This window comes from Ricinus communis, chromosome 5 (assembly GCF_019578655.1).
Source record: "Ricinus communis isolate WT05 ecotype wild-type chromosome 5, ASM1957865v1, whole genome shotgun sequence".
NCBI classification, from domain to species: Eukaryota; Viridiplantae; Streptophyta; class Magnoliopsida; order Malpighiales; family Euphorbiaceae; genus Ricinus; species Ricinus communis.
Window position 1 is genome coordinate 29,382,237 of NC_063260.1, and position 58,654 is coordinate 29,440,890.

The 58,654-nt window shown below is 33.9% G+C and overlaps 8 protein-coding genes and 1 pseudogene across 16 annotated transcripts; 3 read left to right on the top strand and 6 right to left on the bottom strand.

Annotated features, from left to right (window-relative positions):
- Nucleotides 1-5,777: 5,777 nt before the first annotated feature.
- LOC8276045 (40S ribosomal protein S9-2) lies at nucleotides 5,778-8,156 on the bottom strand. Its single transcript, XM_002517444.4, has 3 exons — nucleotides 8,000-8,156; nucleotides 6,911-7,292; nucleotides 5,778-6,168 (listed from the first exon to the last, which is right to left on the bottom strand). Exons 1-3 carry the CDS (start codon nucleotides 8,025-8,027, stop codon nucleotides 5,988-5,990), a joined length of 591 nt encoding a protein of 196 aa, XP_002517490.1. The 5' UTR covers nucleotides 8,028-8,156; the 3' UTR covers nucleotides 5,778-5,987.
- A 1,649-nt stretch (nucleotides 8,157-9,805) lies between these two features.
- On the top strand, nucleotides 9,806-18,474 carry LOC8276044 (thyroid adenoma-associated protein homolog). 2 transcript variants are annotated; one of them, XM_015718163.3, is made up of 5 exons: nucleotides 10,712-10,849; nucleotides 11,203-13,371; nucleotides 13,607-13,872; nucleotides 14,922-15,518; nucleotides 15,837-18,474. In XM_015718163.3, the coding sequence occupies exons 2-5, from the start codon at nucleotides 11,218-11,220 to the stop codon at nucleotides 18,268-18,270; spliced, it is 5,451 nt and encodes a 1,816-aa protein (XP_015573649.2). In that variant the 5' UTR covers nucleotides 10,712-10,849; nucleotides 11,203-11,217; the 3' UTR covers nucleotides 18,271-18,474. The 2 variants fall into 2 exon arrangements, with proteins under 2 accessions (XP_015573647.2, XP_015573649.2); XM_015718161.3 differs by having other exon boundaries at nucleotides 9,806-13,371.
- Nucleotides 18,475-19,535: 1,061 nt separating this feature from the next.
- On the bottom strand, nucleotides 19,536-24,338 carry LOC8276043 (3-dehydroquinate synthase homolog). 2 transcript variants are annotated; one of them, XM_002517442.4, is made up of 10 exons: nucleotides 24,124-24,338; nucleotides 23,784-24,023; nucleotides 23,178-23,344; nucleotides 22,658-22,756; nucleotides 22,454-22,522; nucleotides 22,237-22,377; nucleotides 22,047-22,136; nucleotides 20,956-21,123; nucleotides 20,079-20,157; nucleotides 19,536-19,978 (listed from the first exon to the last, which is right to left on the bottom strand). In XM_002517442.4, the coding sequence occupies exons 1-10, from the start codon at nucleotides 24,200-24,202 to the stop codon at nucleotides 19,851-19,853; spliced, it is 1,260 nt and encodes a 419-aa protein (XP_002517488.2). In that variant the 5' UTR covers nucleotides 24,203-24,338; the 3' UTR covers nucleotides 19,536-19,850. The 2 variants fall into 2 exon arrangements, with proteins under 2 accessions (XP_002517488.2, XP_048231161.1); XM_048375204.1 differs by lacking the exon at nucleotides 24,124-24,338 and having other exon boundaries at nucleotides 23,789-23,931.
- Nucleotides 24,339-25,344: 1,006 nt separating this feature from the next.
- Nucleotides 25,345-29,019, bottom strand: LOC8276042 (galactose mutarotase). Its single transcript, XM_002517441.4, has 5 exons — nucleotides 28,542-29,019; nucleotides 28,380-28,429; nucleotides 26,401-26,524; nucleotides 26,160-26,267; nucleotides 25,345-26,077 (listed from the first exon to the last, which is right to left on the bottom strand). The coding sequence occupies exons 1-5, from the start codon at nucleotides 28,714-28,716 to the stop codon at nucleotides 25,461-25,463; spliced, it is 1,074 nt and encodes a 357-aa protein (XP_002517487.1). The 5' UTR covers nucleotides 28,717-29,019; the 3' UTR covers nucleotides 25,345-25,460.
- Nucleotides 29,020-30,346: 1,327 nt separating this feature from the next.
- Nucleotides 30,347-31,978, bottom strand: LOC8276041 (galactose mutarotase). The gene is made up of 4 exons (XM_002517440.3): nucleotides 31,772-31,978; nucleotides 31,573-31,622; nucleotides 31,202-31,433; nucleotides 30,347-31,123 (listed from the first exon to the last, which is right to left on the bottom strand). The coding sequence occupies exons 1-4, from the start codon at nucleotides 31,938-31,940 to the stop codon at nucleotides 30,495-30,497; spliced, it is 1,080 nt and encodes a 359-aa protein (XP_002517486.2). The 5' UTR covers nucleotides 31,941-31,978; the 3' UTR covers nucleotides 30,347-30,494.
- A 1,619-nt stretch (nucleotides 31,979-33,597) lies between these two features.
- Nucleotides 33,598-37,466, bottom strand: LOC8276040 (tyrosine--tRNA ligase 1, cytoplasmic). The gene is made up of 10 exons (XM_015718118.3): nucleotides 37,193-37,466; nucleotides 36,431-36,581; nucleotides 36,015-36,304; nucleotides 35,825-35,921; nucleotides 35,285-35,390; nucleotides 35,094-35,176; nucleotides 34,834-34,979; nucleotides 34,551-34,656; nucleotides 34,318-34,377; nucleotides 33,598-33,865 (listed from the first exon to the last, which is right to left on the bottom strand). The coding sequence occupies exons 1-10, from the start codon at nucleotides 37,276-37,278 to the stop codon at nucleotides 33,845-33,847; spliced, it is 1,146 nt and encodes a 381-aa protein (XP_015573604.1). The 5' UTR covers nucleotides 37,279-37,466; the 3' UTR covers nucleotides 33,598-33,844.
- Nucleotides 37,467-39,154: 1,688 nt separating this feature from the next.
- Nucleotides 39,155-46,068, top strand: LOC8276039 (annotated as a pseudogene).
- Nucleotides 46,069-48,236: 2,168 nt separating this feature from the next.
- LOC8276038 (translation factor GUF1 homolog, mitochondrial) lies at nucleotides 48,237-53,783 on the top strand. 7 transcript variants are annotated; one of them, XM_015718218.3, is made up of 12 exons: nucleotides 48,256-48,737; nucleotides 49,671-50,421; nucleotides 50,768-50,924; nucleotides 51,044-51,098; nucleotides 51,233-51,300; nucleotides 51,384-51,488; nucleotides 51,594-51,665; nucleotides 51,826-51,939; nucleotides 52,373-52,513; nucleotides 52,595-52,654; nucleotides 52,849-53,055; nucleotides 53,236-53,783. In XM_015718218.3, the coding sequence occupies exons 1-11, from the start codon at nucleotides 48,405-48,407 to the stop codon at nucleotides 53,012-53,014; spliced, it is 2,022 nt and encodes a 673-aa protein (XP_015573704.2). In that variant the 5' UTR covers nucleotides 48,256-48,404; the 3' UTR covers nucleotides 53,015-53,055; nucleotides 53,236-53,783. The 7 variants fall into 7 exon arrangements, with proteins under 7 accessions (XP_015573707.2, XP_015573704.2, XP_048230458.1 ...); XM_048374501.1 differs by having other exon boundaries at nucleotides 53,354-53,783; XM_015718219.3 differs by having other exon boundaries at nucleotides 48,257-48,737; nucleotides 53,314-53,783.
- A 731-nt stretch (nucleotides 53,784-54,514) lies between these two features.
- LOC8276036 (probable WRKY transcription factor 72) lies at nucleotides 54,515-58,410 on the bottom strand. Its single transcript, XM_002517435.4, has 5 exons — nucleotides 58,236-58,410; nucleotides 58,057-58,137; nucleotides 57,174-57,692; nucleotides 56,950-57,063; nucleotides 54,515-55,719 (listed from the first exon to the last, which is right to left on the bottom strand). The coding sequence occupies exons 1-5, from the start codon at nucleotides 58,311-58,313 to the stop codon at nucleotides 54,829-54,831; spliced, it is 1,683 nt and encodes a 560-aa protein (XP_002517481.1). The 5' UTR covers nucleotides 58,314-58,410; the 3' UTR covers nucleotides 54,515-54,828.
- Nucleotides 58,411-58,654: the final 244 nt, after the last annotated feature.

The window sequence follows — 58,654 nt, forward strand, 5'->3', positions numbered from 1 at the left end:
AAGGTTGATGGGACGGTGGAGAGATATAAAGCACGATTGGTGGCTAAGGGTTACAGTCAAATTGAGGGCATTGATTACAGGGAAACTTTCGCACCTGTGGCTAAATTAGTTACAGTTTGTGTCTTGCTTAGTGTGGCAGCATTACGTGGTTGGCATTTACATCAATTAGATGTCAATAACGCATTTCTGAATGGTGAGCTTAATGAAGAAGTATACATGTCTTTACCTCCTAGTTTCGGACGAAAGGGGGAGGCTCGTGTTCTAAAACTTCATAAATCACTATATGGATTGAAACAAGCCTCTCAATAGTGGTTTATAAAGTTATCCAATGCACTCAAAGCTGCGGGATTCCACCAGTCCTATTCTGATTATTCTTTGTTCGTCTGACAACAACAAGGTACCTTTTTGGCATTACTTGTGTATGTTGATGATGTGATATTGGCCGGAGATAATTTGCAAGATATAAAAGAAACTAAACTTTTCTTATCCAAGCAATTCAAACTTAAAGACTTGGGAAAGCTTAAATATTTCCTCGGCATAGAGGTTGTAAGATCAAGACAAGGAATAAGGTTATCACAACGAAGATATGCTTTGGAAATTTTAGAAGATGTCGGGTTCTTAGGTGCTAAACCTTCTCGTTTTCCGGTAGATCAAAATTTGTCACTCACGCAATCAGATGGAGAACTTTTAAATGATGCATCAGCTTACAGAAGATTAGTATGGAGGTTAGTTTATCTCACCATAACTAGACCAGACCTCACTTATATTGTTCATGTGTTGAGTCAGTTTATGGACAAACCTAGACAACCACACTTAGAAGTAGCACACAAGGTCCTTAGGTACAAGGTCCTTAGGTATAGCAAACATACTCCTGGACAAGGTATTTTATTACCATCTACAGGTTCTCTTCAATTAAGAGCATTTTGTGACGCTGATTGAGCTCGTTGCAAGGATATAAGAAGGTCAATTACAGGTTTTTGCATCTTGCTTAGTCAAGCACCAATTTCTTGGAAGACAAAGAAATAGACAACGGTATATCGTTCAAGTGGTGAAGCAGAATATCGTTCTATGGCTACTAAATGTTGTAAGATCACATGGTTGAAAAATATCTTAAAAGACTTGGGAGTAAGTCATTCGCAGCCAGTAAATTTATACTGCGATAATCAAGCAGCCATACACATAGCCGCAAATCCAGTTTTTCATGAGCGTACTAAACATATAGAAATAGACTGTCACTTAGTGCGTGAAAAAATTCAAAATGGAATGATTCAAACTGCTCATATTCGCACTTCAAATCAGCCAACAGATTTATTTACCAAGCCTTTGAGCACTGAGCAGTTTGAAGTTTTACTCAATAAGTTGGGTGTCACTAACATACACTCCAACTTAAGGGGGAGTGTTAAAGGAAGTTGAACTGTAAAATAGTCACAAAATACGTAATTCATATTAGAGATTGATTTTCTATTATTTCTTTCCTTATTGGTATAGATTTAGCTTAATCATAGACTTTAGAATAGGATTAATGTGTGTCAACATCAATATATATACCTGTAATGAGCATTTGTTTAATATACATCATTTATCTTACTTTCAATGTATATCATAAAGAAAAGAGAACAGCAAAAAAGAATTTATGACTTTTATTTTTCCACATGATTTTATTTATTTATAAAACTAATTGATTTTCTTCACTGTACAGAAAAGGAAGATGGATAACCATGCATGCAAAATCCTATCCTACTAATTGATCTCTCTACATCCTAATCCTAACTTCTTCTTCTTCTTCTTCTAAGAAAGAAGTAATTGAAAACCATAGAAGACTCCAATTTTCACATCACTTTGTTGCATATCTCTTTTCCTTCACTCTTACTGCTGCCTGCTCTTCCTGCCACAACAAAACAACACTAATTAATCCACAACAAAACAAATTTTATTTTATTTTTTAAAAAAACGAACGGGTCAAGATATCTTCATCTTATTCCCACCCGAATTCCCCAAGAAATCAGCTCGAGAAGCTAACAACCCGAATAAATAAATTAAAGAAAAAAAAAACGTGATAATATTTTCGCGCGGGTAAAAGGGAAGGAAACGCTATAAAAGAAACAAATACAGATTTAACTATCTAAAAGAAAATAAAAAAATTGAAGTTTTAATTTCGGATTAAACATTAATTATTCCATCGATTCAAAATCTTGATTTTTCCTCGTGTTTTCTTTAGTTTTCTCAGGATCCAAACAGATATGTAGAACCAACAAGATAGGAAATATCATTACAGAATTTCCCGAAATAAGCATATACAAGGACGATCAGATTTTCAAGAATCTATATTGAAAAGGAAAAAGAAAAAGAAGATACGAAAACGTAACCAAGAAAATGAAAATTGAGGAAAAAAAACAAAGCACAAACGACTAAATTAATCAAGAAAGTGAAAGAACTAAAAAAGAAGAAAAGAAAACCAACCTTTAACTTAACTCAGGGCAAAGGTTTGACAGTGGTTTTTCGGCTGAGAGGGGAGGAAGGCAAGATGGGTCTTGAAAAGAACACCACATCAACCGCCGAAGCCACGCGTCGAAGCTGCTGCATATTTTGATTAAAAGCAGACCCTGATCCGTTAATATTCATAACCTTTTCTTTGCTATCTTCACCAAGATGTGAATCTTCCTCTCTAATCTTTAACACCTGGCTATGCAGAAACCCTATCTTTTTTTTATTATTATGATTATGATTATTATTATTCTTCCACTTCCTGAATGATCTCCTCTCTCTATCCATCTCACCTTCTGTTAAATCCTTCACTGCCGGCGAAGACAACTCCTTAGGTTTCTGTTCAATTTCAAGATCAGCGATCACTCGATCTTGAGTTTCTTGGATGGACGTCACAGTCATGTTTTATGTTTATACAAAGTTTTTCTTTTGATAAGAAGTAGCTAAATGAATCAGGTGATTCTTGTGTTAAAATGTGACGGGTTTTTACTTTTGTTTTTGAAATGCGAGTTAGAGGAGGGTTTTCTTTATGTATTTATACAAGGGTGCAGGCTAAAAGACGGTGCGTTTTGACGCTTGTTATGAATCATGGATGGTATACGTGGTGCTCCGGACGGTAGATCATGGGTGACATGTGGAATTAAGAGGTGAGAAAAATGTGGGGACCATCATGTGTTTGACTGATATGACATGTGGTGATTTACACTCTCTCTGCGTCTCATCTGGCAAAAACCGTTGCCGTTTAGTTAGCGTCAAAGAAATTAGCTTCCATAATTCATTGCCACGTCACCCAAGCTCTCTTAGCTAGATTTTTCGTCTCATTTATCATTTTCTCTATTAATTACAGCAAGAGGAATCCTTCCACTAATTCTTTTGTCTTAATCATCAAAATCTTCTCAGACTCATAAAAGGTAACTAAAGTCAATTGATATTTTCTTACAGTTAGCATATATTTCTTTAAAATAATTTAATTTTTTATTTTAAATGATTTGATCTGATTAGTATGAGATTTATATATAAAGTTAAAAATGATTAAGTTGGAAACGAAATGAAATTAGACTAAGGATCCTTTGATTGTATGTTATGGCTAAGTAGCTTGAAATTGAAAGTTGAATAATGTGAATTGATATGAATCGAGCAAGTGGAATGCAAAGGTTGGGTGAGTGTCGATTTCAAATCTAAAATAAAGATGCATGATTAATGTAATTGAGTAGGATATAATTGGGATGGGAGTCTAATATTTTAATGGCTAAATTAGGAAACAGTGGCATCCACATGGCGAGACGTGGGGATGATATTGGTGGGTCGGGTCTAGACAGATGGATATTGGGGAACAAGTGGCGTGTTGTTTTGGGTACTAGAAAGATTTTTAGATGGTTTTGTTGGTTCGTGTCATTATTCATTTGAGAGACTTGCTTCCAAAAAAAAATGGTGAGAATTATTGGTGTCATGCATAATCACAATGACTAATAGACCATCATATTTTAATTAAAGTATCTGAGTTCACAACATATATCTCATGCTTTAATTATTTTACCAAGTGATTGTAACTCTTTTATTAAACAAGAAAAAAGGGGTTTTCATTATTGTTATTAATATTTTTTATTTAGAATTAAAAGTAGAAGATTTGAACGTAAGAATTGTTTCTGAAATATAGAGGGTATGTCACACTTGTTGATGCTTATGCTAAAATAAATATGAAAATAATATCATAAGAGAAGAAGAAGAAGTTAGAGATGGATTGTGTGAAGTGGAAACATAGACGTGGTGGAGGAGCATTTGATAGGTTAAAAAGCCGAGTAACACGTGTCTCCTTACCTCCGAATAGAGTGAAGAACAATCACACGAGTCCCACAATTAATTATTAACAATAATACCCGAATAGAGTATCAAATCCCAATTGGCTGAATATATAGTTTTCCTCCCATACTTTATACTTTTTAGGTTGGAATAAAGTTTAATTTAGTTACATTTAAATAAAATAATTTATAAATTTGAAAATAATTATTTTCCGAATTTAGATAATAATAAATTATTTAATAATATTTAAAATCTAATAGTAAACTAATTATTTTAAAATTTTAAAATTTTACTATATTCATTGATTATTTTAATATTATCTAAATTAATATTATTAATATAGTTGATATTACTATCTTTTAAAATTAAAAATTATTAATAAATAAAATTATTTTATTAATAAATAACATTTTAAAATATTTTTTTATAATTAAAATAATTAAAAATATTATTTTTTAGAATAATTATTAAATAAATAAAAACTATCTAATTAATTAGAAACTAATTTATTTATTAAATATTATTTTTAAAAAATATATATTTTTAATTAGAAATATAACTTATTAATAAATAAATTAATAAAAAAACTACAAAATTATACATAAATTTGAATTATATAAGTCACAATAAATATATAATATCAAAATAAGAAAATTTATATTCAAAAATTAAATAAACATATCAAAAAAAAAGTTACATTTTATTAATTAATATATATTACAAATATCTATAAATTTAAAAAAGAGCTAAATTAAACCCAAGGCTAAATTACACCTTATTTCTTTTCGGTTTAATCTCTATCACTCTTAAACTTTTATTTCTAAACCTTATATATCACCTTTAAACTTCTATTTATGAACTTGACATAGAAAAAAAGAACTTTCTCACTCTCTTCGATTTGAAAATTTCCCTTTTTTAACTCTAAATTATCAATTGCTTTATCTTTTTGACTCCTCAAAGCTGTCCACCGCCCAAGTTCACAGTATAAGAGACACAAACCTTTAAAGGTTCAAGAAAGTCTTAAAAAGATTTTTAAGGCAATCAGTTAAAAAAATGAGAAGCTCAAAGTTTCTTTTATTTCAAATTGTAAGATAACTTGATTTAAAAATTTAGATTTTCCTTTATCATTATTTATTTTTTATGTCATTTGCCCAACTCATTTGACTCATAGCACTTATTTAATACAAACTTCTATAAAGAACATAAATGTGCCATATAAGAATGTCTGTCGGCAAATATGAAAAGTACTGAGGTGAAATAATGCATTCAGCCGACAGGGTATGCTATGACAAAGTCCAAAGTGAGACATGCTCTAGAACCCTAGTGAACCAACAGATCAGAGCTTACATAATTGAACATGTGGTTCTTGCATGGTAGAGACAGTTCAACAATGAAACAAAAGATTGGACTCCTTCACACCATGTCAAATAGTCTTCTTTGACAGGAAAGAATTGGATCTATGGGGACTTTCATTCTTCTACAGACACATCAACTTCAAACTAAATTCACGAACCAAATATCTGACCATTTATGATATGGATAAATGTTTGTTTTTTCAAACTCGAATAAATCACCAATATTCGAAAAAATAAAACCCCAAAAATTCGAAAATGGAAAACACTAGTTCTGAAGATGGGAAAAAACGCACAAACAAAATACCTCAAGAATTCTTAGAGTTGGTCCTACACTCCCTAGTCTAATACTTAATCCTCCTCCTCCTCATCTCCGTCACCGCCACTCTTCTTGCTAGCAGCCCTTTGGTTCTTTCTCTTTACTCGTCCAGGACGGCCACCTCCGAATGGACTTGTAAGAGAGAAATCAATGTGTTTCTGGGAGTCCACCCTCACCATGAAAGATGGTATATTAACAACTTGCCTCCCAACCCTGAAGCAAAGAAGAAATTACAGGAAGCAAGAATTCAGTAGCTATTACAGAATCAATTAGTGTACAACGTAGATAATACTATTATGAGATATCACAACAAGAGATGCGATGTACCAAAAACCAAAGAGAAAAAAAAAAAAGGGATTCTTGACTGGTGCATGTTACGAAAGCATGAAATAGTACAGACATACTCAAAAGTTTTTCAATTTAACACTTCTAGAAAACACCAACACACAGTAGGTAAGTAAAGCGCAAATAGTATTCAAGCCTCTTCCTAGTTGTGACTAGAACTATTATTATAGTGTGAGCCTTGAAAATACCCGAAGTTGGGCAATAAGGAAGGAATGGGCCATCTAACTCACTCAAGAAACGGAAAGGTCCTTACAAATGAAAATGGGAAGAGATAAGCTAAGCAAGTCTCTTCAAAGGAAACAGTAAGTGCATAGAAAAAGCAGTGTTTTCTGTTAAATTAAATCATGTTGAAAGCCAATTGTCATCCCAAGCATAAATGACTTGACCATCTTATATAGTTAATGAGCGACCATAATTTAGGCTCCCAGATTAAATCAGGTCCGTGTACATGCTAAATAATTGGAGGCAAAAGCTTAAAGTCATATCAGATTTTAATTCAAAACTAGAAAGATTAAAAAGAAACAGTGGTGAACCACAGCTAGGGCAATTAGAAACACAACCCACACAAAAAATTGATTATGATTATATCCTTTCACTAAACAACTCGCACCTGATATGCCTTTGCCTGATAAGCACACGAGCATGGTGGATGGACTTTGCCATTCCAGATTTGAACACAAGGGTTTGGAGCCGACGCTCAAGGAAGTTCTCTACTGTCAGGGCAAGGACATAATCGAGCTTGTTCTGGCTCTCATCCAAAAGACCATACCGGTTCATCCTACGGAGAAGGGCTTCACCTTCAAAAATACGGCGGGGGTTTTTCTCATCAAGAGTGAGAAGCATTCTTGCTGCATTACGGATGCGGCTCAGAGCATATTGAACCCTCCACAACTCCCTCTTACATCGGAGCCCATACTCTCCAACAAGCTTCAGCTCAGCGTCCAAACGCTCCTTCTCATATGGCCGACGGGGCTTCTTAAAAGTCTTCCCATCTAAAACCATTCAATTTAATATATTTAAACATAGTGCTAAAAGAACAAGAAAGTAACAACTAAAAGCTATTGAATGTTGGTTTAGATTATAAGAAAGACAAATTTAAGGGAGTTTCTATACTCATCACCAATTACAAAATGATGTAAAAAACCACCAAAATCCACTGTGCTAATAATAACTGCTATAATGGTTGTCATTATCAACACATGTTACAGAATAATATTTTAGAGAAAACCCTAAGAACTACTTAGTTTGAATCAATCAATCAATCAATAAATGAGTTGCAAATCGCACTTTCAAATTTAAAACCAAAACAGAAAAGCTCAGATTAGGTCAAGTAATTCAACTTCAGCACATATTCAAAAACCAAATTGAGCTCAAGTTGCAATTCGACACTCTCAAACAGACAAAATACAAAATTTTAAGAACTACAATGCACAATTTCGATCATAATGAAGTATATACGGAGTCATGTTAGCTTATCTGTACAGCAAATTGACTACCCATATAGTCATACAGCAAGTAGCAAGATCTACAAACAACGGGTCAAAAATACCTTCCAGATCATAAATGCAGAAATTTGTTGCTTCACTTATATACAAAACAGAACAAAAAACTAAAACTCCAACGAATCACATCATAAAATGCATTACTATAGTAAACAGATTGTACGCAAACACCGAAATACTAATCGTATATGGCATACAGTTTCGGTAGAAATTGACGTGAACCATGGCTCACTCCTTTGCGAAACACCAGAGGAAGACGAAACGGAGAGGCGAATTCAACAATCTGTCATTTATACAAACAAACCCTAAACCCTAATCGGCCAATGCCTGTATTAGTCCATGGGCTTTTAACATTAGATTAAAGCCCAAGTCCATTTGGTCAGGCTTTTAGCACTTTCGCATTTACCGTTAAAACAATTTTTTTTTTTCTTAAATAGAAACATAACAATCATTAAAAGAATTCATTAAGATATTCTTACGGAAATTTTATAAATAAAAATATCCCATTTTCATTATTTTATTTTTCTAATTATTTTACATTTTATATAGTGTTGGAAGCTAAGCTGTAGAACCAAAAACCAGTAATTCTAATTCCTGGTATTCTTTTATTTAATTCTAAGAATATGCATATCAGAGGATTAACCTATAACAATATCCGCACTCACAATGATCAATTTATTTGAATTTAACTGTTATTAAAATCATTTTTAAAATGATTAAATATGAATTTACAATAGAAATACACTAATCATAGCAATTTACTTTTTAAATAAGCTCTTAATTTTGTTAATGAAGCCGCCATCATTCGGCAGAAGATGGGAGTTAATAACCTGCATGGTAGTTACTGTTTTCTGCAATAGTTAATGTCATTTTGTAAATCGATTTTCTTAAAAAAATTGTTTATCATATTATCAAGCTTATTATAATTCAGATCATTTATAATTAATGAAATTTGCATATTATATTTTAATGTGTGATTTTTTTAGTTAAAAAATTATTGATAAATTTTTCTGTTAGCATATAAATATAAATATTTCACTAATGAAAATTAATTTTATTTTGATATAAAAAAAATCAAATATAAAAATATATAACAATTATAAATCATATTTGATAGAATAGTAGATTGTAGTTATGCGAAAAGAACGATTCATTTGGTAGTACTAAATCGCATAATCAATTTTACAAGTATAATTTTACGAGTCTAATTATTTGAATGTCTAATTGAATATATTTTCTTTTTACTATCTTCACTTTTTTCTTTACCATACTCGTAAAATAAATAATTCACCATCTTCATAATAAAACATCATAAAATTCTTATAAAAGGAAAACTTTCATAACGGAAGATATCATCACTGATTTAAAAGTAAATTATAATGATTAAAAAATAAAATATCAATAAATAATAATAAAAAAAGAAAAAAATAGATTTCTTTTTTGTCTTTGATTCATCAAATTTTCATTATATATACACATTTAAATTTAATGTAAAATATATCAGGTAAAATCTTTATGAGTGACAAAATATTATTTTAAAAATTTTAATACAACTATATATTTTTAAAATTTAAACTGAAAATTTTAGTTAATTTAAAATTACACTGTTGGATAGGTAATATAATTTATTACTTTATCAACAATAGGATTTACATTTTATTTAGTAAATATATGAGTAAAATAAAATAAAATAATATACTATAGAATATTAAGTGATAATATAAAGTTTTTAATTTACTTTGATCGACAATAATTGAAAGTAAACAAAAAAATTCTTAAAGAAACATAGAGTTTTTTAAATTATAATTCTTTTCAGTTATTAATAAATTAAAAAAATTTAAAAGGTTTTAAAATTTTAAAAATCTCTAGAATTTGACCTCTTAATTAATTAGTATTGGTATCTCATAGTCGTAGATTCTATGAGTTTATAAAATAGAACTTTAATTTTTTTAATTTCATCAAATTATTCCAAAAAATTATAAAAAAGGAAAAAGAGAAAAATACACGCTGAAGTTAGGGCCAATTGGAAGCTAAGGCCCTCGTTTTTTTTCCTTATTCCCCTTCCCGCTCTGCCCCAAACTAGTCCCACTCCCACCTTACCGCCGTCGCTACCACCTCTCTCTCTCACTCTCTCTCAACAGAGAGCGAGTCTGTACAAAAACAATCAACCAATCGAAAAAAGATGTCAGCAAAATGGAGGGCAATACAGCATCGTCACCGCTACACATACAGTGCAGTGATATTCCCATCATCGTTCACAGACTCATTATCTCAATCTCTCTTACCCTTAAACCCAAAGTCTTTACCTTTCTTTAACCAACTCAATAACCTCGTTTCTCTGACTTCAATTTACTCTCAAGTAACCAGTGCCAAAAACCTCTCTTCGTCTTTCACTAACTTATTATCGTCTATAAATTATGATGACGATGATGCATCACTTCTAAAAACGGCTTCTTTTTTTTATTTACAGCTTCTGTTTCTTGAAAATTCTTTGCCTTTGCATAGAACTTTAGTTTCTGCTTTATCTAAAGTTAGTAATAAAGATTACCAGTCTTTGGTTTGTGGGTGTTTTAGGGAGATTTGTGAGGAGTATGGTAGTGGAGATGGTAAAGAGTATAAAAGTAAGCGGTTTTGTTTATCAAGAGTGGCTTTATCTATACTGGGTATGCCAAAGTTGGTATATTTAGTTGATGTTATTGAAGATTGTGCTGTTTTGGTTGCTTGGGATGTTGTTTTGGGGTTAGATAGTGTCCTTTTGGAGATTCAGGACTGGGCTAGGCCTTCTCCTATTGTTATGGAGCAATGTCAAGAGGCGCTGTCTTGTTCTTATTACTTGCTTCAGCGGTTTCCGGATAAATTTAAGGAGGATTTGGAAGGTTTTGATGGTGTAGAATTCAATATTATGGAAAGAATTTTATTGGTTTTGATAAGTTTGTTGAAATCTATGGCCTTTTCAAGAGATTGTTTTGTGGCAGCTGGTGTGAGCCTGTGTGCTGCTTTGCAAGTTTGTCTTAGTGCTCAGGAGCTTGGCTTGTTTATTATTCAAGGTATTTTCAGTCAAACTACTTGTAATGTTTATGGTAATAATTGTGATGGTGGTGAGTTTAGGGATGCACTTTTAAAGGTTCCATTTAAAGGGGACTTGATTTCAGAAGTAGGTAGTTTTTCTGTTTTAAGTAGACTCTGCTTGATAAGAGGGATTCTTACTGCTGTTTCGAGGACAGTATTAAATTTGCAGTTTGTTGAATCTAGTAGTAAATTAAATGGTCATGAGGGAAATGGAACTTGTGCAAGTTCTGTTAAGACCATTTTGTATGATGGGATTTTGCCTGAGCTATGTAACTATTGTGAGAACCCTATTGACAGCCATTTTAATTTTCATACCTTGACGGTGATGCAGATTTGTTTGCAACAGATGAAGACCTCATTGTTGGCTAATCTAATTGATTTATCAGATAATTATGATCCCATGCCAGAGGAGATGGGGTCTCGGATACTTAGAATCATATGGAATAATTTGGAAGATCCTTTAAGTCAAACAGTGAAACAAGTTCATCAGGTTTTTGATCTGTTCTTAGACATTCAATCAACTCTTCGCTTGGGAGTGGGTAGTCAGAAAATAAAATCATTTCTAGAAAAGATTGCTTCAGATCTTCTCCCACTAGGCTCACGTTGTAAGGGAAGATATATCCCTTTAGCTTTGTTGACTAAGAGGCTGGGGCCAAAAAGTATGCTTGAAATGTGTCCTGACCTGCTCTTTGAAACTGTACAAGCCTACATTGATGATGATGTGTGCTGTGCTGCCACAACATTCTTGAAATGTTTTCTTGAGTGCTTGCGTGATGAGTGTTGGAACAACAATGGTGTTGAGGAAGGGTATGCAGTTTATAGGGGGCTTTGCTTGCCCCCTTTTCTATATGGGCTCACATCTGGGGTTTCAAAGCTTCGCTCGAATCTTAATACTTATGCTCTGCCAATTTTACTAGAAGTTGATGTGGATAGCATATTTCCTATGCTTTCTTTCATCTCAGTTGGGCCTATTGGAGAAGAGAATGGGTTGTCATTTCCTAAGCTAAGTGCTACAGATGTAGAACTGGGAGTTGGACAACAAGTGGCTGTTTTAGTCTCTTTATTTAAGGTCTGTCGTTCACTTGCTTTGATTGAAGGGGATATTGATTTATATGAAAATGCAGCAGCACTTGAGGCAGAAGGTGTGCTGGAAGCAGAAGTTAAGAATTTATACGCTCTCGTCTGCATCAAGGGGATAAAGGTTAAGGTCCCCGTTGAATGGCTAGCATTGGCGCTGATGCATTCTGACGAATTGCTCCGTGTTGATGCTGCAGAGTCGCTCTTCTTAAACCCCAAAACAGCTAGTCTTCCTTCCCATCTAGAATTGACCCTTCTGAAAAAAGCTGTGCCATTGAACATGAGAAGTTGCTCTACAGGTTTCCAGATGAAGTGGACCAGTTTGTTCAGAAAGTTCTTTTCTCGAGTTCGAACAGCCTTGGAGAGACAGTTTAAGCATGGGAGCTGGCAACCCCTTGCGAACTATCAAAAGGAGTCACAATCAGCTAAGGGAACTGAAGAAGCTCTAGTTAATAGGGCAGGGGATCTATTCAATTTTATGAGATGGTTGTCTAGTTTCTTATTTTTCTCATGCTATCCCTCTGCTCCTTACAAAAGAAAAATAATGGCCATGGAGCTCATACTGATAATGCTTAATGTTTGGCCTATTGTACCACCTTCTGAAGATAGGTGTCCTTCAATTGCTCCTGAATGCAGTCTCTGTCCTTACAGTATAGGAATAACTTCACCTGAATCAGCCTTGTTACTAGTTGGATCTATTATTGATAGTTGGGACAGGCTAAGAGAGAGTTCTTTTCGCATATTGCTATACTTTCCTACCCCCCTTCCTGGCATTTCAAGTGAAGAAATGGTCCAGAGAGTGATTGCATGGGCTAAGAACTTAGTCAGCAGTCCACGTGTGAGAGAAAGTGATGCTGGGGCACTGACTTTAAAGCTTATATTCAGGAAGTATGTCTTGGAACTAGGATGGATTGTCAGACCTAGTATTGATGGTGTTTGCTTTCAGTATCAATGTGAACTAGTCAATGAAGATAGTCATATCATTGAGCCTAGGCATCCTGTAGTAGAGTATATAAAATCATTAATTGGTTGGTTGAATGTGGCCGTGGTGGAGGGTGAGAGGGATCTTTCTGAAGCCTGCAAAAACAGCTTTGTCCATGGTGTATTGCTTACTCTACGATATACGTTTGATGAATTGGATTGGAATTCTGATGCTGTCATGTCTAGTATTTTGGAAATGAGAGAAGCATTGGCGAAGCTTTTGGGATTGGTTATGCGAATTACTTCATTAGCACTTTGGGTCGTTTCTGCAGATGCTTGGTATCTTCCTGACATGGATGATATGGGTGATGATGATAATTACTTGATGGATGAATTGGATATGGTAGGACCATCAGAACATGTGAATGGTGACTCCAAACATGGGCAGGATAATAGACCAGAACAAATTGTCATGGTTGGTTGCTGGCTGGCTATGAAAGAGGTACTTTGCAATATGGTTAAGAATGCCAATTCTAAAATCAATTCTTGACTGCATAATAGTGCTTTGACCATTGGAGCAAATGAAGTATTGGTACCAGAAACTATTCTTAAGCTGATTTTTGATGGCTGATACTATTTGTTTTAAGTATGAAATGATGTAGGAAATTTTTGAAGTTATAACTTGCATGTCCAAGCTTATTGGATTAATTAAAGCATTTTTTTTGTCTCGGTTTCAGGTGAGCCTTCTCCTGGGAACTATCATAAGAAAAGTTCCTTTACCAAGTAATAGTTGCTCACGTTCTCTAGAGGTTTCTATGTCTAATGCCGGTGATTCTTCTGAAATGTCAACATCCATTGCGGTACTCGATTTGAAACAACTTGAAGAAATTGGGAACCACTTCTTGGAAGTTCTTTTGAAGATGAAGCATAATGGAGCAATTGATAAGACAAGAGCTGGATTCACAGCCCTTTGCAACCGTTTGCTTTGCTCCAATGATCCCCGGTATGTTCCTCTTACATCATTCCTAAGCCCACTCCTCTTGTTTCAGTCCCTCTTGATCTCTGTTACATAGGAAAATAGTTGCTGTGAAAGAGAGAAGAAAAGAGTTCAAAATTGAAGAGAAGTTTTGAGAAAAGAATAGAGGAAAATACAGGAAGAAGTAGGAGATTAGATATGTCTTCGAGAAAGAAAGAGAATGTGCAATTGTTCCTTAAAACTAACTACATGGAATTTCAGTTTCAGAAGTCATAAAACATACTAGGTTATAGGCCTTCATAAAGATTTAAATTCTGCTACTTGTCTTGTTAGGATCAGAGATCCCAAAGTGTAAGAATAATGAACCTATATTCTTAAAGAATAATGAACTCATATTCCTTGGGGAAGATCTGAACTGGGAAGGACGTTATATTTCTAGTCAGAAATAGTCACTAAAGTTTGAAAGCTAAATCAACAAAATAACAATTCCTAAATCTTTTCTTCCTTGACAACATCTCTTTCTAACCCACTCTATACCTTTGTCTGCGCGCGCGCGCTCACGTGTGTGTGTGTGTGTGCTCATCTTAAGTGAAATGTTTTTTGTCAATCATTTAATATAGGTTGACTAAATCTATGTTTAATGATTGACATAAATATAAGCATAATATGCATTTCTTCATTTCTCCATTGTTTCAGGGTTGAATCTCTATCAAGATTCTGAGTCTTTTTTTGGGAACGATTTTCATAGTTTAATCTGATACTTGAAAGGGAAATTTTCTTTTCCTATACATGTGCGCCAATTAGATGACATAGTTTGGTCAGAATATGTCTGTTCCTTAATTCTTCAAGGAGGGGAAAGAATGTATGAGCTAATCATTTACAATGTGAGTGCTTAACAGAATCATATTTGTATTTGTACCTTGCCAATATCTGGAATCTGCATACAATTCCTGGGAGAAGGATTAAAATGTTTAGTTGAGAAAATAAAAAACGAAAGCAGATAGCATGCTGCTATTCTTTTTTTTTTCTTCTTCTTTTGGGCATGTCCATATTCTCATGTTATCTTTCCTCTTTAGGCTTTGTAAATTGACAGAGTCGTGGATGGATCAACTTATGCAAAGAACCGTGTCCAAAGGACAAACTGTGGATGATTTGTTAAGGAGAAGTGCTGGTATTCCTGCAGCATTTACTGCTCTTTTTCTTTCAGAACCAGAAGGGGCACCGAAGAAGCTTCTCCCGCGGGCTCTAAAGTGGCTAATAAATGTAGCTAACAGCTCTTTGCTGGGTCCAGTTGATACAAAGGGCATAATTGCTGACTCATGCAAGTTTTCATTAGCAGTGTCGGACAAAAAACTTGATTCTGCAAAGTCATCCGAGATGCATGTGATGGAAAAGACCTCAAAGATCCGAGATGAGGGTGTAATTCCTACAGTACATGCATTTAATGTTCTTAGAGCTGCTTTCAATGACACAAACCTGGCAACTGATACTTCTGGTTTTTCTGCGGATGCCTTGATTGTTGCAATTCGCTCTTTCTCTTCTCCGTACTGGGAGGTACGAAATAGTGCCTGCCTCGCGTACACCGCCTTGCTGCGGCGTATGATTGGATTCCTAAATGTTCAAAAGCGAGAATCTGCACGGCGTGCATTAACTGGGCTTGAGTTTTTCCACAGGTATGGATTCTCTGATTAGGAGGGTTTATAACTGATGTTTCTATTTTCCATATGGCATAGTTCGGGTGGTTTTGATGATGTCATAAACTTTTAGGAATTCATGCATAAGCATCAAAGTTCAGAAACATTTTTTAGTGTGCGAAGGTTAGAGTCTACAGTGGAAAATAGTCTTCCAAAACTCTGTAAGAGAATTACCCATCATCTGGGGGTTCATTGTTTTTATATCTTATCTTATTATCATGAGTTCCTTCCAGTTAAATATTTAGAGCAATATTTTCTGTTCATCAAATGGCAACTAACAGTTTTTCTTGCCTGAAGGTATCCCACATTACATGCATTTTTTTACAACGAACTGAAAGTTGCAACTGATATGCTTATGGATGCAACCTCTGGCCATTCAGAATCCAACCTAGCCAAGGTTGTCCACCCAAGCTTGTGCCCAATGTTGATTCTTTTATCCAGGCTCAAGCCTTCAACAATTGCAAGTGAGAGTGGGGATGATCTGGATCCTTTCCTGTTTATGCCATTCATCAGGAGGTGCTCAACTCAGAGCAACCTGAGAATTCGTGTTCTTGCATCCAAGGCTTTAATGGGCTTGGTGTCTAATGAGAAACTTCCAGTTGTTCTCCTGAATATTGCTTCTGAATTGCCTTGCATGAAAAACCCAGTCACTTCTTCTATTTCCTCAATGATAGTGAACCCAAATGTTGGAATCTACAATGCTTCCTTCAATTCAATTCATGGAATGCTATTGCAACTAGGATCTCTTCTAGATGCAAATTGTAGAAACCTGGCTGATGTTGCAAAGAAAGAAAAGATTCTTGGGGATTTGATAGAAGTTCTGACTACATGTTCATGGATTGCAAGCCCAAAATGGTGTCCTTGCCCCATCCTCAATACCTCGTTTGTGAGAGCACTTGATCGCATGCTCAGTATTGCAAGAACAGGGTATACAAGTAAACATTTCTATGCTATTCGCAATCTGCTGTTGGAGCTTTCTACTGTATCCTTAGATGTAGAGGATTCTTATGGACTATCATATTATGATCCAACTATATCAGAACTTCGTGAACAAGCAGCCATATCCTACTTCAGTTGTGTGTTTCAGGCATCTAAAGTAGAAGAAATTCTGCAGATGCCACAAATGCATCTGTCACCTGATGTAAAGTTGTTGAACCTATCTGAAACAAATTCTTTTACTGGACTCCCTGAAAGGTTGATTCGGTCCTTGTCAGATTCATCATATGAAGTTCGACTTGCAACGTTGAAGTGGCTGCTGAAGTTTCTAAAGTCAACAGAATCTAAAATTGAGGTTCATGGTATATTTAGCAGTGGGGTTAGAAGTATTCAGCAGTGGAATAATGCAAATCTCCAGGCAACTATGTTGAAACTCTTGAATTCTGAGGAGAATCATAGATGCATGAATTACATTCTGAGGATTCTTTCCTTTTGGAACTTGGTGCAGTTTAAGAAACTTGATGGGGAAAAATGCACCAACACAAGTTATGTTGGTAATTTGGGTTTTGATTCCATGTGTCAGTTTTGGGATAAGCTGGTATCCTTGTACAAACTCACAAGACATACAAAGACAAGAGAGACTCTCATCTGCTGCATGGCTATATGCGTCAGACAGTATGCAAATCTACTGACCAGCTATGTTCTTGCTAATGTGGATGAGAGCAGTAGTAGATGTAGCGCATCGGATCAATTGGGAAAATCAATCCACTTGTATGAATGCATTGAATATTTTGTTAATGTGATTAAAGAACAAAGTTCTGCGTCTGAGCCGGTAAACATGCGCGAGGCTGCTGCTGAATCTATAATTGCATCTGGTTTGCTGGAGCAAGCTGAATTAATTGATTCTTCTGTGTTCAGTCATGAAATGCCCTTTGAAAGTTCAGGTTTCAGTTTTGAACCTAAAGAAGCTGTTAATATGTATGCTAGCCAGGTGTTGGAAATATGGTTCTTGTGCATCAAGCTGCTGGAGGATGAAGATGATGGGGTAAGACAGGCGCTTGCTGTGAATGTGCAGAAATGCTTTTCTTCCAGAAAAATGAGAAGTAGCTCTAATGCAGGAGAGGTCCCAACTCAAGTGGAGAAAGTGATTGAAATGAGTTTTGGGTATCTGTCGTCTATCTTTGGTCACTGGATTAATTACTTTGAGCATCTTTCACAGTTGGTACTCAACTCAACAAATTATTTGGTACCGAAGGGAGATCTTGTGAGGCGAGTATTTGACAAGGAAATTGATAATCATCACGAAGAAAAGCTGTTAATATGTCAAATCTGTTGCTCACATTTGGAGAAACTTCCAGTTCTAAACTTGTGGTTGTCTGATATGCAAATCAAAGAAGTCTTCAAGAATTATTTACGCCGCTGGAGAATGAGATTTTATAATCAGTTGATGTCATTTGCTGAAGACTATGTTGAGCAACTAGGGGTTGATTGGATAGGTGGTGTGAGCAACCATAAAGATGCATTTCTACCACTATATGCAAATCTGCTTGGCATTTATGCTTTCTCAAACTGCATATTCAAGGGCAAAGTTGATGATGGTTCGACTCTATTAGCCGAAGTTACTGAACTTGGTAAAACTCTGAGTCCACTTTTAAGGAATCCTTTGATTTCTAACCTGTATACATTAGTTTTAAAATCACATGAGAAAGTGGTTGGTGCAACTCTTGACCAGATTTATAAATTCACAGAGAGCTCAATTTGGGATGGTTTTGATCCCTATTTCCTTCTTAGATGAAGGAATTTGTACAATAAAAACATTTTTCAGATTATAATGGGTCAAAGGGATGAAGGGTAAGCTGCTACAGCCTTTTTCCCCCTTACACAGTTCAGTGTATTATACTGTTGTACTGTTTCTTTTTCCTGCTATGCTTGTTAAAAGCTTATATAAGATTTCTTTTCGGCAATAACAATGTATTTGCTTTCCTGCTTTGGGGCACCAGAGATATGTGTTCGTATTTGTATGTCTGCTTGTTGCAGGCTTCTTCATTTTATCACTACGTCTCTAGATAACACTTAAACTACTTGAATGGTAGATTCCATCTTCTTTTGCCAAGTATGAAGAGAGAATGACGCTTCGAGTTTGAATTTTCAAGATCTTTTCTCACCCCCAATATTTTCCAAGACACCACGATGAAGATTTTGAGATTCAAGTTTTGACATTTCAATATCAAGAGTCAACAAAAATTTTTTTTCAACCGTTTCTGGTACGAACATTTAGTATTATACAAGGCCTGTGAATATCTCGAGGGTTTTTTCTTTTTTTCCATGACTACCACATTTATAGACTTTGTATTCACCATGGATTTTCAAGTTGCCATAGCATAATCCTAGTCTCCTACCAACTTTGCGCAAGAAGAGCAGAAATGTTCTGGGATTTCATTTGACCCTACAAAGAATTGTAATGCAAGTTAATGTGTGAGCAATTGAAGCGAGGTAGAGAATTGAGAATATTTCCGTGAAGTATTATTATAATGTCGTCTTCCCTTCCCAGTTATTGGAGGCAACTCTGCACTAGTTTGAGTTATGGCTAATGACTGTGTTCCAAGGTATACAGTGTATCAAGATTGCCAATTTGAGAGGGGACGCTTCTATCTTGTTGTGGTTCAATGACAGCTGCCAGTTTCCCAATTGAGAAGGGTATCTCTTTACGGAAGCAAACTGGCCGACTTACTTCCGTTAAGAATGTTGATGTTCAATAACAAATAATCTAATCTAGAGCAACTTGTAAGATGAATTCGGATAAATCCGGTCAGCTGGTTCCCTGAGAGATCCATATGCAAGAGATTCACTGCTCCAATAGGTGGTATTGAGCCTTCTGAAGAAAAAGTTGAGCTGAGAGACAAAAAGCTCGAGTTGGTCAAACTACGAAGAAATGAAGGGATTGGACCCAGAAGTTTTATTGGAGTTTATATTCAAATAGGTGACATGGGTTAAAAAGACCAATTAGCTGAAGGGATCTGACCTACAAGATGATTGTTAGCTGAAGGGAAACCTTGGAGATGTGTAATTATGAGTAGACTGCCAAGTGCCAGTGGATGCAAAACATAAATATAGTTTAGTTTGCTATATAATCATAGACTATCTAGACCTCCAATTACTTCTGGAAAGAGGTAATTGTAGTCATATAAGGAAAATTGATAGTTCGACTGAAATATTCTTTCTGCTCTCAGGACAACTCGCAGCCATTCCAGCACTAATCCCTTTTAGTGATGAAAGGTATTGGTATAATTTTAAAGACTACCTCCAGCACGACCCGTGTTGTAGCACAAATGATCACCCACAAATTCAACTTTTAGAATGAACCCTCATTCTTATTCAATTCTCAACAATGAATTCTTGAATTTCTATTCCTGTATGGCGAGCAGCACCTTGCAATCGCAACAAAACTTCATCTCCAACTTTTAATGCAGTCACAGGAATAGCTACATTTTGCGTTCCATTTCCTATAGAATATTGGTAATAAATTGAGAATAATTAGATTCTGACATAAGAACAAATAAAGGACATGAGATTTAAGAACTAAAGATTCTCATTATAATAGACCTTGGCATGGAGGTACTAAGGCAACTGTTTCTGCATTCTGTAGGAAGATGCTGTAAACCGTTTGATAATCTGAATCTATCTGTGATACCCAAATTTAATTAGAAACAAGCTTTAAGATGATTTCAGATAAATTTATGAGAATCACTATCCAACAAGCAATGAGCAAATGACTCTCAAAAGGATCTAGCAACAAAGAAAATCTACAAAGGAGATGAGAGAACTGACGACTCTCAACCACACTCATATATTCTACCAAATCTCTTCAGACTCCTTCACTCGGTTGTTTCAGTTATTTTAGCAACCAAATAAGCACTGCACATAACACAATGGTATAGATTCTATATGCAAGGAAATCTATTTCATATATTTGCCTTCTCCATGTGGTATCCTATATAATGTACAATGTTTAGCAGTTTTTGGATCTTTCTGACCCTCCACATAACCAAGATTTATCAATAAAGTCAGTGGCAGAAACAAGACAGGGACAAGATATGGTGAGTACTTGTTATTATATTCTGAATCTCATTTAGAAGATTGGTTTGGTTGTATTGTCAAAACCTGATCTGCCAAATATGTAGCAGTACATTGAACTTCAGACCTTAAGAAAACTTCTCAGAGGGCCTTCAACAAGGTTCTCATTTACCAGCTAGATATCTTATAGTTTCCCCATTGTGGAAATGCACAATGTTTGGTCACTTTCTCTGCAATCTCTACTAACTAGATTGGCTTACTCTACTAAAATGCACATCATTTTGACAAAATGTTCAGAAGTCTAAAAATTAAATAGTGAAGTGTAAAATTTGTGCACTCAATACTAAAAGAAATGAAACTGGATTTGAAAAATCTTTATACAAATAGGGGCATGGTGTGAACAGACCTTTGCTTCCAGAAGGACAAGAGGTCTGCTCTCTATCTTTACACGACCAACAATTGCTGTTCGCAGCTGGCCTTTTTGGTCAACTACAATTACTTCTTTGCCTGCTCTTAACTCTGAAAGGTAGCAAGTCTTTCCTCCTGGAACAGAGATATATGCATGTACTGGTCCCTGTATATTTCCACAGAGATACTCAGGAAAAATGGGTTTAGTGTGTAATGGAGTCATGGAACCATGAAAAAACCCAAATTCCAAGAAAATAAACTTCTTAAAATTGAGTAGAGTGTCTAACAGAGCTATTAACCCACAAAAATGTTATAAAATGCCAATTCATTATGCTTGAATGCCTACAAATAATAATGTACAAACAAAATTCCTACAGAATTTTAAACACTACAATTTGATGGCTCCAATCAAGGATTACAGGCTCAAAACAGAAATTTCATGGGTGGGATTGAGGCTATGAAACCTGAAGAACTTTAGGACTGTAAAATCCAACATATCATTAGACCGAGGGAGGAAATTTCCTTGAGTTACAATAAATTTAATCGCTGGTGAGCAGTAATAGTCTCATTCACAATCATATGATGTATGTGGTAAAATTTTCTAAACAGTGCTGAAAATTCCTAAACAATGCCATGCATGAAGCTTTTCCCCCTTGACATGATATATCAAAGAAATACAGTTTACAAGACATACGATCCAATTTCATAATGTATGAGAGAACACGTCTTGAGAAAAATAAAAATTAACTAGATACAAAAAGTGTCTGGAAATCTTCATTCAATGCTAATTAAGAACCGAATAATCAAAATGTAGTACTCAGCAGAGCTAAGAAAATACAAAGTGTATACGAGACTAGAGTAAGTGCTTTAGATTTCAGATAGTTATTCTTGCAAGTCTCTTAGGTCAATTCAAGTATTGAAGCTAACGAAGAGTATCAAATGAAGATTTAATGTATATCAGCAGCAAATTGCTGATTTTGTTTCATTTCTTTTTAAGAGACATCAATTGCTGCAACTTAAGCACCTGCAATGCTTGCTAAAATTCTCAATAGTCTAGACATCACTTTCACGGTTACAGAAACAACTCACTGCATTGACACGGAAAGGTCTGCTGGCAATGTAATTTGACTCTAAGCATTCTGAGTGAACAAGGAACAGTCCTCTAGCAAATGAACCAACCTGTGAAACAATATTCACGGCACCATAATTTATCATATTCAGCAAGTTAAATGGTAAATTGTTAAATAAAAAATGTCATACGTAAGAAACAAGGAGCTACCAGAAGCCCTTCACCAGGTCTCATGAGGCTACAGAGATCCACACAAACACGATCACCCATTCCAGCTGCTTGAATTTTGCTTACTGTTGCTTTTGTCAAGATCAACACATTGCTTGCTTCATTCCTTCTGTCAAAATAGTTCTGACAATAGCAACTGGGATAAGAAGCAATGCTTGAGAACTGAAGGAACCTAAGTCCATTCCTTCAATGAAATTACCTTGAGCTCAAACACAGCTTCAACATCCTCAACTCTTAGAATAATTCCACCCAAACCATGCTCCAAGGCCTACTAACAAAAGAAGCAAATAGGTAGATGACGAAAGGATGCATGCATTAATGGGACAAATGTTAAAGAATATAACCAACAACTCAAGCATCAAATCTCATTCTTTCTTAATCATTTGTGGTGTTTGATAGATACCTCAAGGAAGACTTTTGCCTCAGAAGGAGTTTTTGAGACTGCAAACACTGTTTTCTGACTGCCTTGGAATGCTGCAACAATATTCTCTGCAGGTATTATCTAAGAAAACACAAGGAATTCTTAGAAGCTCAATTTTGCAAATATTAATAAGAAAAGACAACACGTTTTCTGAGTAACTAATTCCATTATCTACATAAACTGAAAATAATCGTGTCTAACAATTTAATTATACAAGATCTGACCTAAAGTTAGGTGAAAATATACTTATATCAGTACAGTACCAGATAGTAAATTTGGCGTCCAAGAGTCAAAACTCTAGCGCATGCCAAGTAATCAGTGTTCAAGTTAGGGGGAATGAAAAGCATGGTTGCTATAACTTGATACTCCCATTGGATAAGCACAGTTTTATTCAAAATAAAACCAAACTAAAAAATTTGAACTTGGTTGACATGCTTAAGACTGAAGCTATTAGATAACAATTAATAATTGATAATTGTGAAGTGTGGATAAACAAGCAAACCTGCCAATCCAGTAAATTGACAACAATATTCTCAGCCTGTGCATTTTCTAATTGAAACTGCTCCAGCTCTTGTGGGGTAGAAACGTCAAACGTTGCAGCAACCCTTTTATTCTCACCATCTAAAATCTCGTCCTCTTTAACAAACAGGGGATATATCATTGCAGTTGCTGTACATCCCAATAACAAAAATTTCAAAATGAGAAGAATTCACATACCATATTCACTCTAATGAATAACAATGATATTATATAAAACATTCAGTATTTATAACTGGCTTTACAATCAACCACTGTTTTCTTTTAAGGCTTTGTTCAGAGAATAATCATGTAGAGTCAAATTCATATAAACTTGTGGTATCATTTCATTTCTTTAAGAATGTATTATTATTATTTTAATTTGAAAGAATTGAATCTAGCAAGTATAATCTTTCCAAACATGAGAATTAACTAAAATAGAATTCAATTGAATTGGATTCTTGCAACTTTTAGACTTTCCGAACAATATATAAATATATCCTCGACAATTGAAAAACCATATGATAAATCTTGACTCAAGAAACAAAAAAAAGAAAAAGAAAATTATAACAAAGTTGTAAAGAGTCTTAACATGACCATTCATCGGCAAGTTCTCGACATTTGTAGCAAAATATGAAGGTGTTCCAGCCTCTTTCAACAGCAGCAGTCATAACTTGCTTATTTTCTGTCCATATCCATACTTTCTTCAATTTATCGTAGTCCCCAGATGATATTCTTGAAGCATTATTCAAAGAAGACATTGCCACGAAAGAATTGTGGTTTGTTTTTAACTTTCTTGAGTAACAACTGTTCCACAAAATGTTTAAACTACCTGCCAAAAATTCATCAGAATTCAACAAAGTTAAGTAGTTACATAAAGAATTTGTACATGGGTTTATGTAGAATTTGAGAGAAGTGTAATTAGAATGCACCTGGTTGAGGAGGGAAGGCAGTTGAGAGTTGTTTCGGGAGGATAGTAGTATTAGCAGAAGAGGGCAACAGCACAGCCATTGTTTCTGTTATTATTTATGTTTCTTCCCAATGAGCCCAGTGGGAAGTGGATGATTTTATTTTTTTCCTTGGGTTTGGAAATAATCATGGAAATGTTTATATAAACAAATCCTCTCAATGTCTGCGCCCATTAGTTCTTTCTTCCTATTAAAAATTTCATTTAAGAAATTTTATATAGAATTTATCTTAAATGAAATAAATATTATGTTAAAAATAAATTATAAAAAAATTAAAATAAATATAATGTTAAAAATAAATTATAAAAAAATTAAAAGGAGAAGATGATAAATAAAATTAAAAAAATATTTTTTTTAATATTAGGAAATTTATAGTATTTAGCCTATTATATTAAATAATTGTATATAAAACGGATAATAAAATGTCTAAATAATTTTTATAATTTAATTAAAATTTAAAAATCACTCTTTAAGTTAGGTAGTCGTACACCAGAAAATAATAAAATTTAAATATATTTTATTATTTATACATAAAATATTAAATTTTAAAAAAATACAGTAAACCTATTCCCATAAAAAAGAACTACCATATACAATTGAAAAATAATTAAATAAAGTTAGTGTTATCTATTTTTTTATTTTATTAAGTCAACATGTTTAATTTTTCAAAAAAATTAATAAGATTCTGATTAACTTCCATTTCTGTTTTAATTAAAGATAGTTTTATAAAAATATTAAATACTATAACTATTTAAAATAATTATATATCAATCATAAAAAAACAAAAAAATAGAATAAATTAAAATAAAATAATTATCAATTTAAAAAATATCCCAACTCCGTCAATCCTTTTTCCTTCTCGCGAACCACGGGAGCGCCTAGCGCCTAGCGCCCAGAGGAGCAAAACTCATTTTCCTTTCAGGGTAAAGCGGCGCATAAAAGGGCTGGCCTGTCAAAAGTCCGGTTCCTTCGCGAACGAAGTTCAGAATCAACAAGGATTCGTAGAATGAAGGGAGTGTACAACTGAGGCGCAGCCCCACTTTTTTGTTCGTAACGAGAGAGAGATAGAATGGAGTTCTTCACGAAGTTCGAGACAAAGGAATAAAAGATAGTTTCTCTATGGCCTCCTCGTTTTGAGAAAAAGTGGACTGATTTTGTAGAAAAAGAAAAAGAAAAAGAGAAGACTTCCAAAACTTCTGCAGTATATAAAATTGTTTGCTGTCTGCATCAAAATTATTAATTTTCGTGGGAACCTAAAAATATTACACTATCTCAGATGAAAAAGAGAAGAAGAAAATAAGCTAAGAAGTTGAAAACTTAAAGAGCATGTAATGCTTGTAAGATTTCCCTGGATTGACAATCACGGAAGGGAAATTAGGATGATTCACTGCATCAGGATAACCCTGAGTCTCCAAGCACAAAGCTGCATGAGGTTTATACACAAATCCACCTTTGCCCTTCTTCTCCAATGTGTTGCTTGTATAGAATTGCAGTCCAGGTTGATTCGTAAACAACTCCATTACTCTTCCAGTCTTCTTATCATGCACAATCGCTGTCTTCTTCATCTTGTTGTGGGCGCTGGCGTCGAGTGCGTAATTGATATCGTAGCCTTTCGGGAGTTGGTTGATCTTGCTACCAATTGTTGCGGGGTTAAGGAAATCGTAAGGTGTTGCTTTGACTGATACAATCTGGCCTGTGGGAATAAGCTGGCTGTCAAGTGGAGTGTACCGGGACGCAAATATTTGGATTTCTTGGGATAAAATGTCGCCACTGCTCTGGCCGCCAAGGTTCCAGTAGGCATGGTTAGCAAGGTTCACAGGGGTAGACTTCTTTTGAGCTTTTGCTTTCATTGTTATACTCAATTGGTTGTTCTCAAGCAGCGTGTAAGCTAGAGTGACACGAAGATTACCAGGGAATCCTGCTCCACCATCACACAGAGACTTTAGCAATTGATCATTGCAAATGAAAATACACACTGTTAAGCTGACAATGATACTAACCTTCTTCGCCATCAAAGCTGCGATAGGTAAGGGTAATGTGAGGAGTATGGCCAGCTTGCTTATATTTCTTAACTTTCCAAACAACTTTGCTGAATCCTTTACGGCCACCTGAAATCAAAATAATTAATGATCACTTAATCTGTAGGAGCGAAGTAATTATTGGGAAAAAAAGAGGAGGCAATAATTGGGTACCCAAATAATAATAATAATTAAAAAGAAAAAGAAAGATGCGATAATATACCATGAAGCATGTTCTTCCCTTCATTAGGAACAAGTTTATAGGTGGTTCCATTCAAAGTAAATTGAGCACCAGCAATTCTATTAGCAACCCTTCCAACAGTGGCTCCAAAGCTTGATGTGTCATTCTGTCCAACAAGAAAGGTTCAGGAAGCAATAATTATTTTTCTTTTTAGGGAACAAATCCACATTCAGTTTCTTCAGTCACATGAAATATATCTCACTGACGATCAATTTAAGAAAAGAAAATTAATTCTTTGTAAGAAAATTCATAGGTCAAATAAAGCGGAATATGTCAAAAAGAAAATCATTATTTTGTAGGTATACAGCGTGTCCAATCACGTGTTAGGATTAAATGCAAATTGAAGGATAAGATAGAATTGAAAAGTCAAACAACAGCAACATAAAAATCATCGGATGTGGTCCGGCTTTTGACCTCAGAGAATTCTGTCAATTAACAAAAAAAAAAAAGAGTAATTTCTTTTCTTTAATATGAGTTAGAATTACCAAAGATTTAAGAAGATAGGCTAAAATTATCAAAACCCACAGTGATTTTTTATTTTGATTTTATTTTCAACTAATATGCCTTTCACAATTACTAATATATTGGCAAATAGAAAAGAATTGTTTTCTTTTCTTTCTTCTGCCGTTTCTATAATAATAAATAATGTAACGTCCAACTAAGATATCATTTAGACTTTTATTATGAGAATATATAGATTTTATTTACATAGGAAAAGATTTCAATTTGAAATAAAAATAAATGAGAGCAACAACATGAAATGGAAAATAATGAAGTATTGAGAAAAGTATTTTGCTAAATTTGGTAGACTATAGATGCAATTTTGTTCAGCCACTAAGGAGAATTCAAAATTGTGGGTAACTAGTGAAAACTTTTTATGAACAAATGAAAAGGGGAAAAGGAAGATATTAGCCAATTAGTCACTCTAGTGCTTCATAAAAAAAAAATACAATACTTTGAAACAACCTTAAACCAATTTATGTTAATCATTTGTTTTTGCTAACTAGTATTCTGGTCTGTAATATGCTTATGTTATTAGTGCATGTGAAAATATTATTTATGTTACATTAGATGAGTTGAATTTTTTTTTTAAAAAAAAGAATTGGGAATTACATTATTATTGTTATGGGACCAACCCAGATGCTTTAATTAGATGAATGTTGTGGTTAAATAAAAGAAGGATGACATGCAATTATTATCCTACAAAGAGTAGGACTTAGGAGTTCATTACAAGTGTTTGTTATAAACATTTTAAGATTAGGGAGCTAAATGATTTGTATAGAGCCACTTGAGGACCACAGCCTCATCAAATCTCAAAATTGTCCTTTGCTTAAGATTAATTAGGACCGACCACCTTGTTATGTTTCGGATAAGGTGTATTATTATTTGCAATTTATGAGGTATCAAAACAAACAAAAGTTCTTTCTTCAAAACACAAGCACAAACACAAACAAAAGTTCATTCAAATAAATATAATAATTATTATTATAAATATTATATAGTAATATTTGGAATTTCTCTGAAACACAACGTCCTTTTCTCGTGAAAATTTTTACTGTATAAAAGAAAAGCCAAAGAAAGGTGATAAAACCAAGGTGTCCAAATTGATGATGAGATTATAATAGGAAAAAAAATGTTTGCAAACGACAGATTGTTCAGAATAACAGCTGTAATCTTTCTTTTTCCTAAAGTTTTATTGCTAGTTGAAGTCTGTTATTACTGGAAAGTGAAAACCAAACTCCTGGTGTCAAGAGAACAATGTTGGATCATTCTGTGAAAAATATGTAAGCATTGCCTTCAAAAAGAGGGTATTAATTAATGCATCTTTTACTTGATTTGATTGTGGAAATTATATGTAAACATGAACATAAACCCACTGAAGATATTTGTACTTTAACCCCAAAACCAGCAAAAGAAAAGAGAGAAAGTATAGCAATATCTAAAGAGAGGTAGGAACTCACCAGGTACTCATCAATAGAATCATAACCAAGAACAACATCATCCACCTTTCCTGGTAATTGTCATCAAAATTATAATGAAAGAAACAAGATTATTACCAAAAGGAAATTACTAACTGCATATGTTCTTGGAAGAAAAATACAGAAACACCAAACAAAACATACCATATTTATCAGGGAGATATACAGAGATAACACGGGCACCATAGTTGGTGAGCTTTAAAGTGATATTTCCTTTCTTCAGCTCATATACACCAATCTTCTCCTCTGCCAAAGAGCCATTGATGAACCCAAAAGCCAAAAGAATGCTAAGCCACACTAGAACACAGAATTCTGCCATTTTCTTTTTTCTTTCTTTTCAAAGAAAGGTTAGATGATGGAATATGAGATATAAAAGATTATGTCTAAATGCTTAAAATTGGGATGTTATATATAGGAAAGGACAAGAGAGATTTATGGCTGTACACTGAAATCTCAATTTATGCTGAATAATCTTTTCTTAAACAAAGAAAAAAAGAAAAGAAAAGTGGGTGATTGATTGGGGTTATCCAGAACATAAAAATTGTGAAAGTACTTTTCTTTTCTACTTTGCTCTTATGGATGATAGCCTGTTCATTGACTTGGTAAAGGAGAAAATGTGAGAAGGAAGATTCTTTTGCATTGTCCAATTATGGACCGCCACTTGAATTTATTTATCTTTATATCAGAATAATAACAGAAAAAAAATATTATCGTATTCTTTTAATTATTAAATTATTGGCACATATGGAAGTATTATTTATTTTTTATAAGATAAAGATTTAACAATATGCAAAGTCTTTTTAATCCGGGTCGGACGGATCTTGTGTCATATTTTCAATCCAAGGTCTTAAGTCATTTATATAAAAGAATTTGCATATAAACTTAGCTGTAATGGTGTATCAAAGGAAGGCGGCCAAATATTTAAAATACACTTATAGTTGAATACCAACATAATATAAGCAAAATAATATATATATATATATATATATATATATATATATATATATATATATATATATATATATTACTTTGTGCTAATTAAAATCTGATATTTCAATTAAGGAAAAATAATATTTGGAAGTTTTAGAATTCCTATAGTAATATATTAATGAAAATTAATAATTTTTATGACAGTCATGGGCGTCCAATTCCATTAATTCTTCTTACTGAAAATCTGAAATTCAATTAATAGTTGAATTAACTGATACAAGCAATTGGGATTTAACTTTAATTTTTTTTTTCTTATGTTTTACACCATAAAATGGATTAGATAAACGAATTTTATGAATGCAAAAATATTGATTTTTTTAGGACAATTCTGTCGAGGAACCATTAAATTTCTATTTTGAATCTAAATTAAACAACTTTATTAATAACTTAAAATATGAACTTTTCCACTGATCACCTCCACAATTAATTACTATTTTCCCCTTTAAATCTTATATTCTCTACCTTTTCAGTTAATAATGATGTTTATTAAGAATTGTCCCAATTACTTGAGAAAAAATGGGGAAGAAGAGAAAAAGGATCACTACTTACTCTCAATTTTACTTTCTATATTATTCACATATTTAATTTGTTTGCCTTCACCTTATAGATGAATATGTAACCTTTTCTTTTTTTATAAAAGATAAAAAAAGCAGTTTTTTTTTTTCCAAAAGATTTCGATTTTAAATTTAATACCAAAAAAAGATTTATCAAAACAATAAATAAAAAAATATAAAATAGTTTTTAATTCTTAATAAGTAAAAAAAAAATGAAAAAAGAAAAATTACCAAACTAACCCTTAATATTTAATAGTAAGTTTACACAAGTTTTGTATATATGTTTTTATTTTAAAATAGTACTTTTTTTTACATTGAATTACCAATTAATATCATGAGAATATGAGCAGATTTGCACCAGAGAAGGAAGCTATCCAAATTTGAATTCAGATGAAAAGAGAAGAATGATCTCAAATTGGGATATTATTCATCAGTAAAAAAGATTTACAAGATACATTATTTAACTTTATAATAGAATTAGTTTCCGATGGGGTTCTACTCATATTTGGATTGTTTGATTGATAAATGTATAAATATCAAACACAGAACAATCTCAAATGGTTGTGAAATTGAACAGCATGTGATGCTTGTAAACCTTTCCTTGCTGCACCAGGGATTGAGGGAACGCAGGGTGGTTAACAAAATCAGGGTACCATTGAGTCTCCAAGCATAAACCTGCATGAGCTTGGTACACAACGCCACCTTTTCCCTTGACATTGTTGATCATGTTACCAGTGTAGAATTGCAAGCCAGGAGCATCTGTAGCCAACTCCATTCTCACTCCTGACTTGACATCCTCTACTATTGCTACCTGCCTTATCTTGTTGGGCTCAAAATCATCGAGAACATAGTTAATATCATAACCTTTAGGAAGCAGGTCAATCCTTTTCCCGACAGGCTTAAGTTCAGGTTCAGTGAAATCATATGCAGTTCCTCTTGCATACAGAAGTTGACCGGTTGGGACCAGGTTCTCATCAACCGCGGTGTAAAATTGTCCGAAAATCCGAACCTTTGCTTCCAAGATATTCCCACTGTTGTGACCAGCTAAGTTCCAGTAAGTATGTTGGGCCAGACTGACTGGAGATACCTTATCATCAAGACCTTTTGCTTTCATGAAAACGCTCAATTGACCATCTGCAAGAAGTGTGTAAGTGACAACTACTCGAAGTGCACCGGGGAATCCTGCAAGAATATACATAATAAACCGTTAATCAGTTTGCAGTCCAGTGTATTTCAGAAACATAGATAGATGATGCAAACCTTCTTCACCATCAGAGCTGCGATGGGTAAAGACAATGAAAGGAGCATTTCCACTGTTCTTGTACTTGGTGACTTTCCAGACAACATCAGAATATCCTTTAGCGCCACCATGAAGCATGTTTTTGCCATCGTTGGCTGGTAGTTTATATGTTTTTCCATTTAGCTTAAATTCAGCACCTCCAATTCTATTGGCAACACGTCCCACGACTGCTCCAAAATATGTCGAGTCGGTCTGCATATAATTTTTCAATTCGTTTTAGAAGAAACTAATTTTATATCTCTCTCTTAAACATTTCTTTTCTTTTTCTCTTTTACATTTTAAAAGCTACTTTTAATCAATTATTTACTTGAAAAATTTAAGAAAATCTCACTTGGTACTCCTTGATGGTATCATAACCGAGAACAACATCAATTGGCTTTCCTGTAAACCATTAGAAAAAAAGAAAATGTCAAAGGATAATTACGAAAAGAGAATGTGTATTTAGAAAGGGCAAAATAGATACTAACTATATAATTAAGTAATGGAAAAAAATGATCAAATAAGGACAAAATAAAAAGAAAAAAGTATACCAGTTTTATCAGGAATAACAAAAGAGACAATAGATGCACCCCAGTTAGTGAGCTTCATGGAAATGTTTCCCTTCTTAAGTTCATAAAATTCAACCTTTTCTTCAGCGCCATTGGCAAATCCAAAGGCTACCAAAATGCAAAAGCAAAACAGAAAAGATATCTTTCCCATTTTTTGTTTTTCCTTTTTGTATTTAAGTTAATACAATACAATTGATTGAAATAACTTAGCTTCTCCAATCTTTTATATATGTTTTTGGTGTATGCTAAATTTAGATATTAATATATACATAGTAAACAAGAGATCGAAATTTATGGGTTGTGTATGTATGTTAAGGCTGAGATTTAAGAAAGAACAAATAATTTCTGCTATATTAATCAATCACTTGTTTCACCAATGAATTTTCAACGCTTGAGGTGGCGAGTAACATGCTTACAATAAGTTAATTAGTTATTAACACAATAATAAGGCCATTTCTTCACACGTAAAAAGAAAACCTAGTTTTGCTGTTGCATAATTTCAAGCAAGCCCTATTAAATTTACTATTATGGGAAAAAAATGTATAGAATTTTTATCATATTGCATACCAACAATTAGTTAGGCACAAATGAACCAATTGGGAAAAAAGAAAACATTCTATTATGAACTTGTAAAGTAACTAAACCTAAGAGATTAACTAAGCCATAAAAATTGTACAACTTCAATTTTTGTTTTACTAAGCCTAAGAGATTAACTAAGCCATAAAAATGATTTGATAGTGGCATATGATATGACCCAACAGCTCGAGACTGTATTTAGCACAACTTCAATTTTTGTTTTACTAGATTTTTTGAGTTTTGAAAATTAATTTTATAGTTTATTTGATTTTTTTTTTTAAATGGACATAAAGAAAACAGTTTATAAAAATTTCCAAACCAAACTTTTCAAGAACCAACAACAATGTATGCACACTCTTTAGAATTTTTAGACAAATGTTCTTTTCCTACTAAAAAAGGTCATCTTAGAATTTTTAGACAAGTGTTCTTTTTTGACTAAAAGATATCATTTTAAGAACATAGTTTGTTTTAATAAAAGATAATTTACGATTTCAAATATTTATAGAACAGACTTTTAATTTAGTATAAGAATAGATAAATCATCTGAATATTAGGAAAAGAAAATGGAATTCAGAAATATCCTAAAATCAATAAAATATATCATTTTTACTGTATAAATTTTTTTTAAAAAAAATATTATTTTCTTAACTTTTTTAAAAAGCATGATGTGGTTGCTTTTCTATTGCTTTTTGATTATCTTTTATTTTATTTTTTTTATTTTTACTAAAAAAAATCAAAGAAAAACTAAACAATACCCAAAATTATATTTATAAAAAAAATGTTAAAAAATTATATCTTTAATATTTTCACACAGTAAAAATAAAATAAAAAACTTATACAGTATTTTTGATAAAAAAAATTTAAAAATATGAATATTTTTGTTATTTTTTCAAAAAAAAAAAGGGTTAGAAATAAGGCTTGAAAGATACACAGCTAAAAAATGTTGAAAATGCCAACGAGATGTTGTTCATTTAGATGGTACATATTTCTTATAATAAGAGAATTCTCACGTTGCAAATTTTGTACATCAAAGTTTTATTTAAGATTGAAAATTTGATTAGTGCAGAAAGAACACAAGAACATATAGATTTTTCCAGCATTTTTTTTAAAAGACATAAGATAATGATAAAGAAAAAAAATAAAACTTTGATAAGCTTTTTTGTTAAAATTATACGTCTTCAAGTTGCAATGACCAAGTTTCAAAAATAAAAAAGAAAAAAAAAGACTTGCAATGACAAAAACATTTTCACATAACCAGGCCATATAAATTATTGTTTTCAATTACCAAAGTAGAATGCTAGACAGCAATAAAAGTAAGGAGTTTTCATGTTACAAACTAAACTCAGACCTGATTCTGAGTTCCTCAAATTAAAATTTAACATTCAAGACATTGTCTCCAGTGTATCCATAACAGCATCAAAACGCCAAGAGAGTTCCCCTTAAGATGATTCACTCCAACAGTGAACATCCTCTTCTGCCTTATCGTGTTACTCTATAACCCTACATATCACAACAATTAATTTTAAAAGGGACGTTAATAATATTAAAAATATTAATATATAAATAAATAAATAACATATTATGGTCAAACAGCATGCCTACTCTTCTCTCTTTCTTTTCAGAAAATTAAATCATGCATATCTTACTCAAGGATTGGATTGTCAAATTAGGAGGTAACAAGGCCTCTTTTTCTTGGCCTCCCCCAAGTCACTGTGATATTGGGGATGTGTTGAACCAGGCCATGGTCCACCCTCGAGCTATTATCCACTTCTTTGGCTTAGCGGATTTAGGAGTGGGGGTGGGGGCGCTTGGGTTTATAAGGCAAAAGCCTCTTCACTCTTAATTGATGTAGGAATCGGGGTATCATCACACATCCCTTTATCAAACTTTATTAGTTTGTACTTGGTGAGCAGTCCTCATACAAAAGAACACAGTGAAACAAGTAAACAAACCTTAACACGTTTCAAGAGATCCTTAGCATTAGCATCATTGTTGAAGTGATCTCGTACAGGCTGCGGAAAATATCAAGAGAACAATTAGTTTGTACACCAAACTGCAAATCGCAAAAAACAAACACCAAGAGAAGTATGAAAGCAACAGATCCATGCATGGACACACAACAATTGCCATATACTAAGCCAGGTGAGACATTTATTCTGGCAAAGAAGCAATAGCAAAGTCTTACCTTCAATATCATATTTATCGCTTTAGACAAAGCAGGTTTCAGGTCACCAGGATGCAATTCACCACTTTCATAATCAGCAACAAGTTTTTCAAAGCTTTCATAGGTCCTAAATTGATAAAGGAACATATACGCATCAGGAAACAGCTCATTGATGTTGAACTACAATACTAAATAAGAGTGCAGCAACTAAGATAAACTGCATAATTTGAGAAAGAAAGGGACAATGGTTCAAAACTCATAAAAAGGGGAAGGAGAGAGGGAGAAAGAAGATAACACAACTTACTTTTCTCCACCATTCTTTTCACTCCGTTCCACCTTGAATTCATTAAACCAAGGGAAGATAATGTATTTGAGGTATTCCAGACAAGGATTCTTCTCAACCTGCTGCGGCGGACAGAATGCTTTCTTTATCTTCAAATTTACTTCTGCCTATGACAAAAAATTGAAAGAAGTAATTTATAACCAATATTTTATATGTAAGGACATCTACTCCACAGATCATTTTACATCATTTATTTTTCCTTGTATGAAATTGAAACATACCTCTTCATCCTCCATAAAGATGGAAGAAGATGGGTCACTTTTTGACATCTTATCTTGCCCTTCTTGCAAACCGGGAAGCATGTCTGCATTCAGAGCAACCAGAGTCACAGAGCAATCCATAAAACAAATAAATAGATGAATAAGGAAGTTTATTGTATCAGTTTAATTTTTGATAGAGAAATTTGATATACGATGAGATAAAATGATAGGCTTGTTTTTCCTCTTGATGTCATCACAGTATTCTCGTGCAAGAACATTCACTTTCCTCTGATCCATGCCCAACTGACAAATGTCAGCCTGTAGGATGACCATTAGAAAAAAATGCAAGTTACAATCTCATACAAGTATACAATGACATAAATAAAGACATTATGAGGAAGGGTTCAGAGGCAACTACATAATATGAATGCATTATCATACCCACGTTTTGGATTATATTAGAAGTGTAAAAACAATGACGGAAGTACATGGTTGACCCTTTACCAAATAATATAATAATGATAGGACAAAGAATTGCTCCTTATTAGTTAGAGATGCCTAATTCTGAATGCAATAGAACCCATATGACTCACCAATAACTAGAGAACATCAAGATCTTTTTGAATATCAACTTAAATTCAACTTTTCAGGATTAGAAGGTTGAGAAATTATGAAGGACTATATAAGAAATACATCAGAATGTTTACTTAGCCAAGCAGCAAGATATTCAATATCACATTGAATACAAGTACCTTGAGAAAAAATATGTCAGCACACTGCATGCATGGATAGAGAATCTGGGCTGCTGTCAGCTCGTCCTGTTCGCTACGACCCATTATTTGAACACACCTATGAAAGAGAGGAAAAAACCAATTTTTTTGTTAACTAATGTTCTAATGATTTTATCTAGGAAAAGGACAACCTCATTTTCTATTGTGGTACCTCAAAATCCTGGGAAGCTTGTTCCTACGAGCAATGTCCATTACAAGAGGCCAGTACTCAGCTGCCCTGGAGTTAATTTCCTCAGAAGACCACAGAAATTCTACTTTACCTCCATCGAGATCCATGCCAGCCGCCTTCCATATCTCAACAAAATAACGCCCTACTGTTTGGATTTTCTTCAGATCACCTCCCATTTTGTTGTTTAGCTGGGCAAACCAATCAGCAATCCATATTTTGACCTTGCAACCAGCCGAAGTCAGTTTATTTACATTTATGGTCTTCATAACACCCTGTTCAGCACAGCAAGAAAATCACAAAAAAGAACACAAAATCTACCATACAGTGAATTTTATAGATAGGTAAAATAGAACAGTATGTTTTTTAAAATGATAAAAATTTCTTAAAGAAAGGAGTACCTGGGCAATGTGCATTCTACCAGAAGGCTCAAACCCATCATAGCAAATGGGTTGGGGCTTTTTGGTAAGAAGATTAAGGAGCTCATCTTCTTGTATACACTCTTCTCCAATGCCTCTTACAATTTGAAATCTCTCCTCTGGACTCATAGTCCTGAGTTCCAAGAAACAACCAATTAGTTCCAATACACGACAACAACTAATGCTAATGAAATTAAATTATATAGAACCTTTAGAATGAGAGCTTACTTCAATTAAATGGATTGTTCAATGATTTTTTTTTTTTTAATCTACTTAAATAGAAAATAATTTAAAGAAAGAAGATTGTTCAATGACAGACCAACCTCTTTCATTATTGAAAAATAAATATTCTTAAGCTATTAATCCAATAAGGTACAAATAAATCTAAAAATGGCCAAAAACATGTTATGGAACTAAATTTGCTTTGGAAAATTAGATTGGGCTACTAACAGTAGCCTTTACCAAAGGAGGTTGAAGACATTATTTATCCCAAATCTTTAATAATCAAGATCTCTTTGTTGCCGTTTCCTTTAATGTAAACCAATTGTTTTAAATTAAAGGATGTGCCTTTTTTTGAACTTAAATAAAGAACTGCGATTTGCTTTACCTCTAATTCACAGTAGGCGATAACTGAAGAGAGGAAATGCTATTACATTAGCTTAAATTTACAATTCAACAGCAGCAGCAGCAGCAAGAACAAATGTTAACTAAAATTGAACTGAATAATAATAAGACAGAACTTACTGAGAAGAAGATGAGGGAGACGCAGAGTTAACAGAGAGAGACTGCATTTCTTCAGATGGCGCGATTTTGTCTTCCTCAGTTGACATTATTTATTCCGATAGTAAAGGTTCCAACAAAGTCTGCTTGATGGCTAAGCTACAGATACAAGATTCAGTTTTTAGGTTTAAAGAAAAAAAAAAAAAAAACTTGACAAACCCTATATGCCAATGCCACCAGTAATAGTACTGGAACCGAATTTGATTGTAGCCCAATTTTTCAAGTCCTTGTAGAGGGCTTTACCAGTTCAATGAGTCCATTATTCTTTTTATTTATTTTTTACTTTTTCCTTTTTCTTTCAAACGAGCACATGAGAGTTACAGGTAGAGCGAGCGTGAGAGCAAATGCGAGAAGTGCGAAAGTGTAGGCGCACGCCTCGTTGACCAATTGTAAAATGAGAAGTGAAAGCCTGATGTCTAAAGAATAGGGTGCAATCCAACCTCAACTGGGCCCAACTTTAACTACTTTGGGCTAGTTTGAGCCGATTATACTAATCTTTTCTTTTAATTAAATTTAAATGAAATCTAACCATAATTTTTAGATTATTTAATATTATTTATTATTAAAAAATATTTATTAATTATTAAAAAATATGTATTACACTCGCAGGCTTAGCGTGGTAGTATAGTATGTACATAATTTGAGTTAGATTTCAAGTTTAAGTTTTTCTTTCCTATTTTTAACTAAAAATAAAAATTTATTGTACAATTTATTCAAGAAGTAAGTTCGAATTAAATTATTATAAGAAAAACTATTTTTAAAGATTAAATTATTACTATTTATGTGTTAACTTATAAGTTTACAGAATAGTTGAATTTGAGAATTTAATGGACCGACTCCTTTTTTTTAGTTTGAGCTTTATTTGTTCATTAAATAAAACATTAAATGAATACTTATCAAGTCAACTTTCAATTATGACTATTAAGGTTTATCCCTTGTCAAAATTTATGACTTAAGACTCATTTGACTAATGATGAATGACGAATGAATGCATTCAGAAAGATGGATTCAGTTTTGGCAATTACAAACCGGCCAAAGATGCTGGCTTTGTACATTATAATTAAATTATGGTCAATTAATCGTGATTTTTCTAAAAGAAATTCATTCATAATATGAATTTTTAAAGTTAATTTTTTAAATGATATAAAAAAGTCACCATATTACTAAAAACTATTTTTGTTATATTTTTGGGAGAATTGGTCTTAGATGACTATAAATTACAAATTCATGTAGTAATTGACTTATTTTGCGATAAATTTAACATGCCTGACAAGTTCAAGGGGCACATTAAACTTTAGTTTAGAAAATTAGTCCTTCAAAATTTTAGTTAATGTAACTATTTCTGGTCTGCACAAACATATGTATTAAGTTTTAAGTTTAACAAGTATAGTATAATATTTTAATAAAATTCTCAACAGATTGCCATGGAATTTCATTATTGGCAATAAAAGAAATCATCATAATTAGGAATGCTTCTGATCAAGATTAAACAGGCGATAGCCAATTAGCCACCGTAATCTTTACCCAAGACATAAATAAATAATTAATGATCTAACTAACTAGCATTACATAAAGTGAGCACATTTTATCTTGCATTTGTACTATTTTGTCACAAATCCAGATCAACAAAAACATTTTATACTTCTATGAACCGAAGCTGATCCTGATACTTTGTTTCGTGGCAACACCTGTAGCTTGTAGGTGCAAGAATTTGCTTGGCCCTCTTCTGTGGATAATATGCCGACATGCCATCAAAACCGGTGCAAATTCTTACGTAAATCCCTTCTTGATAGCTATACAAAATCTTTCTTCTGTTGATCCACTCAAACTCGAGACCCACCTCACAGCACAAGTGCCCCTGGCCACCAAGCTACACCTGGTGGTTGAATAGAGGGACAAGTTGCTAATTTGTAAGGAATACTTTAATCTATATTATGGTACTATAATGTAAATTTTCTTTTCACCTCCACACGGCTACAGATGCCATTTTGGTACCACTGGGCTAAAACACATCGGTCTTTCTTGATAGCCATATATTTCATGCCTTCTTGTGTTGCCAAACAGAACATGCACAATTTCAAGTCCTGCTAACGTGTTCCAATAACTTGTCTCAGGAACATGACAAACCCGCACAAAACTGGATAAATCACGGTGGAGATATGCAGAACAGAAGATATGCAAATAAAGAAACCAAGATCAACCCACCAGCAGTTTCCAAGCTGTATTTCAGCAACACCAGCAATACTCAAAGGCACCCTTTATTTCCTGCCTGGAATGGCTACATATATGCCGTTCAAGCGTCTGATGGTTCACTGATTTAGAAGCAAAGCTTGCAAAACTTAGCAGGTGACCTGCTTAATTCAACTCTTCTCGCTTTTAATCCCATATCATCAAGATCTACTCCAACAATAGCAGGTGACCTGCTTATTATTGGGATTTTTATGGCCCTGCTTTTGTTTTTGCTGTCGAGCGATCGACTGGCAAGCTTGTGTGGTCAACCCAGCTTGAGACCCATTTTGCAGGTCTTACTACCTTGTCCGGAACTTATTACAAGGGGTTAGTCGTTCCTTTTCTTGCCTTGCCTCTAATGTTTGATGACCTAATTTTTGGTTAATTGGATAAGTTTAAGGCTCGAACTCTTTACCATTGAGTCAAAGCTGTCATTATAACTTACGTATTACTGAAGATATAGATGGAATCCATTTCCGTGCGCTTTGTATAAGGCAAGATAGAATGGTGTAAAATTGGATATACAAGTACAAGAGGGTTGGATTATATTTTTTATTTATTTTTAACTGGGCATTCTATGTTGGTACGTCAGCGAGAAGAAGTAGTAGGCCTCGAGTTGTGCTGTACATTTCGGAAAGCTTCTCAAAATTAGATGTCGAAACTGGCAAGATCTTGTGGAAAACATATATGCTACCTGCAGACCACAGCAGCATTATTCAACAATCAGAAACTAGCAGTAAGGACTAACAGTCTTTGACTGTTGGTCATTGCCTCAGATGTCCAAATCATCACAGGCCTAGGCTAGGGAAAAGGAGCAACACTTCTCCCCTAAGGGAAAGGGCCGTCTACATTGGCCTCAGTGGCCGAAAAAAGCTAGGGTTCATAACAGGAACCCTGAGCATGCCAGAATCAAAGAATCTAAATCAACCAACAAAGGAAGAACTCGAGGCCATCGAAGAATGGCAGGCCACTGACCACTTGGTCATGTCCTTACTAACCAACACAATGGAGCCTCAGATTGCCAGATTGTGTATGCTTCTGGCATCATCACAGGCAGTATGGAGCAAAGTTAAAAATTTATACGGCAAGGAATAAAATTACGCCCACATATTTAATCTAAAACAAGAATTAGCTCATCTCAATCAAGGAACCAGATCATGCACTAGCTATGCAACTGAGGTGCTGACTCGGTGGGAGGAACTTCAAAGTTACCTCCCACCCACAGTCGACCCCGAAGAAACACGCAAGAGGGAAGAATAAGACCTAGTCTATACGTACCTGGGCGGCCTCGACTCCACCTACGAAGCCCTCCGATCCCAAATCCTTCTGTCCAATAGTCTCCCTCAGCTTGACGCCGTCATCGCTCTCATACAACAAGAAGAGACAAGACGGGTCACTATGGGAATGAAACAGAACCAAGAAACAGAAGCAAAGGCCTTCGCTTCGCAATCGCGTGACACGGCTCGAGGGAAGGGGACGCTTACCAACGTCGAGCGGTGTGACCACTGCAAAAAGCAGGGTCATACCCACGAACGCTGTTGGCATCTCTACCCTCACCTCAGGCCGACACACAACAAGGGCGAGAGGGGGAGAAATGGCAGCAGGCGTGACAGGGAAGAGAGAAGAGGAGAGCCTCTTAGGTTTGGCGGCGTGGGGGTAAACACATCGAGCCCTAGACATATTGATGTGTTTACCAGGTCGGACCTCGTGAGCGGGTCGGACTTCTCTAGTTCAACCCGACCCAGTACCACACCTTATAGTCGACCCGACAGCCTAGACCAGCCCAGCAACAGCCCATGGGCTCACCCGGCCTCATTCAGTCACAACAGCCTATGGGCCAATCCGGCCCAATCCGGAGCACGGATGGGCCAACCGGGTCCGACCTCAATCATTAACCCGACCAAGTCGTACCAAATTGACAACTTCCAAATTTCATAAATTATCACTCAGCTTCAATCCCTTTTGCAGTCTCAGAATTCTCAAGGGTCAGGTTTGGTATCTCAACAACCCACAGGTTCTCTAAATAAAACCTCTACTTGGCTTATTGATTCTGGTGCAACCGATCACATGACCTGGGATTCAACAAAATTACACAATTTTGTTCCTATGAATTCCCAACACGTGATCGTTGCCAATGGAGATCGAGCAGAAATCTCTAGTTTTGGCTCATCTAACTTGTTTAATAAAATAATACCTAATATTCTTCTATCGCCTGCTTTTAAATCTAACTTACTTTCCGTTGGTAAAATAACCAAGACTTTAAATTGTAATGTTATTTTCTCACCATCTATTGTGATTTTTCAGGATCGAATCACGGGGAAGATGATTGGTGAGGGATATCTTCAAAATGACCTATACTACCTCACCACCCCTAGCCAGTGTCTAACCACAACCAATCCCTCCAACCACGGCTTGTTGATGCATAGACGGCTTGGGCATCCATCCGACAGAATTTTAAACCAACTTTTTTGTCTTAAAACAGATTAAAGTTGTTGTGATGTCTGCAAATTTTCAAAGCATACAAGATTACCTTTTCCATTATCGACTACTAAATCAGAAAAATTATTTGAATTAATCCACTCTGATGTTCGGGGACCTGCTCCCATCACCTCATACAATCACTTCCGCTATTTTGTTACTTTTATCGACGGTTACTCCCGAGTCACTTGGGTTTATTTACTAAAAGGAAAAATGATGTTTTTTCCTACTTTCTCAACTTTTTTCACTTTATTCAAAACCAGTACAACACCATAATTAAAATATTTCGCTCAGATAATGGTACTGAATATGTCAATAAAAACTTTTCTGAATTCTTCTCTTAAAAAGGAATTTTGTCAAACCACCTGCATTTATACCCCTGAACAGAATGGGGTTTCAGAAAGAAAAAATCAGCATCTTCTTGAGGTTACTTGCACTCTTCTTTTTCAAAACAATGTTTCTCATAGTTTTTGGTCGGATGCTCTCCTCACCGCAGCCTATCTCATCAACCGACTCCCCAGTCCCGTTCTCAAGAATCTCAGCCCTCTAGAACTTCTCAAACAAAGAAAAATCAAATTAAATCATCTTCGTGTATTTGGTTGCACAGCCTTTGTCCACATCAGACGTCAGCATAAACTAGCCCAAAGTTGTGCTCGAACTATCTTCCTTGGGTACTCCTCTGAAAAAAAAAGGGTACAAATGTTATGATCCCACCACCTATAAATCATATATTTCCCGAGGTGTAACATTCGATGAAACTACCCCTTACTTTCCTAATGACACCACGTCTCCCACAGAATTTTTTCTTTTTAACTCTTCCTTTTTTGACAGCACTCTTCAGGATCCTCTCTCTGGACAAGAGCAACCTCCCGTGCCTACCTCTAGCTCCCACCCTTCAGGGGGAGAGTCTTCCCTTCCTGGAGCAATTTTCTCAGGGGGAGATCATGAGTATGAATCATCTACAGAAGAAATTGCTCTACGAAGATCTACTAGACCAACCAGACCTCTTACTCGGTTAAAGGACTATGTGTCCAACTCGGTATCGTACCCTATTAATCGCTTTATTAATTATAACTCTGTATCATCTTCATATAGGACCTATTTAAATACTATCACATCACACACTGAGCCCACCTCTTTCTATGATGCCAACACCGATCCTAATTGGTGTAAGGCTATGAAAGAAGAGCTCCAGGCCCTGGAGAAAAATAAAACATGGGACCTTGTTACTCTGCCACCAAATAAAAAACCGGTCAGCTGCAAATGGGTGTATAAGGTCAAGTACAAGCATGATAGTACCATTGAAAGGTACAAAGCCAGACTGGTAGCAAAAGGCTTCACCCAAACTTATGGTGTGGATTACCAGGAGACCTTTGCTCCGGTGGCTAAAATGAGCACAGTTCGTATTCTGTTATCTGTTGCTACTAACTCAGGGTGGAGCCTATCCCAAATGGATGTCAAGAATGCATTTCTTCAAGGATCTCTAGCAGAAGAAGTGTACATGACCCTTCCACCAGATCACAAATCAGCCTCTGATCCTTCCCTGGTATGTAAGTTAAGAAAGGCAATCTACGGATTGAAACAGTCTCCAAGAGTATGGTATGCCAAGCTTAGTCAGTTTCTCTTAAAAATTAATTTCAGCAAGTGTATCTCTGATTCTTCTATGTTCGTTAAGCACACTCATACTTACACAATAATTATTCTAGTATATGTCGATGATATTATTATAACAGGAAATAATAATGATGAAATTGAGAAAGTAAAACAAAATCTAAAGGAGGAATTTGACATTAAGGACCTTGGTCAGCTAACTTACTTTCTTGGGATAGAAATAGCCAAATCTCATAAAGGGCTATTCCTATCTCAAAGAAAATATGTCCTTGATCTCCTAAAAGAAACAAGAAAGATAGGAGCCAAGCCCATAGATACCCCAATGGAAAAGAAACCCGGCTCAATCTAGAGGACGGCGACCCCTTAAGTGACATAGGTCACTACTAGCGCCTGGTAGGAAAATTAATCTACCTGACTGTTACCAGACCTGATATTAGCTATGCTGTTAGCATGATTAGCCAATTCATGCATGCTCCTCGTACCCCTCACTTAGATGTAGTTGATAGGATCCTAAGATACCTCAAAGGTTCTCCAAGTCAAGGTATTTGGGTGAAAAATAATAATAATACTAACAATGTTATAGGTTTTTCCGATACAGATTGGGCAGGTAGCTGTGACAGAAAGTCAACCTCTGGGTTCTGCATATTTGTAGGAGGAAATTTGGTTACTTGGAAAGGTAAAAAACAATCAGTAAAAGCAAGATCCAGTACTGAGGCTGAGTACAGAGCTATGGCATCAACAACCAGTGAGCTTGTTTGAATTAAGCAAGTGCTTACTGACATGGGAATAAAGTGCAAAGATCTGATGGAGATGCACTGTGACAACCAAGCAGCAAGGCACATAGCGTCAAATCCAGTCTTCCACGAAAGGACTAAATATATTGAAGTTGACTGTCACTTCATAAGGGAAAAAGTTCAGTCGGGAGAAATTGTAACTCCATTTGTCGGGAAGCCACGGGCAATTTGGCGGACATCTTCACAAAGGCCCTCGACAAAGCAAGTCACCAAAGACTTCTGAGCAAGATGAGTACTATGAATCTATTCGAACCCATCTTGAGGGGGAGTGTTGAAGCACCAAGAAATGACCCAGGACCAAAGACGCATTATTCAACAATCGAAACCAGTAAGGACCACCGGTCTTTGATGTTGGTCATTGCCTCAGATGTCCAAATCATCACAGGCCTAGGCTAGGGAAAAGGAGCAACACCTCTCCCCTAAGGGAAAGGGCTACTTCTACTCTTCCCTAGCTTGGAAAGTTAACGTTACAATATCAACAATAGGACCGTTGCAATAGAAAATTGTATATAACAGAAAGCTTATCATCCTTGTAATCTCAGAATAGTATACACTTAACAAAATCATCATTGATCACCCATTTTTCACACAACAACGACAATCGTGGATATACTAGAGCAGTTATATGGGGAAGTAGCCCATCAATTGACATATCTAGAAACCATGTTTATATTGCAACAGGAAACCTGTATTCAGCTCCTCTTCATGTACGCCAATGTCAAGAAATTCAGAATAATCAAACCACATCAAGCAATCCAGATAAATGTATTGAGCCTGATAACCATTCCAATTCAAAGCCCTTGATCTTGACTCTGGAGAAATCAAGTGGTATAAATAGTTAGGAGGATATGATGTTTGGTTTGCAGCTTGCAACAAACTTTCAACCCCTAATTGCCCTCCTGGCGCCAATCCGGATGCTGATTTTTTAGAAGCACCAATGATGTTAAGCATTTATGTCAATGGGACTATGCAAGGTTTAGTTGTTGCCATTCAGAAAAGTGGCTTTGCCTGGGCTGTGGATCGCATTACTGGTAGCCACATCAGGTCAACTGTAAGTATCTTTAAGCTCAGTTTGCCAGAGCTGTGCATAAATTCCAAGAATTCAAATTGCAACTTTCCAATATATAATTTAGCTAAGCAAAAACTACGGTGTAGGAAGCTGGACCTGGAGGACTCGGAGGTGGAGGATACTGGGGGGCGGCAATCGACGAAAAGCGAGTATACACCAACATAGCTAACTCAGAAAGCAAAATTTTCACTCTGAAACCATCCAAGAAGAACACAACAGCTGGTGGATGGGTGGGCATGGATGCTAAGAATGGTGAAATCCTATGGTCAGTAGGTGATCCAAGCAATGGAACAGCTAGTGATCCTGTTACCATTGCTAATGGTGTCCTCTTTGGAGGTTCAACATATAAGAAAGGACCAATTTATGCACTGAATGCAAGAAATGGTAGAATACTTTGGTTACATGAAACTGAAGCTTCAATATATGGAGGTGTGTCAGTGAGTGATGGGTGTGTCTATTTTGGTAATGGATATAGAGGATTTGTGGCAGGAACCTCACTCCTTGCCTTCTGCATCTCTTGAATTATATTAACAGCTCCACGTTTCATTGCATATCCACAATTGAAGAGCAATAGAAAAAAAAGTTTTCATAAGAATGATTGAAGACGTGTAACCTGCTTAATTTGCACTTTGAATATCCTCTGCAAATGAAAATGAAAAAGATGAGCATAAACCCTATCCGACAACTTGGTAAGATCAAGTGGAAAGACAAATAAAGATTTTATTTATTTATTTTGTTATGAATTCTTAAGCTCCAGAATGTTAAGTTTGGAATAAATAAATAAGATCTATTAATTACCCATTAGCTATTAAGAATGACCAAGTTGGAGTAGGAAATACAATAAGTATTAGATAATTTCACTTTATTTTTATATTTTAATTCATTAATTTATTTTAACTAAAATGTTATTTCACATATTTATTATTTATATAATATTTTAAAAATTAAGAAGGTCGTGATTATTCTAATACAACCCATTAATTTGAACATAATTAAAAGAAATAATTGGATTTTACAGTTTCAAAAAAGAAAGTATTTATTTCTAATAAAAGAAGAAAGAAAAATTTGCGATACATTTAAAGCCGGTAATTTTGTCTAATATAAATACTGTCATAAATTTTTTAAAAAATTCTGAAAAATTCTAAAATAGAACTAATGAAATTAACAGCAGATACGATTTTCTAAGACTTTTAAATAAAAGAAATATACTAATTCCTAATATTATAAAGAACTTATAATATAATTTTACTTTTAACAGATTTATAATATAATTTTATTTTCCTGGATTGACTCTTAAAATTCTTTAATAAAAAGCGAGGTATCAGTTCAAGTAATTTATAATAGGGTTAATTATTTTAAATATTATACTAATAGATTCTTTTGCTTTTAATAATTAATTATAATATTTTTATTTTTAAATTCTATTAAATTATTATATTCTTTTGTAAAAAATAATCGTTACTTTAAATATAATATCCAAAATACCTTTAATATATTTTAATATCCTCAAAATTTATCAAATTACACTAGCAAATTGCTATATTTTTAATAATTAACTTTAATATTCTCTCATTTTATTATATTAAACTATTACATCCTTAATTAAAAATAATATTAAAAAATAAAAATACCAACTTTTTTAAAATATTAAAATAACAATTTTTCCTTATTAAATTCCTCTAGAATTTATTTATATATCTAAGAAAATATAATATATCACTAATTATTTAAATTTCTTAGTAACTTATAACTTTAATTTTTGAATATAGATATAGTTAATTAACTTTAAAATATAAAAACGATTAATATTGTATTATTAATCTTTAAATTATTATTTGAAATTTTTTTAATATATGTATAAAATCTGAATTAATTATTTTAGCATTTCGGAGAAAAATATTAGAATTAATTATTAAAAACAGAGAGATCTATTAGTGCTATTTGATAAAATTCAGAGATATTAAAATTTCTCTATTTATAAAAGTATCATTGGCATATTAAATAAAAATAATAATTGACTAACTGAAAAATTTGATAAAATAAGATAATAGTTAATTTCATCAAATGATAAGAATATTATAACTAAGTATTATAAACAGAGGGACTTATTAGTATAATATAATAAATTTCAATGAGGTTAAAATAAATAACCCTCTATAATATGGTCTGTATCGTACTGAACTCTTAAATTTAATAAATTCCTATTTATATACTTTTTTTAATATTTATGTATATAGGTTGAGTGAACGGTTTTCTTATGGGTTGAATGAATGTTTAAGTTGTGTGTAAAATAAATAAATTTTATAAGTTTCTATTAAATCAATTTTTATATTCAGTTTTAATGCGTTTGATTTGTATAAAAAATATTTAAATTTTCGGCTCTTTAAATTCATGAAATTTAAGCTTCTAAGTGGATTATAAATTTATGAGCATTTTCTTTATTATGATAGAAATACTATTTTTTAAATATTTTATATTCTCTTCTATCTCTTTTTTTTCTCTTTCTTATTTGAATTATTATTTAATATATATATATATATATATATATATATATATATATAATCAATATTTTACATATAAACTACTTACAAATTTATTTAATTTGAAATAAATTCTATATTTATTATATAATATAACAAAACAAAAATTATTTGTAAATTTTCATTTCATTAAATGTTAGTCAATCAATGGCATAGTCCAATTGTAAGATTTGAAAATTTCAAATTATTGAAAGAGATGAATATCTTTTATTATATAATAAAAAGATAAATTGTTTAATATGAAAAACAGGGATGAAAGTGTCTAGTAAGGTAAACCCAAGGATGTTACCGCCTTCTCAAAATAAAAGAAGGATGTTATCGAAATTAATCCCAAACGAAATTCTAAAAGAAAAAAAAGAAAAAGTTTTACGACGTCGTCATTTCTTATTCAACCAAACTTTGGTTTGGCTTCACAGGGCCAGTAGCGGCTTTCTGGTACTGCTCCAGAGCTCCGTATGGGTTTTTCACATGGGGTTTCAAAAACCCTAAAATCGCCAAAATCCCTATCTCTTCTGCGATCATATTATTCAAAATTCAACCCATACCCTTCTATATTCGGATTAAACGACCACCGTTTTGGCTTAATAAAACATGATTATTGCTCTAATACGCGCAAGGAGAACATCAATCCTATAGATTTGAGCAAGTATCCTACTGAACGAATTAGAAATTTCTCGATAATTGCACATGTTGACCATGGAAAGTCAACGCTAGCTGACCGGCTTTTGGAGCTCACTGGAACCATTAAAAGAGGCCATGGTCAGCCTCAGTACCTCGATAAATTGCAGGTATATTATATATGAATGAAACAGAAGCAGTAGCTTTTTTATTGGTTTGATTAATAAGCAAAAGTGTAAACATATAGGTGGTTTTTATTTTACTAGGTTTCTAATAATTCTTTTGAGTTTCATGTAGGAAAAGTGAATTATTTCAATAATGTTGATCAAAAAGTGTTCCCTAATCGAAAATATGCATTTCTGCACCCTAATGAAAATGGGAATGAAATTATCTAAACTCATACATAGTGCTTGGAAACTCCAAGTCAATCTGAGGAAGAGTAGTTTCTAAAATTCAACTCTCTGAACCTAAATAAACGAAACTGTTTTGGAAGCAATGAAATATTTCCACACAAAGGTGACATGATTTGCAAGAATTCAATTCTCATATTCTATTCTAAACAAGCCATTAAACAATTGAAGTGTGAGGTCATGACATTGGACCTTGAGTTGTACATTATTCAAATTAGTTTGCGTAGTGTGATATTATTTGAATATGGGTTGGTCAAGTACATGAAATGGGAACGGGAACACTTTATTATAAGTGTTCATAGTGTTCAAATTGAATTCTTTATTGGAAACTACTGATTGCATGATCTCTAAGGAACACTACATTTCAGTGAAAGGAGCTGTCTTTGGTTTCATTTATAAGAGGGCTTTGATGGGGATAGTATTGGTTTGTTACAAAAGAGGAGATTGATGGCTGTATAATAAGATGAAATCATTGGAATAAGTTAGTAAGTACATCTAGGGCTTATTTTAAATGTAAGCACCAGAAAACTACTGAGTTGTGAGATCTCATAGATAATGACTCCAGTTAGTCTCGTGCAATATTATGGTTACTCGTTTGCATTTTAATTGCTTAACTAGAAAGGTTTTGACTTTTTCCAATTTTCTGATCTTAATTCGTATAATATATATATGACTAAATTTGGATTGTCTTAGGTAGAGAGAGAAAGGGGAATAACTGTTAAAGCTCAAACAGCTACCATGTTCCACAAGTACAACTTTCATGGACCCAATATTGGTGATGCACATGAACCACCTACATTTCTACTAAATCTAATTGATACACCTGGTCATGTCGATTTCAGCTATGAAGTATCAAGATCATTAGCAGCATGCCAGGGTGCCCTTTTGGTTGTGGATGCTGCCCAAGGTGTTCAGGCACAGACTGTAGCTAATTTTTATCTGGCTTTTGAATCTAACCTGACAGTAATACCTGTCATTAACAAAATAGACCAGCCAACCGCGGATCCTGATCGTGTCAAAGCTCAATTAAAATCAATGTTTGATCTTGAACCCAGTGATTGCCTCTTAACATCTGCCAAAACAGGGCAGGGTCTCGAACAAGTCCTTCCTGCAGTCATAGAACGAATACCTTCCCCTCCTGGGTATAGTAATTCACCTCTGCGTATGTTATTGCTGGACTCTTATTATGATGAGTACAAGGGAGTAATCTGCCATGTCGCAGTTGTGGATGGCATGCTGCGGAAGGGAGATAAGATTTCATCTGCAGCAACTGGCCATTCATATGAGATTCTGGATGTTGGATTCATGCATCCTGAACTTACTCCAACTGGAATTCTTCTAACCGGACAAGTGGGGTATGTGGTGAGTGGGATGAGATCAACCAAAGAAGCACGTGTTGGAGACACTTTGTATCATAGCCGAACCAGTGTAGAACCTCTACCAGGTATAGAGCCATCATCTTTTTTTCTACTGCTGATGCTTGTTAATCCCTTAATCATGATGCTGGAAAGTCCATGCAAAGTCTGTCTCCTTCATCTATATCAATTTCTCTGAGGAACTGATTTATCTTCACATACTCCTGTAAAAAGATCGTCACTATTGTAGCGTTTTTTTGAATATTTTGTCTGTTGCGAAAGACATAGAGAAATGTCGCTTCCCACTTCATGGTATAATGATGTATTCATGGTATAGTGTGAAGGAAGGAACAAGATAAATTTTTATGGCTGATATTTAAATTCACAGCTGCAGTCATAATATTCTCACTTTTATTTATGTTTCTCCAATTGTAGGTTTTAAACCTGCAAAACATATGGTGTTCTCTGGTCTTTATCCAGCTGATGGGTCTGATTTTGATGCGCTTAACCATGCAATAGAGAGATTGACGTGCAATGATGCGAGTGTCTCTGTTACTAAAGAGAGTAGTTCTGCACTTGGCCTGGGTTTTAGGTGCATCTCTTACTACTAAATTTCTTTTTTTTTTTTGGTTATTTCCACAGGAATTTCTTTTTTAAAGTCTCTTGTACTTTCATCCTGCAACTCCATTATTTTACTGGTTTTATCTGTAGGTGTGGTTTCTTAGGCTTACTTCACATGGATGTTTTTCATCAGCGGCTTGAACAGGTGATGTTTCCCTTGTTATTATTCTTCCTAGCAGAAAATTAAATTCCTGCTTTCTGGTGATAAGATATTACTCTTGTTGAATGTAATTATTGTTGTAGAACATAATAATTAGAAAAAGCATTTCTAATCAACAGGAATATGGAGCTCATGTCATTTCTACCGTTCCAACTGTCCCTTATATTTTTAAGTATTCCGATGGAAGGTGCGTCTCATCCTGTCTCTGTAGTTTCTAAATCTGCCATCTCTTATCTTTTACCCAACAGTACATGTTGGTGCCTTTGCTAGCAAAGTACAAGTTCAAAATCCTGCTGCATTGCCTTCAAACCCCAAGAAACGAGTTACTGCTAGTTGGGAACCTACAGTTGTTGCTACAATTATCATCCCTAGTGAGTAAGCTCTCATACTGTCACTGTCCCTCTGCATTATGACTTAGCTATTCTTTAGCATGCCTATTAGTAAGTACTAACTCATCCATTTTTCGTTTCTCTGTATAAGGTATGTGGGGCCTGTTATTACCCTTTGTTCTGAGCGGAGAGGACAGCAGTTGGAGTATTCATTTATTGACAGGTAATTTTATGTGCCAGATCAAATTAGTTGCCAGTTATTGCCTGTAGTTTAATTAATAGATTTTATTATATGCTACTTTTGTCTACTTACTGCACATTGACTCTTTCATACTCTAGCCCACAATTAGGCTACTAATAATCATTTTGTCTTATCTATCAAGCCAACGAGCCTTTATGAAGTATCGCCTACCATTGAGGGAAATTGTTGTTGATTTTTACAATGAGCTGAAGAGTATAACATCAGGATATGCTTCATTTGATTACGAGGATTCAGAGTACGTACTCTCTTTCTCTCTCTCTCTCTCAAACACAAACATGCATGTCAAACGGAGACTATATTTATTTGCATGGTAAGAAGTGATGCCACTAAATAGATGTTCAGCCATAGAAAGGCCAATAAATAGATGTTCAGCCATAGAAAGTTTTAGCTGCATGTTACTTATTTTGCCAATTGGTTTTGCCCAATCATCCAAACTTCCTTTAGTGACAAGCCTCAATGCACTGTGCAAATGCTCTTCCATGTTGCTATTTTAGGGCATTGTTCTGGTGCTGCTTAAATTTGGATTATTATGTCAGTAGAATGGATCCTTAAAATTAAAATTGGAGAAGGGAGGTGGCAATTTCTATGCTTTCACTTTGCAGGATTTTTAATCTTGTTTTTTCTTTTATCTCTACTCGTTTGACATTACTGATCGATGTCATTAACAGATATCAAGAAGCTGAATTGGTGAAACTTGATATCCTCTTAAATGGTCAACCAGTTGATGCAATGGCAACCATTGTCCACAATTTGAAGGCACAGCGTGTTGGTCGTGAGCTGGTGGACAAACTGAAGAAGTTCATTGATAGGTTTCTAATTGCAACTTTTGTTGCTTCCATATTAATATTTTCTTCTTCTTCACAGTAGTCTGATGTTCTTATTTTGAGCAGGCAAATGTTTGAGATAACCATACAAGCTGCAATTGGGTCAAAGGTTGTTGCAAGGGAAACGTAAGTAGTATAATGTGTTTTTTTGGGATGTTTGTGTCTTCAGGTTATCATTTTAGTTCTTGATAATTTCCTCAATACAAAAAAGCAGCATTAGTGATTTCAGTCTCTATATTTATGAATAAATCAGTAGATATTGCATCCGGTATTTGAGCTTTAACTACTATTCATCATCATCTCTCCTTACTGTGCATTAGGATTTCAGCTATGAGGAAAAATGTTCTTGCTAAGTGTTATGGTGGGGATGTTACCCGGAAAAGGAAGCTTTTAGAAAAACAAAAAGAAGGCAAGAAGCGAATGAAGCGTGTTGGTTCTGTTGATATACCACAGGAGGCTTTCCATGAATTACTGAAAGTGTCATAGAGAAATATATCAAATAATTGACCATGTATTGGACAATGCTGGTAAGGCAACAGGCTGTCTTCTTTTATCTTTAGATTTTACTCACACCCTATGAAAATAATGAATATGAGATGAAAATTCATGAGGGAGCTGGAATGATATATTTTTTATAGTATTTTTATTTATTCCCAAGCAATTTTGATTTTGTAGATTTGTCATGTGGATCATATTTTTGAAAGCAGGCTTCAGTTTTAGTCGAGGCCTCTTGCTGCAATTTTTCTTCTCTATAAAAGTTTTCAGTTGTGAGAAATTTTCCCAAGCTTTCAGGAAAACCTAATTCTGGAGGCACTCTTGTTGAAGGCTAAGAAAAAAGTATGGAAGAAACGGAAGCGAAGACGAGAAAAAGCAAAAACAAGGCATGTGAAGAAGCACAATCAGTCAGATTCTGCTTTGGTCCTTCTTCCCAAGTTATGCTTCTAGACAATCATCTGAGCTTATCCCGTAAGGAACTTTCTCAATTCCATCAGAAATCGACCGTTTCTTTGCGTAACCAATGGCGGCTTTTCTCCATTAATCATGCGCAATAAATTTTTGCTAATGTCTAGCTAGGCAAAGTTGTACCAGTTTTGTGTGCTTTTCTAGAATTACTTCTTAAGTTCGCCTGATTTGTTTAAATTATTTTCAAATTCAAACATGTTATGCATTTAGACTTTGCAAAGGGGCAACTAAAGTATAGCCTGAAAGTCTCACATTCGTAGTGATAAATAATCTTAACCTTATCAATTCTTAATTTTTGCTTATTATTATATTGCCTACAGCATCGTCGTTCCAGATATTTACCGGTAATATCCAACAGTAAAAAATTTTAAATTATATTTTTTTTCAATCACTGATTTGGTGCCTTAAGATTCCAAAGATTTTAAAAGATTTAATAATTTTACTTTTTAGTTATTACCTTAATATTTTAAAATTTTGTATAACTTTCAAAATCTTGAATATTTTCATTCAAACAGGCTGAGAGTTACGACAGATTAAAGAAGTTTAACGTTACAGTCAAAGATCTAAAGAGATTCAAAATTACAATTGAAGACGTGAACTGGCATGGAATTTGAACATTGGATAAACGTACGGCATTCTTCAGGAATTGATGATAGTTACCCTCTTAAAATTAGTTTTAATTGAATAAACACTTAATTTACTCATTAATGAAGACCCATCAAGCCGTCAGAAATTTAGATTCATCACTGCGTTCTCTAAACTAATGTGTACCAATTATTTGAGAGAATCACACTTCACTACAAATTTAGACCATAATTCTGTGGATGCCAAGCCAATTTTTCCCATTTATTTTAATTATAATTTTGAAGCAAACAAGAATTCATCTAAGAGATGAAACCCAAATACAAGTCAAGATAACAATTTAAGAATTAGTAATATAAATTATGATCAGTTATATTATGGATTCTGTAAACAAAATAAAATAAAATCCACCGACAAGAAGCGCATGCATGTGTCAAAAAATTAGAAGTCAAAGTAAGTTCTTTCATTTTTCAATTGGAAATATAGTCAACATTTACCCGCATTTATCATGCCTGTAAATTTGACAACCACCAACTTCTGCACCTTCATTTTATTTCTTCACAAATGTACTACAGCTTATGCCCATGAAAGAAAGAAAATTTACTTTTACACTTTCATCTTCTGTTTGAATACTAATCTATCTACTGATACAAAATGGCATAAAAGCACTGTTAAAGATAAGAAAACAGCATTAATCTTTTTTTTTTAATTTTGCCATTTTCTTACATTTAACACTTACTGTGTATATGCGTATATCAACTCTTATGATCCTTGTCATTATTAGTAGACGTAGGTGCACTGTTAAAGATAGAAAAAGGCAATGCTGCAGACTGAAGCAGACTTCCCATTTGGGAAGTTGAAGATGACAAGCCGTTGAAATAGCTTGATGCACATGATCCTTTCCCATTCTGGGTCAATGAGTTAATAGTAGAATTTGCCTGATTATTAGGCTCACCTAACTTCAAACTCTGACCAAAACTCTCTGCAACCACCCCTTTGCTTGGACTTGCACTTGCACCTGTACTGCTTCCCATCACTGATGAAATTGCTGCAGCTATGACAGTCCTGAAGCTTGGATCAGATGTTATTGCCTTGGTTAAGGTTTCTGTCAAAGCTTGCTGAGAAGCTGTTGCAGGCTGATACATTTGGTGGTTTTGTTTGCCTAGACTACTCACTAAGGACCCAATACTATTATAACTTTGGTATCCATTGCCCCAAACAGTTGGTAATATGCTGGACTCTGCGGAAGAAAAGTTAAGACTTGTTGATGGAAATCTTGATGATGAAGTTGAAGAGAACAACCTATTGAAAGGAGTAGTAGATGAAGTGGATGATGGAGAGGTAGTAAGGTCTAAAGTAATTGTTGGGAATAATGGTGAAGAAGGGTTTGCTAAGTAGAACTGTTTTGTTCTTGAATTGTCATGGAGGCTGAAGTTTAATCCATTGAGGTGATCATGAGTAGCAGGAGTTGCGAAGGTGGCATGGGAAGTGACGCCTGGCTGTGAGGAGGAAGAACCTGATAATAACATGGAAGCAGCTGCTGATGTTGTGGAAGCCATAGCTGTGGCTGTGACAGGAAGTGGATGATTGTGGGTTCCTTCATAAGTAGTTATCAGGATGGACATGTCCTCAGCACATCGTTGCACCTGGAGTCATGTTTTATAAATTATTAGCATAAGTTCTTAATTAAGTTTAGAAAAATTAGTGTTTAACCTGCGTTGCATTGATAAATATAATTTAATAAATTTTTTAATATTAAATATTAATTTATAAAATTTTAAAAATAATTATAAATTAGATATTTTTTAAATTTTTTAATTTTTATAAAAATTTATTAATATAATAATATAAAAATTATTTTAGAATTATTTATTAATTAATTCTAATATTATATAAATTAATATATCAATATTATTATTTTTATTATAATTGATATTATTATTTTTAAAGATTAACAATATATAATATAATTAAAAATTAATTTTATTATTAAATATAATATTAAAAATATAATTTAAGATATTATTTTGTAAAATTATTATCTAATTATAAAATTAATTTATTTTTTAATATAATATTAAATAAAATTAACATGCTATTTGTTAAGAATAAATTAATATTATTATTTGATTAGAGAATTATTTATCAATTAATATAATATTAAAATATAATTAATATACTATTTTTATTATTAGAAACTTTCGTTATTGAGTTAGCCATATACTTTACATGTTTTTAGCGATTCACATGGCATCATTAAATGCGTATTTAATTAAAAATATAATTTATGAACTAATAAATTAATAGAAAAAATTATAAAAATTATATATAAATTTAAATTTCATATATCAAGAATAAATATAAATATATAAAAAAATTAAATCTAAAAATTAATATATATATATATATATATATATATATATATATTATTGAATAAGATCGCGACATGGGTTAACCTCTCATATGTATATCTAGTTGTTTAATAGAGGATAAGTCTCATTATCTGTGAGAAGACTACCGCACATGCCAATCCTATTTGATAACTATTCTTAAATTTAATTAGGCTTTTCATAATTAAACCGATTAGAATCTTAAATATATCTTATGAAAGATAATAAATAAATCTTTAAATGTATTCTAGTGAGTTTATAGAAAAAGAAAGAAATTTTTATTTAAGTTTTGCGTATATTTAGATAATTGACACATATTTTATTATTTAATACTAATGAATATGTGTTAATTATCGGTGGACTTGTCACAAGGTAGAGACATACACCAAATGTAAACAAAAAAATTTCAAAAAAACAATAATAATTTCAAACTAAATTTTGCAGAAAACTTCTAAATAGAAAAAAAAAAAAAAAAAGACAATATACCTGTTTTCTAACAGGGCAGGCTGGTGCAACTGTGCAGCGGTAGTATGCTCGCGGGCATGGATTTCCTTTAGAAATTTTCTGTCCATATTTCCTCCATTGGCATCCATCGTTCATCTGATATCAGGAATAATTATACTTTAGCTACAATCCATTAATTCACTGATAAGAACGAAAAATATGTACTAGTAATTATAAAGACGGATTCAATGATATCTGATACTAACCGTTGGTGTGTCGCATCTAGCTCTCACACAAACCCTAGCTCTTTTCACATTGCTTTGCTGTGCAACCTCATCATCTATACTTCTCTTTGGATTAACCTTACTTGGTGGCCATGTCTCTCCTGCTTCATCTTCCTTTACTTCTTCTAAGCTATTCCCGGAGCTAGGATTCGAAACAAGCTCCGTCGCGTCCAAACCAAGACTAAGTTTAGCCTTCAACTCTTCATCTTCTCTACAACTTTTGCTAGAGTTGCTCCCTGACTGCTTCTCATCTTTCTTAGGCTCGCATGGAGGTGGAGTTCTTCCTAGGCAAAGTGACACGAGCTCGTGTTCTTCAGTTTCGTTGTGGTTAGACGGAGTTGAATCTGAAGATTTCTTGCAAGTTTCTTGTTGAAAGATGTTAAAGAAGCGCAGCATGAGAGACTGGTAATCTTTTTCTACTTGTTTTAGCATCTTCTTTAATCTTTCATTTTCTTCCCTCACTTCCCCCATTTCTGCTTTGGCAGACTCGAGGACATCCACCTGTATCAACCAAAATATTATCAGAGAGGTTTAGGAGAGACAGATTGTATCAACCATTTTCCTTTCTATCTTTGGATCAGAGATCTATTATAAAAGGAAAACAAAAGCTAAAAACATAAAACCAGGAGAAACAGAAAAAGATTATTGTCATATGATTTTTTCAGAATAAATATGAAAAGTTATATTGATATGATCAGATGGTAAGTAATATGTTACAATATATAATATAGAAAGAAAGAATAAAAGGAAAAGAGAGAATAAAGCAACACCCGATCTTGTTTGGATTTAGTAGAAAAGGGATATATACAGATAATTAAGAATAAAGAACACACCGAGAAGTAAAAGCTTTGTATGTTTAATTTACCTCTTTGCTGTTGCTTGAGCCCTCGTTGCTGGATGAAGATGGCTTCACGCTATGATCCTGTATATGTCCTCCAATCTCAACCTTTAATCATATAATTAATAAGTACCAAACAATCAGTCATTGATTATTTCAATAATTCAAATTGATTAACATAACATATGAATTTGTGTTTTGTGTACCTTATTATCATTCTTAACCTGTAAACTGAAACCACCTTCGTGGCTAATCAAATCAACAGTAGCACCAGAATTGGGCATTTTCTCTTGAGACAAAGCTTAATTAAAAGCCAAGAGATATGGATATTTTGCCTTTTCTTTTTTATGGACTGGCCATGTCCATTGGCCACTTCTTATAATAGAAGCTGTAAAGTCTTCCTGACTTTTAGTACAATTAAACTAATAAACAAATTGAAATCCCAGTGCTCATCTGTCTATTACGCAGATATACAAAAATGTCAACACCTCTGCTATTATTTAATTATTACAATAGAAACAGAAATTAAAGAGTAGACAAATCTGGAACAATTCAGCTTCAACTTCAACTTGTTCCACAGATAAGACCCAGACTAAAGAGGGGAGAGAGAGAGCTAAATTATCTG

Coding starts and splice junctions, on each gene's coding strand:
- LOC8276042 (XM_002517441.4), bottom strand. CDS start 28,716: ATGGCAGAATTCTGTGTTCTAGTGTGGCTTAGCATTCTTTTGGCTTTT. Junction 26,525..28,379: donor ATTCTATTGATGAGTACCTG/GTGAGTTCCTAC, acceptor CTTGTTGGACAG/AATGACACATCAAGCTTTGG. Junction 26,268..26,400: donor AGGGAAGAACATGCTTCATG/GTATATTATCGC, acceptor TTTTGATTTCAG/GTGGCCGTAAAGGATTCAGC.
- LOC8276041 (XM_002517440.3), bottom strand. CDS start 31,940: ATGGGAAAGATATCTTTTCTGTTTTGCTTTTGCATTTTGGTAGCCTTT. Junction 31,623..31,771: donor TGTTATTCCTGATAAAACTG/GTATACTTTTTT, acceptor AATGGTTTACAG/GAAAGCCAATTGATGTTGTT. Junction 31,124..31,201: donor CAGCTCTGATGGTGAAGAAG/GTTTGCATCATC, acceptor ATATTCTTGCAG/GATTCCCCGGTGCACTTCGA.
- LOC8276038 (XM_015718218.3), top strand. CDS start 48,405: ATGGGTTTTTCACATGGGGTTTCAAAAACCCTAAAATCGCCAAAATCC. Junction 51,099..51,232: donor TTCATCAGCGGCTTGAACAG/GTGATGTTTCCC, acceptor TCTAATCAACAG/GAATATGGAGCTCATGTCAT. Junction 51,489..51,593: donor ACAATTATCATCCCTAGTGA/GTAAGCTCTCAT, acceptor TCTCTGTATAAG/GTATGTGGGGCCTGTTATTA.
- LOC8276043 (XM_002517442.4), bottom strand. CDS start 24,202: ATGGCTGTGCTGTTGCCCTCTTCTGCTAATACTACTATCCTCCCGAAA. Junction 22,757..23,177: donor TCAATTTACTGGATTGGCAG/GTTTGCTTGTTT, acceptor GTGTTTTCTTAG/ATAATACCTGCAGAGAATAT. Junction 21,124..22,046: donor GACCTTTCCGTGTCAATGCA/GTGAGTTGTTTC, acceptor GGAAATATACAG/GGACCAGTACATGCATATAT.
- LOC8276044 (XM_015718161.3), top strand. CDS start 9,985: ATGTCAGCAAAATGGAGGGCAATACAGCATCGTCACCGCTACACATAC. Junction 13,372..13,606: donor GCTGGCTGGCTATGAAAGAG/GTACTTTGCAAT, acceptor TCTCGGTTTCAG/GTGAGCCTTCTCCTGGGAAC. Junction 15,519..15,836: donor GGGCTTGAGTTTTTCCACAG/GTATGGATTCTC, acceptor TCTTGCCTGAAG/GTATCCCACATTACATGCAT.
- LOC8276045 (XM_002517444.4), bottom strand. CDS start 8,027: ATGGTTCACGTCAATTTCTACCGAAACT. Junction 7,293..7,999: donor CGTCAATTTCTACCGAAACT/GTATGCCATATA, acceptor GAATGGTTTTAG/ATGGGAAGACTTTTAAGAAG. Junction 6,169..6,910: donor ATCAGGCAAAGGCATATCAG/GTGCGAGTTGTT, acceptor TCTTTGCTTCAG/GGTTGGGAGGCAAGTTGTTA.
- LOC8276036 (XM_002517435.4), bottom strand. CDS start 58,313: ATGCCCAATTCTGGTGCTACTGTTGATTTGATTAGCCACGAAGGTGGT. Junction 57,693..58,056: donor GCTCAAGCAACAGCAAAGAG/GTAAATTAAACA, acceptor TGGTTGATACAG/GTGGATGTCCTCGAGTCTGC. Junction 57,064..57,173: donor CTAGATGCGACACACCAACG/GTTAGTATCAGA, acceptor TCCTGATATCAG/ATGAACGATGGATGCCAATG.
- LOC8276040 (XM_015718118.3), bottom strand. CDS start 37,278: ATGTCAACTGAGGAAGACAAAATCGCGCCATCTGAAGAAATGCAGTCT. Junction 36,305..36,430: donor GTAGAATGCACATTGCCCAG/GTACTCCTTTCT, acceptor TGTGCTGAACAG/GGTGTTATGAAGACCATAAA. Junction 35,391..35,824: donor CTGACATATTTTTTCTCAAG/GTACTTGTATTC, acceptor GTCATCCTACAG/GCTGACATTTGTCAGTTGGG.